General features: G+C 37.1%; 1 protein-coding gene across 1 annotated transcript; it reads right to left on the bottom strand.

Moving 5' to 3' along the window:
- Positions 1–672: 672 nt before the first annotated feature.
- On the bottom strand, positions 673–43,291 carry LOC113516341 (potassium channel subfamily K member 15). The gene is made up of 11 exons (XM_031908429.2): positions 43,032–43,291; positions 22,860–23,079; positions 14,090–14,237; positions 12,620–12,756; positions 10,468–10,569; positions 9,702–9,805; positions 7,165–7,283; positions 5,880–6,083; positions 4,043–4,132; positions 2,481–2,610; positions 673–814 (listed from the first exon to the last, which is right to left on the bottom strand). Exons 2-11 carry the CDS (start codon positions 22,975–22,977, stop codon positions 746–748), a joined length of 1,221 nt encoding a protein of 406 aa, XP_031764289.2. The 5' UTR covers positions 22,978–23,079; positions 43,032–43,291; the 3' UTR covers positions 673–745.
- Positions 43,292–60,948: the final 17,657 nt, after the last annotated feature.

The following is a 60,948-nucleotide window of genomic DNA, read 5'->3' as shown; positions in this document are numbered from 1 at the left end:
ACAAACACTCAAAATACTAAATATTAAAAATTTTTATTATTAAAGGTAGGTAGGTTAACCGTGGTCCCAGCATAGAATAGGCCACCCCTTCTTTTCTCATTTTTTACTATCTCTCCCTTTAGTAGTCATATTATTTTCCCTTTTTCTCTCTTCATATTCCTTCGTTATTATCTCCTGTCGTATGTGTGCTATATTTATAGGCGACGGTTACCATTTTCCATCAGGTGGGCCGTCAGCTTGTTTGCCTTTTTATGTTGCATATAAAAAAAAAATTGTTATTTCGTACCTCTTCAATGACTTCAAAAATTATTACAAAATTTGGTATAGACGTAGGACTTGGAGTAAAGAAAGATATGTTTTTTTTATACAACTTAGAATGGCAAACAAGCTGACGGTCCACCTGGTGGAAAGTGGTAACCGTCGCCTATGGACATGAGCAGTACCATTGGCATAACAGAGTATACTGTTTCGCCCATGATACCCCCATGCGTTGCCATTCCTGAGGACTCAGGTGTTACTCCTCTGTACCCAGTAAATTCACGCCATATCCCACCCTTCAAACCGAAACACAGCCATGCAAACACAGCTGCTTCACGGCTGAAACACGAAATATATTCCGGCGGAGTTGTGTAATTAATTTAATTATTAAATAAAACAACAATTTATATACTATAGATCTTTATTATACATATATAAACGTTCGTATACGTATTTCAACTATATACACTATGTACATACACTTATGTCATCTTTTACAACGACATATCCTCACCGCGGCCCTCTTCAGGCCCGCCACGTAATGTATCACTTGTTCCTGCCAACAAAATATTCCATTATCTTGTCTCGAGTTTTTGTATGAGTACATACATGTAGAATTATTTGATAAATGATTATAGTCAACTGGAATATAAATAGCTTTCAACCTATGGGTGTTTTATAACGAGCGACATTAGGAAATCTCATGGCTTTATCCGTTTCACTGCTATAAGACATTATGAAGGTATTTTTAAATCTATTTCAAAAGTAAGTCCTCAATTCTACTGCATTTTTCGTGTCCAATGATATCTTCGATTGTTACGAATCGATTTTGATGATTCATTGAACAGTGAATTAAGAAAATTTTGCTCAATTGGACGGATCGAGAATTCAGGAACTTGTTTACGCAAAGCAACACCTCTGTGAAAGCGCTCTGTCTATCCCACCGTTAAGACTCACTGGCAAAATGTCTTATTCATTAGCAGTAAGGGACAGAAGTAAGTAGAACAGGCGTGACAGATATGTACGTAAGAAGGTAAAACAATGGTTAACATTGGAGTCACTCCAGTGCCAATTCTAGTTTTAACTTTATTTATTTATTTAATTCTTTATTGTACACACCAGTTATAAGAATATGACAGAGGTAATCAAATGTACAAAGGCGAGCTTAACTCTGATAGAGTTCTCTTCCAGCAACACCCAAAGTGGAAAGGAGCATCAATGTCAGCGGGTGGAGCGGTGTACAATATTGTGACAATTTTTAAACAGACAAAATTTATCTTTAGTTTGCTTTTTGTATTAAGACAGTATATATCTGCGTTAAACTATAATTCTTTATATGCGAAATAAAAGGGGAAATCCCGAAGTAAAATATTAGCATTGGGATTTTCAAACACCCTATTTTGAAATAAGACATAGGAATCACGTAAAGATCAGAGAGAGACTCGGTAAAGTAGTCGTCTGCATGGGTGCCAATGATCCACTCGTGTTTCTGCTGTCAAAAAGCTGTAATCTTTTTCGATGGATTATAAATAAAGTGGAAACCTGGCCTGCGTTATCGGTATACATTGGCTTGGCTCCAGTGAGGGATGATAGGTGACGATAAAAAAACACGTCAGTTAGCCTAGCGTGACGAATTCACCTGGAATTAATCACGATGGTTACTAGGGGGAACCACTTGGCGATAGACCTTACTGTATACCCTATATTGCTAGCAATGGGGCTGGTAGTATGTATTACTAACAATGCCTTTCCCCCTAAGCAGTGTAGTTACGTAGCTGTATTTAGATTTGAAAATAGAAAACCTTAAACTTCAGGGATGGCAATTCAAGAAGGGTATTACAGTACATTCTGTATGGGGGGGGAGAGAAGGAATTGTTAGTAATAGGGAGGTTAGTCCCCATTGCTATCAATATACCTTATCAGGTCGATCTCCACGCGGTTCTCTTGAAAACCATTGTAACTAATTTATAGTGAAATTCGTCACGATTGGCTAACTGACCTGCCTTTTCACCTTTACCAATCGTCTCTTACTGGTGCCCCGCCAGTATATACTATTGCTATTCCATTATCAACCATTAAAAAAGTACATTCTGTATGACCATGAGGTATGCTGTTCATATTTACAGTATCGGTTACCACTTCCCATCAGGTGGCCACAGCTTATTTGTCTCTAAGTCGTATAAAAATCATAAACTGTATCGCCACCAGCGAAGGAAACTCACCTGCATGAGATTGAAGCACATAGCAGCCAGTGCCATCCCAAGCATCAGATACATGGAGCATACGATGAATGATGTCTCTATTCGGGGGGTGTAGACTCTCTCCCCCGGGACGAAATCCCCGAACCCGATACTGTAAGGAAATATCAATATGAATGGTATTTTCAGACATGTTTTTTATACTATTAACGTGTCAAACAATGCCAGTCATCATGTTTGGTGAAGTATACTTTTACCAAAGACAGTCTGTACCAGGGGTTCCCAAACTTATTATGTCTACTGCCCACTTTGAGAATAAATTATTTTTTAGTGCCGCCATTTTTTCACCTACATAAAAACCACTATTACTTCAAGATCAACAAATCACCGCCCAAGCCTCTACACAACGCCCCATTTTTTTCTGGGTCTCTTACTTCACCCCCCCCCCCCCTTAGGCAGCAGCCCCCACAAGGGGGCATTATCGCCTACTTTGGAAAAGGCTGGTCTGTACAAAAGTCCACTTATGTTTCTGCCTTGAAACAGCTGTGCTTTCACAGCTATGTTTTGGGTTTGAAGGATGGGATCGTCATATCATCATCATATCAGCCATCAACTGTCCCCTGCTGAACATAAACCTCCCCCATAAAGGAGGGTTTCGCCAGTAGTTACCACGCTTGGCAGGTGGATTGGTAACTGCTAGGCTTTGGTGATGTTTTAGGAGAAACGCTGCCCTCGACTGTTAAGTTCCCTAAGTCGCCTCTTATGACACCCACGGAAAAGGATGGGGTGGCCTATTCTATGCCGGGGCCTACACGGCGAAGGATGAAAATTGATGTTGAAATCATAGGGTACGGAGACATAATACCTTAGTCCACTGGAATGGCAACGTATAAGGTATATCATGAGCATCAGATAATTTCCCGTAATTCCCATTTCTATAGATTACTACATTCCATCAGTTGAGTCGTCTGTTTGTTTGTCATTCTAAGTACTACATAGAGACCCATATCTTATTCTTACAAGAAATTCTGCTCACGGTTATTATGTACTTGTACTGTACAATCCAAACTGCGGCTATCAGATGGTGAGGCGGCGTGGCGCGGTATATCACTTTTATTGTAAAAAGATTCCTAACCACAGACTACATTTTAATGTAATAATTATCGGTTTAACTTACGGCTGATTAGGTCGAAAAAGCTCGACTAGTTTCGGGATCAATTCGTGATTCTTAGTCATGAGCGACTGTGACGCGAGCACGAGTGTGACTACGTGCCTCGGCCACGCTAGTATTTTTCTTTTTATATAACTTAGAATGGCAAACAAGCTAACGGCCCACTTGATGGAAAGTGGTAACCATCGCCTATAAACATGAGCAATACCATGGACATAACAGAGTATATTATTTCGCCCATGATACCCCCTCCATGCGTTGCCATTCCTGAGGACTCAGATATTATTCCTATGTACTCGGTAAATTCACGCCATATCCCACCCTTCAAACCGAAACACAGCCATGCAAACACAACAATAAAGCAATTATTACATTAAAACACTATATTACTAGATTTGTCTTTGATGAAACACACCTACTGAGCGATATGAAGCAGAAGTAAGCGCCGTCCAGCTGGTCCCACTGCTCCCACATACCGAATATCATTGAGCCAAACATTATGTAACTGTAAAAGATCTAGTTGTTATTATAGACGAGGTACGAGTAACCACCTGTGCTGAGGAAGGGAATGTAATGTAATGTAATATAAATTGGATTGTAATTGTAAAGAATTGATCTTTTCCGGGCTTAGCCTTTTATTTGGGTTTTTTTTATACAACTTAGAATGGCAAACAAGCTGACGGCCCATTTGATGGAAAGTCGTAACCGTCGCCTATAGACATGAGCAGTATCATGGACATAACAGAGTATACTGTTTCGCCCATGATACCCCCCATGCGTTGCTATTCCTGAGGACTCAGATGTTATTCCTCCGTACCCAGTAAATTCACGCCACATCCCACCCCTCAAACCGAAACACAGCCATGCAAACACAACTGCTTCACGGTTGAAACACGAATGGGACAGAGGTATCTAAGCAATCGACTTTTGTACAAAGTCTCCCTCCGGGTCGTTGTGTGTATGAGTCGTGGCTAGCACAGCCAGCCCAGCTATGCCCAGAAGCACAAAAGCTTCCTACGATCTTTAGAGGCCTCACTAAGCGACCTTACAGTTCCGAGGATTTCTAAACGTTGAGCGGCCACAGCTTCACATTCTAGGATTACGGGAGCAGCCGTTTTGACGCCGAAGAAAGAAGGATATCACGGATGAAACAGTATACTCTGTTATGTTTGTTGTCACTTTCTATTAGATGGGCTGTCAGCTTGTTTGCCATGTATATATTTATGCAATTTAGAAATAAATAGATATAGTTATAAATTGAATTATGCAGACAAATATTTTAATTTTGGAGCGTACGAGATAGTAAAGAGGCACAGCTCATTAACAAGAAGTTGTTCTGCCCGATTGTTCCAGAAATTAAGCGTAATTAAATCAAGGAAGGGCCGTGTTGACTGGAACTGAACAACGGAAGGGCTATTTCAAAATTTCCTAAAATTCATCTCAACATTCTTTATTAGATATTCTTAAAATAGACAAAATGTAAAAATAGCCAAAAGAAACCAGTCTAAAGTGTATTACAGTAGCTTTAAATGCAAAAAAAAGGAAGTTTTAAATTTAGGTTCATATTAGTTGTTAACTGTCCACTGCTGAATATACACTGTCCTCAAGGGTTTTTTTTAATGGATGGAAATGGAATGGCACCCCGTCTGCGTTATTGGGACACGCTGGCGGGGTATGCTGGGGGCGGGGGTGCCGTCCCTCGAACTTAAATTCCTTTAGTTGTGTCTTACGACATCCATATGCAAGGAAGTGATGATCCATTCTATGTCGGGAACACACAGTATATATACATATGTATATTTGAATATTAGGTAATATTCATATATATAATTTTCATTGTTTTTTTGTCAGCAAAATCAATCACTAAAATCGGTACGTACAGACTTAACTATAAGAAAAGAACATAAAATACTTTTGGAAGTGGATTAAAATTATCTCTTTGTCTAAACAATTGAGTCAGAATAGAGACTACAACGACAAAATTTCAGGGTACGCAGGTGTATATCCTTAATCCGCAGGAATGGCCAACGCATGAGACATATCATGGCCAACATTGTACATTCTAAGATGAGGTTTATGACTACATGCGATGATTACCACTTTCCATCAGGTGTGTCAAAAAAACTGTTAATTCTTATAGGTTTTTTTATTTATTAATTAGTACATATATGTGTACATGGCAGACTTAATGCTAAAAGCATTGCCTCGCAGTCAACCATAGGGAAGTGTCAGAATACTCGAAGATATCTTACCCGACTAGAATAAATATGCAGACACTCAGCGGCACTGTAATGGTTTGGGCGTCGAAAGTCACGTAACTAAACTCGCTGGTCTCTGGAGTGATGTTCCGCATCCAGGGTTCCGACCAGCCCCTCAATCTTGGGTCCATACGGTCCAGATAACGTGGTGGCCCCCACGGCTGCGGCATGGAAATAGTCCGCATGTATTTTGGTCTTCTGCGGATATAATAATAATATTAATCACAGAAAAGTATTCCAATTTGGACATATTTTCTCATATCTTTTATTCACGTATGGGGTCAGCTAAGCTGTTGCATGTTGATTCCAATGATCTTCAGTTCTTTCCCCTGCCTTATACCATCATTTTAGAGATCCTATGTGTACAATTTTGATATAAATGTAGTGTAGTTTCATATCTTTCACTATCATCACTACCATAGGCTACATATAAAGAATGCCCTATAGTAAATACAAATCGACCATGGGAGTGAGTTTCCGTGTGGTCCCGGTATAGAATAGGCCACCACTTCCTTTCCCGTGGGTTTCGTAAGAGGCGACTAAGGGACGGCGAGGCATGGGCAGCAGCGTCTCTCTTAAAACATCTCTAAAGCCTAACTGCGTCTGCCAATCTGCCTGCCAAGCAACAATTATAGGCAAAACCCTCCTAGGGGGAGGCTGATATGATGATGATGATGATGGGAGTAAGCATTTACTCCTTTATTTATAGAACGTCAAACCTCTCTTAAACCTATTTTAGCTACTAAAGTAACTAGTTTTTTATGGAGGAATGGTCAATTTTCGCTCATTTCCTTAAATAACTTCTAAACAGTTTTAAAATTATAAATCAGAAAATATTTGAGTATTTAACAACGATTTTTTTCTGTTTATATGTTACACGATATAAAGTCTTTGGGTCCAAATTTTAAGTCAATCGCTCCAGTAGTTTCGAAGTAAATTGGCTGTGACAGATAGAGGGTTAGACATGCGATTGATCCTATAACGAGTCTGTGATTTTTTTTTAAATTTGATGATAATGGAATGGTAACCCTGTTCACACTATCGGTATACACTAACGGGGCACCAGTGAGGGATGATAGGTGAGGATAAAAAAGCAGGTCAGTTAGCCCCATCGTGATGAATACACCAGGAATTCAGCACGACGGTTTCCAGGGGGAACCGCGTGGAGGTCAACCTGACAGGGTATATTGCTCCTTCCCCACAGGAGTACGTGTTGTCCTTCTGAGGTACGAAACCCTGAAAAAGACGAAAAACCACTTGTGCTAAAAATGTCACGAACCTGAACATGTAAGGTGGGACTCCGTGGGGCAGCCTGTATTCGGGGGTGGCGTCCGAATCCGAGTAGCCCGACCTCCACCCCGCGGGACGTTCTATACTTTCGGCCTCACTGCTTTCCACCTGAAACAAATATAGAGAGAATAAATATTAGTTATTTGTTTAGGACTAATATATTAGAATTAAGGTAACTTTATTCTGGTTAATATATATATATGTTTATCGAATATATATTTTATTTGCTAAACACAGATGTGTTGGTTGTACCGCCTAAAAATATGTATTTAACACTCAATCAAAATTTATTGCTATAATTAACTCATGATCGTGACTTTATGTACTGTTTCTTCCCGCGGTTTTAGTCGTGTATATTAGGTATTTATTAAGTTAAAACTGTCTTTAACTGTCCACTGCTGAACAAAAGTTTCCCCCTTGGGGGGTTCTGCCAGTAGTTGCTACGCTCGGCTGGCGGATTGGCAACCACAGTTAAGCTTTGAAGACGTTTTAAGTGACACTGCTGTCCACCCCTCGTCCTCCCTTAGTCGCCTCTTATGACACCCACAGGATAGGAAGGGTTGGCCTATTCTATGCCGTGTGGCGTGTATTAGTATGTAAACTTAGTATATAAAGTATTATTTTTAAATCTTATATATATATATATATATATATATATAAACGTTCTTTAAAAGGTCTTTAAATTGAGGCAAACTAGATTAATTCTTTATAACAGTTTAGTACGTAGTCGTTTGGAGTTTGCCTCTCCCCCTTTCCTTCTATCCACCTTCTATTATAATGTTCTTCATCTCAAAGAATAGAAAATATCCAACATTTTCACTAGACTCAATATATATATATATATATATATATATATATATATATATATATATATATATATATATATATATATATATATATCGTATATAAAGTACCCTATATGTTAAGACAAAATCTATCTGTACATCAAATTTCTTTGACATCCATTTAGTTGTTTAATCGTCATTGGGCATACATAATATATAACATAAAAAATACAAAAAAATACATAACACACAAACATGTTTAAAAACCTTCACATTTTCAATATTGATAGGATGTAGGACGATAAGGTAGGTACGTTTTAGTACATATTTAAACATTTTAACGTTCAGACTAAAATAAAATATAAAAGCTATATTTGCGTTTGTAAAATTTACAAATACGTTTCGTAGAAATATCAATATTTAGAAAATGAAAAACGCTTTTCCTTTATTTTATTTATGTAACTTGTAGTTCGAGGAAATTAATTTCAAACGCATAATTTGTAATATGTATACGCTTTTCGATTTGTTTCCAATAGCAATTATAATGTAAAAATAATTTCTTTCAAAAATGACTAATGTGAGATAAATCACTTTATTTTCAATCGACTTCAAACAAAAGTTGATTTTTAATTCGATCGTATTTATTTATGTTTGTTCTTTCGTAACTCCGTCAGTTGTAAACTTGAAGATTTGGATTTTTTTTTATTTTTATTTAAAAATAGCGCTCCGCTCCGGCTTCGCACGGGTGCACATTACATCACGTCACATTAGAAACCTCTAAATTTATCAGTGTTCCTCTACAATATTATGCATGTATTATACAAATAAACCTTCCTCTTGAATAACTTTATCTATTAAAAAAAAAACTTCTTCAAAATCTGTTGCTTTAAAATAATGTTGTAGTTTTAAAGATACATAGGGACATATAGCATACATAGGGACGGACAGACAGCGACGGCGACTTTGTTTTATACTATGTAATGATACACTTACAGATCGGTCCCATATAAATTTAATCAAAGTAAAAAATTTTAGTTTTGTAATCAATATAACCGGTTTTACTACAATTTAAAAAAAAAAAAACCTGTTTTGTTTTATGGAACACAAACAGAAATTATAACGTGAAAAAGAGCAGCTAAGATGTTTGTCTTGTCCCGATGGTGTATGACAATGAGAGAAGTACTTTACAATATACCTGAGTGGGAGGAAGGGATTGTTAGTAATGAGGATTATCTGTCGCATTGCTAGCAATATGCCCTATAAGGTCAACCTCCCAGGGGACCACCCCTGGAAACCATCGTGCTGAAATTCTGGTGTATTTATCACGATGGGCTAATTGACCTGCATTTTCATCCTCACTGGTGCCCCACCAGCTTATGCCGTTAGCGCAGGCGGGGTTACCATTCCATTATCATCCATTAAAAGACCGTCGCCTATAGACATGAATGGACATAACAGAGTATACTGTTTGGCCCATAATGTCATGTTTTGTTTATTATAACACAAAGGTAGGTAAAAAGGGAGGTAAAGAGGTTTCTTCAGGGTCGGCAACGCACGCGTAATACCTCTGGTATTGCAGGTGTTCATAGGCTACGGTAACCACTTACCATCAGGGGGGCCGTATGCTTGTTTGCCACCTCAGTAGTATAAAAAAAAAGGTAAACCACCAAAAAGAAAAATAAAGTCAAGAAAATCTTATAAAATAATATTGTATTATTATCAATTAAAAATATATAAATACCTGAGTACGGAACCTCGCCACCCGTCGCCTGGTGAACCCTGGACATCCTCGGCATAGGCACACCAGCGCGTACAGGCATTTGAACCAACGCGCCAGTAGTTCACCTACGTAAAACAATACTTTATTCATATTATACTCATCATCATCATCAGACCAGCCGTAAACTGTCTGCAGACGTCAGTGCTGGACATAGGCTTCCCCAATTAGGGGAGTGTTGCAGTAGTTGCCACGCTTGGCAGGCGGGTTGGCAAGCGCAGTTAGGCTTTGGTGATGTTTTATGGGGGACGCTGCTGGTCATATCTCGACCATTAAATTTAATCAGCTGCCTTTACGACATATAACATAAATGACTGTTCATGTCTATAAAATACATGGGATTCCATGGGTATAACAGAGGATATTGGGTCGTCTATATATTCTACCTTTCATGTGTTGCCATTCTTGAAGACTAAGATGTTAAGCCTCTGTACCCTGTAATTTGATAGTAATCCTACTAGGAATACACAGAAAACACCTCGCCCTCCATATGGTGGCTCCTGGAAACCACTGTGGTTAATTTTTGTTGAATTCGTCACGATGGGTTAACTGGCCTGCTTTTATCTTCACCTATCACCCCTCACTGGTGCCCTGCCATCATATACTGATGGCGCAGGTAGGGTTATCATTCTATTGTTACTCAAAAAACAGACAGTGGACTGATACTCCTGACTACCCCATGTTGACATACAGCCACAGTTAGTCGTGAGTATATTATCTCATTACTTACCAACGTTACTCAAATACAACAGAAATAACGGCATTCCCAGTAACGTATACAGAATTGTTGTAACTTTCCCCCAGTTTGTCCTCGGTGATAAATGTCCATAACCTGAAATGGGAAATGTGATTTCTGAGCAACTCACAAATTAATCACTGAAGTGGCAAGTGGCAATAATCTATTTGATAGTAAACGGGTATGATAGCTTATGAACGCCTGCAGTATCCTGGAGACTTTACTAGAATATTCTGCATGATATCAAATTCAAATTAAATCATCTTTATTCGAATAGACAAGCACTTTTAAATTGTATTTTTTTTTTAAATCTAATGCAGGGTTCGGAAAGTAGTCATCTGTTGAGATTAGCTCGCAAGAAACTCAATAGTTATCTTTTAAATCTCTTTTAACATTATTTGTATTTATTTAAATGTACAATTATACTATTTCTTAATATCAGAAACTAATTCAATGACATTGTGATCCGAGATCTTATAATCTCGTAATATTGTACTATGAGTAACAAATTTACAAATTTTTTTATTAAAATTGTCAATATATGAAGCACTGTCACCCATTACACGAGTGGGACTGGTCAAGAATAGAAAAGAAGAATTTATTTACTTTGAATACGTGATATAGATCCAGAAGGAGACGCTTATTAATGTATTTTTAGAAAATCCATTAAAGAATCTCTAGAGAAAATTTTGAGTGGGAACTCTTGAGAGCTTCAATTTGTCATTTCTTTATTTTGGTAGATTCCGAGTAGTTCGTTTCACATGGTCCAATGTCCTTCTTTTCAAATACTACCTGAGGAAGTGTTTGGTCATTTCCAATAAATATTAGTATTGTAGGAGTGCAAAATAATTTTTGGGTGTTCTAGCGAATGGTTCTTGAGTTTTAATAAGCTTATTTTGGCAGGATACCACTTATAAAGTAATTTTGTATGAGATTTTGAAAATGTCCGCAAAAAGAAAATGAACTATTTTTTGCTTGTTATATCTCCAGATGAATCCTGTTTTACTAATATTATGAATCGAAAAGTTTAGAAAAATGTTTAAACGTTTAGATATTTGTTACTCAAAAAATGAATTAATTTTTCTTAGTAACAAACATCTAAATGCTAAGATCCTAAGATAAGGAAATCTTAGGATTCCTTTTATCCTTTTTCACGCGGATAAAGACGCAAGATATAGTTAGTTTCGAATATTAATCTTTATAGGAACATCGTAGTATCCATTTTGAACCCTCTGCTGGTTATAGAATTTTACAACCAATTTAAAGCCAATCTTGTATAATGTTTGAAAACGGCAAATGTTCCAAATCTGGGCACGCCATGGGCCATTTTAGTGACGTTAAGAGAGTTTGCGTGAGGGTTATGCATTTTAAGTAGGTGTTTGGGTAAACCGTATCGTTAGTAAGCTCAGGTGATTAATTTAGCTAAATTGCTTGTTCGAACCTTTGTAAGTTTAGTGATCTTTAACAGAATTTAAAGCCAGTTGGCAAGAAACTGGCTTGTATCTATTATCGGGTCAAGTTTCTTGTGAGATAGGCAGACAGAAGTGCTAAATGACGACATCCGTGGCGTAGGGTTTGCACGTTGAACTGTGTAGTCAAATTTCCGGGTTTTATTCTTGATTGGGACAAATGTGGGAAACGAACTTACGAACTTTTCTAGACTGGATCTGGTCTGAGTGTTCTGGATTGGATAGCTTGAAGACAAGGGTATTGGCGTGATTGTGTGGCACTTATTTTTATTATAAAATGCCACAGATATGTCACTTGCTTCATCTACCTTCAAAATTCATATCAGGCATGCACACAGTTCAGACGACATAATTCATGTTGACGTAATTGCTTTCATCGTATCAACCCTTAACAGTCCACTGCTGAACATAAGCCTCCTCCTTGAGGGGTTTTGCTAGTAGTTGCCACGCTTGGCAAGCGGACTGGCAACCATAGTTAGGCTTTGGAGACGTTTTAAGAGGGACGCTGCTGCCAACCCCTCGCCCTGTCTTAGTCACCTCTTACGTAAACCACGGGAAAGGAAGGGTTAGCTTATTCTATGCCGGGGCCACACGGTACGGCATTTAATGTAATTAAATCATCAAAAAATACTTTGGAAGTCCGTTAAGAGTTTTATATAAGTATATAAAGAAAATACCTATAGTAGTGATGACAGTGAGTGAGTACAGGAAAGCGGATGAGAAACTCCACTGCCTGGATGACCTGCCACCGTCCCACCCGCGACGGACCGCCACCACTATTTTTTTCTGATAGTGGTGCAGTTCGATACTAATTCTGAAATAATTCAAAATGCGTTTAAGAAATAAGTATTAAGTGGATGCAAGCGCAATGTTCGGATAGTTCTAACGAGATTGAGTAAAGATCTCAATGTTGCCTGGAGCATGGAATTGAAGCCTCCAGGTGGCACGAGACAGTACTTGTACTATCATTTCCTTGTGCAGTAGCATACGAGTAAAGCATAATTAACTAGTAGACTTTCTCGTGGTCAGCAGTGAGATATCTTATGGGTTGTTATTATATAGTATTGTGGAAGAAACACGGGAAGAGAGAACTAAGCACGCAGTTACTTTGAAAGTGACCAAAAATCATCACAGCACAAGAATGTTTGTGATACCAAAGACATTCTTTGTGTGTTATTTGCTGTCGTGACTTAAAAGTACAGTGAAACTAGTTCCAGTATGTTTTTTAATACGACAATAGTAGCAATTAACTATATAATCATCTTGAAGCTAAGTAAATACCGTTGATCTAATGGACATGTGATAGCAGAAGCACAATTCTTGTATTCCCGACCTTGTAACATAAAGATTTTGAGTTAGAGTACACAGTAATTTCACTGTTATGTCCTTCAAATCGGAGAGCAATTATTGGTTTACAATTAGGGAGGATATCGCTTATTTTGATTTAAGCGGCGAAAACAAAGGATACTAGAGATTGCTGAGTGAACAGATAGAACAGTTTGACAAAGTCATGCATTATTTTAGTCAAGGTATTTTTTTTTCTTTGATGGATGAAAATGGTATGGTAACCCCGCCTGCGCTAACGGGATACGCTGGCGGAGCACCAGTGAAGGGTGATAGATGAGAATGAAAACAGGCCAGTTAGCCCATCATGATGAACTCATCAGGAATTAACCATGATAGTTTCCAGGGGGAACCGTGAGGAGGTCGACCTGGTTGGGTATATTGCTGGCAATGGGATACTTAGTTTCCATTACTAACAATCCCTTTCCCCCCTAGTAAAGGTATTACTGAATACAGAAATACCTTTATTGATGCATGACTTCTGAAGTGCCCCACTTGGATCTTGGAACCATTCTAGAGCTTTGAGCTTGATCTTGGGTATCACCAGATCGCGCTTTTCTCCGCTAAGACCATACCGAATGTACCATATCTCCTTTTTGAAATGCGTTAATGAAGTTTTGAATGGAGAACCTGAACACCTAGACAAGTTACAGATGAATCTATCGTATCATTTTGCTCAACAATCGTATGAGAAAAAATAAGACATCATACGTTGCTATCTCATTCTATCACATAAACTCACTAGCGACAACAATTCTATTAATGGATTCGTTTGTAACTCTTCTAGGGCTTGACGTCCTTACTTGTCTTTTAATGCAGTTTCATTGAAGAGGTTGAGCGCCAAGGTGACATTTTGCCAGAGATACTGGGCCGTGTTGTTTCTTTCTCGCGCCATGAGATTCACTCGCTCCATCTCGCTCGCACCTTCTATAGCTTGAAACATAAACGCTCCTGGAAGAACAAATAATTGTACGTTATCACGACAGCCAAAATAGGAAATTGTAACAAGGAATTTTGAGAGGCAGGCAAAGTAACAAGAAATGTAACATTTAAAACGTAATGTTGTGTGGGTGATACCTATCGGACTCAATTTAGTTCATCACTATAGTAACACGTTTTTTGCAATGGTAAACAAGCCGAAGGGTTGCCTTCTGTGGGCTGTTGGATGAAAAGGGAGAGAGGAAGAGAGAGACTGTACAAAAGTCGTTTGCTTGGCCACTTCTGTCCCATTTGTATTTCTATCGTGAAGCAGTTGTATTCGTATGGCTGTGTTTCCGTTTGGAGGGTGGGATATGGCGTGAATTTACTGGGTACAGAGGAATAACACCTGAGTCCTCAGGAAAGGCAATGCATGGGGGTATCATCGGCGAAACAGTATACTTTGTTACGTCCATGGTATTGCTCATGTTTATAGGCGACGGTTACCATTTTCCATCAGGTGGGTAGAAAAAAACAATTTTTTTCATTATGAATATAATATTATGTTTTGATAAGTTCAACCTTCTAATGGCTTAATCCGAAAATATCATGACTTTGTTAGTATTATCGTCTCAGTCGTTAATTATCCACTATTGAACTCCACCCGCGCTATCGGTATACACCGGCGGGGCACCAGTGAAGAATGATAGGTGAGGATGAAGCAGGTCAGTTGGCCCATCGTGACGAATTCAACAAGAATTGTTCACGATGGTTTCCAGGGGGAATCACGTGGAGGTCGACCTAATAGGGCATATTGCTAGCAATGGGGCTGTCAAACTCCATTGCTAATAATCCCTTTCCCTCCCTATTCGATTGGTTTGAAGTGTAATAAAGGCAGTGAAGTAGGGTAGAGTGGCATAACACCATGATCCTCAGGAATGGCAACGCATGAACTGTACTATGTCCGTCTGTTCTGTGATTTCCGTAGTCCTGCTAATGTTTGCAAATCATATTTAACACTTTCCATCAAGTAGACTATCTGCTTGCCATTCTAAGCGATATAAAAAAATGCCTACTACACTAAAATAGTTCTTCTCCAGCTTTCACAAACTGCTAGGGAGAATTATACATTTAGTACAAAATATTTTCATATAATTACGTATGACAGCATTTTTTTTTAATAGATGAAAATGGAATGGTAACCCCGCCCGCGCTATCGGTATACACCGACGAGGCACTAGTGAAAGATGATAGGTGAGAATGAATGCAGGCCAGTTGGCCCACCGTGATGAATTCGACAGGAATTGATATGATGGTTTTCAGGTGGAACCGCGTGGCGGTCGACCTGACCTGCCCTGACCCGAAATGACCCTCAATTGCTAGCAACGGGGCCATTAGATCTCATTACTAACAATCCCTTTCCCCCTGTATGATAGCAGCTGCTTATTTGAATCTAGGAAAGGAAATAGCACCTACAAGCCACCTATTTTATTATCATCATTTCTAGAGACAGTAATTACTGAGTTTGTCATTGATAAATAGCATTACATACATACATACATATCTGTCACGCCTGTCTCCCATTAGGGTAGGCAGAAACAATAGAATGCCAAATGCTTCGATTCAAACAAACCTCTTTCGCTTCCTACACATTCATCAATCTTTTCATATACGCTCGCCGGTTAACTTTTAATAAATAGCATTACTTTAATCAATTTCATTACTGAGTCATTACCATTCTTTCTTACATAAATTAATCACTAGAAATGATATGAAAATAGTACGCTTAGGTAATTAATCATATTTATTAAGTAAACTCTTAAAATTTGTAATTAACGTTGGCTGTTGGATGCATTTTTCTCTACAAAAAATACCGACTTCAAACCGGCTACTTATTATGATTAAAAAACTAAACTATTGTACAGACTTTAATAAAAATTTTACAGTATCAATTTAAAATTATAATTTTTTTTTTACAACACAGGGGGCAAACGAGCATGCGGCTCACCTGATGGTAAGTGACTACCGTCGCCCATGGTCACCCACAACACCTACGGCATTGCATGTGTGTTATATACTTTCAAATAGGAAACAAATTTTCTTAATCGGTTTATAAATGACGAAGTTCCGAGTCGATTGACAAATGAAATATACGAGTACTAATAAATAATGTGATATTTAACAGAAACATTACACTGAAAATATATTACCAGAGGGAGACTTTGTATAAAAGTCGATTGCTTGGGTACCTCTGTCCCATTCGTGTTTCAACCGTGAAGCAGTTGTGTTTGCATGGCTGTGTTTCGGTTTGAAGGGTGGGATATGGCGGGAATTTACTGGGTACAGAGGAATAACATCTGAGTCCTTAGGAATGGCAACGCATGGGGGGTATCATGGGCGAAACAGTATACTTTGTTATGTCCATGGTACTGCTCATGTCTATAGGCGACGGTTACCACTTTCCATCAGGTAGGCCGTCAGCTTGTTTGCCATTCTAAGTCGTATAAAAAAAAATAAGACTCGAAATCCTGTGTCTAAAAACACTATTTTAGCTACAGACAAAAATGGCAGCTTTAATTGTCACAAAGTTAACATGCCAGGAATATAAGAGTAAATACTTGTTGATTATAAAAACGTTAATTGCCTTTGTTTTTCAGCTGAATGTGCAATCCAAATAGCTCGTAGTATGCTTAAATATGTTTTTAAATGTTTAAATTTATTTTTTTTAAATAAAAAATGCCTTATATTAAGTTTACTTAAATAAAAAAATATATATATATACCATTATTTCCACTTTTCTTTCAATATAAAATACAGAGTCTGTTCTATAACAATGCCTTTGAAAAAAAAAATGCAACGCAATCGAGTATCTCCCCACCCTAAGGATGTCTTAAAAATGCTTTATATTTTTAGAAACCAACAAAAAAAACATAAAAACCCATTCATTAGCCGAGAGACTCGTAAACAAACGTAATTGTGAAGATAAAAATGATTCCCCCCCCCATTTTAAGAGTGGAAAAATTATGACAGCCCTAATTAAATCTGTGTACATTTACTTGCAGGGTGAAATTGAAATCGTTAGGGATTTTTTAAGTGAATATTTTATTTATTTATTTATGAAATTTTAATTATACCTAGCAAGTGTAAATAGCGTATTTAACACCATATGGCGTTATCCACAGTCGACCGTAGACAGGAATAACAGAAAATATAATTGACGGTATAACGTATATATATATATATATATATATATATATATATATATATATATATATATATATATAGATGTTACTGGAAAAGCTACGAGTACATTTGTTTGTTTGGTTTGGTGAAAGATACAAAAATGATCTTGTTTTTATAAAATCCTCACATCTACCAACTCACATTGGCAAATCCTAAGATTTCGTGGTAAAATTTAAGATTTAACAATGTGCGAGGTTTTACTGTAACATAAATTATTATATATTAATAAATAATATTGGATGAAAAACCATTCAGATACAAGGAAAACACCAGCGTTAGACAAAGCAAAGTGAACTTTATGTATTCTAGAGAGAGAGAGAGAGAGAGAGAGAGAGAGAGAGAGAGAGAGCGAGAGAGAGAGAGAGAGAGAGAGAGAGAGAGAGAGAGAGAGAGATAGAGAGAGAGAGAGAGAGAGAGCGAGAGAGAGAGAGAGAGAGAGAGAGAGCGAGAGAGAGAGAGAGAGAGAGAGAGAGAGAGAGAGAGAGAGAGAGAGAGAGAGAGAGAGAGAGAGAGAGAGAGAGAGAGAGAGAGAGAGAGAGAGAGAGAGAGAGAGAGAGAGAGAGAGAGAGAGAGAGAGAGAGAGAGAGAGAGCGAGAGAGAGAGAGAGAGAGAGCGAGAGAGAGAGAGAGAGAGAGAGAGAGAGAGAGAGAGAGAGCGAGAGAGAGAGAGAGAGAGAGAGCGAGAGAGAGAGAGAGAGTATACTTTATTTGGCAAGATCCCTTGAAGATGGTGAAATACTCTCGTTGTCCTTTTTGGAGCAAAACTTTTTTTATCTTACCCAGAACAACTAACAAACTGAAGATCCATGTGATAAAAAGTGATATCATTACTCATTGCAAAGTAGTACCTATTTGTAAACAAGATTTCAATCTAACGTGCCTATAAAACCATTTTGTTATTTATCAACTTATTTGTCATAACTTAAGTAACTGTATCTTTAGAAAATAAAGTGTTGGCTCAGAGGTGGTTATTAAATTATGTTAACGTTAAAGCACATTTTAGGGGTAATATTATAAAAGCCCGCAGTGTACGCGTTACCCCAAATTACGGGGTGGTTTGTAGGCCAATGCCTCGCCCTCTGTTTAAGAATCACAAAGAATGCCCTGTAAAGACGCCGTCTAAAGGTTCCAGCCGAGCGTGGCCTCACGCTTATTCATTTTCTCTAATGACGTGAACACAAGCCTAATTCTATTTTCGTGGAATACGAAACAATATTGATATCCTTTTTGTAACGCGCGATAAAAGCTTTAGTGAGTTCACAATGGGCTACTAAAATTGCTCGATTGATTCTTATATTGCAGGTGAGTTTTTACATTATGTGAAAAAGCATTTTATTATTATTATTTCTGCTGTTAACTGTGCACTGCTGAACATAAGCCTTTTCCATAAGTTCCCCATAAGGGAGTTTTGCCAGTAGTAGCCACGCTTGGCAGGCGGGTTGGCAACAACAGTTAGGCTTTAGAGATGTTTTAAGAGAGACGCTGCTGCCCTTTCCTCGCCCTCCCTTAGTCGCCTCTTACGACACCCACGGCAAAGGAAGGGGTGACCTATTGTATGCCCGGACATGCACGGCGAGAAAAAACATTATAAGCGTAAAAATATTTCTCCTTTTTGCTTATGTTAATCAGTATATCAAGTATACTACATTCTATTTTTTTTTGTACAACTTAGAACGACAAACAGCTTGTTTGCCATTCTAAGTTGTATACAAAAAAAAAATTTTAAATGTCATTAAACGAGCCAATTTAGCCATGAACACTGAGTGACAATCGTTGTGAATATCAAGTTCGGGCTTGGTTTTTACAATATCGTTATACGGACGCGTTATGCGGACGATAGGTGGTTCGCGGCCTAAGTTTGTTCCGCAAGCTGCATTTTTAAATAGATTGCAAAAAAAAAGCTGATAACTTTTAGTAGGCATTTTAATCTTATTTTAGAATTTTTCCGCATTATTAACATTTTATAAAAGTTCGTTGTCAAAGCGATTTTTAAATAATCAATCAAAAACTTTGAAAATCGTTTAATTGGTTTTGAAAATTGACAGACAACTCTGATGTTGCCCTACTTTAGTAAGTTTCAGTGTGAGTGCTCTTGAAGGCTTTCAGTCGAAATGAAAAATTTCTAAAGAAATATGGGTCGAAAAACGATAAAAAAATTTGAGCCAAACTTGTGTGGAATTGACGTGTTATATGCGGTTTTAATTTGCTTAAAAATGTACTTCCAATATGAATTTGCGGTCAATTATATTTAGATATTGAAGTTCGAAATTGAATTTGGACTTCACAGTTCGGCCATCAAAATTAATGTGCGTTTGATTAATATTATTGGTATTGCGTGAGCGTAAAATATTTTACTAAATCAAATGTAAATACTGTATTACTTTGTCTGTAATTTTTTTATGCAACTTAAAATGGCAAACAAGCTGATGGCCCATCTGATAGTTAGTGGTAAACATCGCCTATAGACATGAGCAGTGCCATGGACATAACAGAGTATACTGTTTCGCTCACGACACCCCCCATGCGTTGCCATTCCTGAGGACTCAGATATTATTCCTCTGTACCCTGTAAATTCACTGCCGTATCCCACCCTTCAAACTGACACAGCCATGCAAACACGACTGCTTTACGGTAGAAACACGAATGGAACAGAGGTGCCCAACCAAACGACTTTTATTAATATATCATCTAATGCAAGATAAACATTACCTTTTTTAATTTCATTTTTATTTTTTTTATATAATAAGATTTCGATCTTATGTCTAATGATATTAGTCATTGCTATAGTACAGAGGTATCGTGTTGTCATTGTATATCGTATACCGTGTATACTGTACCGGTATTTTTCTATTTTTTTATTCAACTAAACTTTAAGCATTTTTGAATAGTCATTTTAGTACGTACTTATGGTAAGTTAAAATCCTATCTTTATGAGAACCATAAACTTAGTATAACGTAATGGGAACAGAGCCATGATCAATAATGAGATGTCAATTGTTTGGTCACAATGATATTATCTAATCTGAATTTGACAATAAAATATGTTTTTCAACAGTATTTGTTTGTTTAATTTTGTTTATATTTGTTTAATTTTATTTAATTTTAGTATTGTCTAATTTTGTGTTTCGTTTACTTGTATTTTACTTTGTGCAAATTCTGGTGGCTACCAGATTACAATCTAAGTATATAATTATGTACTATTTTAGCTGTTTGTTTGCCTTAAATAAATAAATAAATTACGTAATGAATTTAAAATCTGTCGTAAGATTTGAAACAAATATACAGCGATAGCACACAAATAAAAAAGACCATTCGTTAATGCAATTTAAACTGTTTATTAGGCTACTCAAAATAATTTACTGAATGGGTTTTTTAAATATTTACAAATGTTCAAATGTAAATAAATGTGCAATTACATTTTATTGCCTCATTCACTACGGTACACGAGAAAATATTTTAAATTGGCAAGTATTTAAGAGCTTTAATACTTTCAGTCATTGAAATTTAAATACAATTTATTAATTCGTTGTTCAAAATAGTTTTTAAACTAAACGACGGAAATACAAGTTCTTTTTTTTCAATAGATGGTAATGGAATGGTGACCCCGCCTGCGCTATCGGTATACGCTGGCGAAGCACCAGTGAGGGGTGATATGTGAGGACGAAAAGGCGGATCCGTTAGCCCACAGTGATGAATACGTCTGGAATTCAGCACGATGGTTTCCAAGGAGGACCATAGGAAGGTCGACCTGATAGGGTATATTGCAATGGGATTGATAGTTCGCATTACTAACAATCCCTTTCCCCCATTACAAGTTACTAGCGATTCGTTCCAGTTTTGCACGAGTTGCTAGACAGATTTTTAAGTGCGAAGAATCGAGAATCGATAGGGAAGAAAGTTTCTTGTTTGGCGATCTTGTACAGTTAAACACAAGGCAGGATGACTCCCCACTAGATGGAGTGACGAATTCAAATTCATTGCAGGGAGTTAGTGGATGCAGGTGGCTCAGGACCGTTCCTTATGGCGGTCTATGGGGGAGGCCTATGTCCAGCAGTGGACAGATAACGGCTGAAATGATAATGATAATGATTGATTTTTAAATAAAGTCACAGCCCATGTTACTCGCTGATAACGTCCTTTTTTTTGGGTGAAAGAATTTTTAAAATCGGGTAAGTATTTATTTAGTTTATTCATTATAAACAAAAAAAAAAAAAAACAAATCTTTACTCTTTATGATATGACTCTTTTTTATGCAAATTTGAATAGCAAACAAGCTGACGGCCCACCTGATGGAACGTGGTAACCGTCGCCTATAGACATGAGCAGTACCATGGACATAACAGAGTATACTATTTCGCTCATAATACTCCCATGCGTTGTCATTCCTGAGGACTCTGGTGTTATTCCTTTGTACTCTGTAAATTCACTGCCATATCCCACCCTTTAAACCGAAACACAGCTATACAAACACAACTGCTTTACGGTAGAAACACGAATGGGACAGAGGTGGCCAAGCAAACGACTTTTGTACAAAGTCTCCCTCTGTTATGATCCCTCTTCCACTTAAATGACGTAATATTATATTTCTTAAATGGAAACTTGTAATGGGTATCTAAAGCAATTATAACTGTGATAGTTATCTTGAGAAACTATTGATTTCATATCAAAGTTACAATTCTCTGCCGAGTTTAGGGAGCAAAGTTTCCCGATTTGCCTCCGGTGTGAATGTTCAGCATTTCAAAGTGTTTAACCCTAAACGTTCACTGCCTGTGTTCTGGTTTGTACACGAAGATCTTGTTTACAATTAGATCTGGTTTCTACAGGATGATATGAATGTAAAAGTAGAGAACGTACCTTTAGGTTTAAAAGTTAGCTCACCAGCGCACAAATAGCATTCATACGTTACTTTTAAAGTGATTTCCAAAAGGAGGATTCAATTTGTATAATTTTCAATTGTATTAAAAAAAAATTTGGTGTTTTATTGTTTCCGTCTACTCTAACGGAAGGCAGGCGTGACAGATATGTATGTATGTACGTACGTTCGTATGTATGTATGTATGTGTGACATGACATCAAATACATATGTATGTTATAAAAAACAGGTTTCAATTTGTCTGCGACATGACATAAATTTGTTGTATTACTATGACATTCAAATACAAATTTTTGTTTATGAATAAATAAAATTAAAAAAAAAATATTCACTTACACATTTCATGGATATATATAATAAGTAGGCTTTTGATGATCCCTGATGATCGAAATAAATGATTTTATTGTTAGCAGTTGTATTTTTTTATGTTTTTGCCTCATAATTCGTGATATGTGATCTCGTGATATGAAGGTTGTTTATAGTAAAATAGTTCCTTGATGGAAAACTTCAATGTGATTGTATGAATCGATGGAACCTCACCAGCAATAGTATACGCGACCACCAGCACAACGATTCCTACGTTGCTGAATAGAAAGGCGAGCAGGTGCCTGATGTAGCCCCGGATTCGGGACGCGAGGGGGCGCCTCCGACGCGGCATTGTCACGGCATCGTCAGGTCACCGTGGCGGACGCCAGGTCCGCCGTCGTGCGCTCATCAAACTTTGTGGGTTTGGAGTCATAGTAGAAAAACTGGCGAGGACCTGGAACAAAGAGGAATGTTACGTGGCAACTAATGGCAAAACCTCTCTTTATAATGAGGTCCATGATGATATAATAATAAATAATAAAATGGAATAGTGCTCAAGAGCTCATATCAAGTTGGAAAACTTGAAACCTCATACAAAGCCACCCAACTATTGCTACTACGTAGTGATGTAGGCTATATCATCCTTTTGCGAGGAGATAATCATCACCGATGTGCAGTTATTGTCATGTAATCCTGGCATAGAATAGGTCACCACTTCCTTTCCCGTGGCTGTTGTAAGCGACTAAGGGAGGCCGAGAGATGGGTAGCAGCGTCCTTTTTAAAATATTTCTAAAGTTTAACTGCGGTTGCCAATCCGCCTGCCAAGCGTTGCGACTACTGCCAAAATCCCCCAAGAGGGAGACATGTTCGGCAGTGGACAATTAAAGTCGAAAATTAAATAATTAAAATTTAAATTAATCATTAATTATGATGACGAATGTGCAGTTATAGAAGTGAAATATTATTCAAGTTGCTTAGTGGGTAATCGAGAAATTTTCAAAAATTAAATCGAACTTAATAATTTTAAATTTATAAGTATTCAATAAGAAAGGCTTTTTGAGAGATTGAATATTTTGGGGAGATACTTTTGGGGGCTTATAATACTTTGTGAAATTATAGGCACTTGATCACAAAAGACATTTGATGTTTTATGAAAATTATCAGAGATTTTTTTTCCACCTAGAAGTTTCGATGGACTTCATTGTCAATGTACCAGAGGGAGAGTTTGTACAAAAGTCGTTTGCTTGGGTACCTCTGTTTCATTCGTGTTTCAACCGTAAATCAGTTGTGTTGGCATGGCTGTGTTTCGGTTTGAAGGGTGGGATATGGCGTGAATTTACAGGGTACAGAGGAATAACACCTGAGTCCTCAGGAATGGCAATGCATGGGAGGGTATCACGGGCGAAATAGTATACCCTGTTACGTTCATGATACTGTCATGTCTATAGACGACGGTTACCACTTTCCATCAGGTGAGCCGTTAGCTTGTTTGCCATTCTAAGTTATAAAAAAAATGTCATCTAAGTGTTTGATGTTTGGGGAGGTGCATCGTATACTTTTTGCTGTATTCTATATAGACGAATGTTATAAAAATAAAACGAGTCACCCTGCAATGAAAGGCGACACAAAATATAAACAGATAAATCCAGTCACCAGAGGGAGACTTTGAACAAAACTGGTCTGCATGAGTAATTCTCTCACAGCTGTGGTTCTACTGTGAAGCAGTTACGCTTGCATGGCTGTGTTTTGGTTTGAAGGGTGGGATATAACAGTAAAATTACAGGGTACAGAGGCGTAACACTATAGTTCTCAGGAATGGCAACGCGTGAGAGGTACCATGAAAGTCACACTGTATTCTGTGACGCCCATAGTCTTGCTCATAACTATAGGCGACAGTTACTGTTTTCTATTAGGTGAACCATCAGCTTATTTGTTATTCTAAGTGTTATAAAAAAAATCCAGAGATAGTTTCAAACGGACATGAAATTATAAGAGATTTTTTCTTATTCTTTATTTTCTTTACTTTGGAAACACATCTCTATGGCATAGCGATTGAAGGGATATAAGGTAAAGAATGTTTATTTTACGCCGATTGAAAGAACCGACGGACGTGAGATGTTGAACAAACGTATGAGTATGTACTTAGAACGTTCCTCGCAGCATTCCAATGATACTTGAATAACTGTCACTGGTAATTCTAGCACAAACATTTGCTGAAAACATATTGCAAATGTTAAACTGACAGACAAATTGCTGTATTCTATTTCATCTCCGATGTATAAAAAAGCAGATTAAAAGTTTGATTGTGTAGATATCTCTGAATGCATCAAAAATTGTTTATTGTATGCTTCAAAATAAAGAGGAAATATCATTCTGATCTCAGCTATAATCCGTCCATTGCTGGATATAGGCGTCCTCCATAAATTGTCATAAGAAACGGTCCTGAGCCACCTGCATCCACTGACTCCCTGCAGTGCATTTAAGGTTATCATTCCCTTTAGCGGAGGGTCGTCCTACATTGCTTTTACCCATCCGGAGTCGTCACTCGAGAACGTTTCTTCCCTATCGGTTGTTGGTTCTTCGATCTATATGCCCAGCTCATTGCCATTTCAGCTTGTTTATTCTTCGTGTTATGTCGGTTACTTTGGTTCTTTTGCGGATATCCTCGTTTCGGATTCTATTAGGCAAGGAAACTCCGAGCATAGCCTACTTCATAGCTCGCTGAGTAATTTGTAGCTTTTGCATACCGGCAATTGTGTAGGAGCATGTTTTGGGTTCATAAATCATCACATATTCCCAGTATAGGTAAAATCTGCTGTTAATAAATTCATTACTAGATGCAAGATAAAGAGGTAACAATGAGTGACCATATCATGAAACAGTGATCTCTTACAGGTAACTTTAAGACAGAAATTCTTATCTGATTAGGGCCAAATGGTATGAGTATAGAGGCAAACGCATGGAGTTATTAGCTCGGCCAATATCAGGCTTAGCAATATTGTTAGCAACTGAGTCAATGAGGTTTTTTAAATATTACATGTTTCTTATTCGCGTAAAGATTAATAAGGGAATCAAACATCATATACTTTTATTATTTCTCTCCAACTTAAGGTTGTCTGGATGAGGTCGCAATTTAGCGATAAGGCCACCTATTGTTGTATCTTTACCTGACTTAATTAATTTTTCGTAATTAAAGTTTTTTTTTGTGTAAATATTGTTAAAGTAATATGTAATTTGTGTTTTTGAGGGGAACAATAAAGAATTTGCATGTTTTTATATACCAGTGCAAATGAAGGGATATACGAAGAAAAATACTGTAAGGCCAGTATAGTTGTTATCATTTTAAAATCATTCTACAATAGGGAGAAATTGATAGTCACAGATTAATAGGTACTTATATTAAGTATGGTATGTATTATGTATTGTTTTTTTACATACAAAATTGCATTTTTATATTTTTTTACTATCATTTTACCACTTCGTATGGGCAGATTTAAGAAGTAGAAAATGCAATGTAATGAATCACTTTTAGATACTCTATTGAGATAAAACACACACCAGATTTTAAATTAGACCTTCAGTCAATATAACTGTAACAATACAACTGAAAACTGCATCCAACTTGGTGTTTTTACGTGACGCCGGAACAATACAGACAGACAGTCAGAGAAAATTTCAAAAAAATATTACTTTGCCTTCTATTGCTGCATTAAGATCTTTTAAATCGATTTTTCCTTAACTATCACTTCGTATAGTTAGAATTTTATTATATTTGTAAGATATATGTTTTACATGGCAGCTTTTCTTCCAATAATAATTTCATTAAATATTTAAAAATTAAGCAGCATTAAAAAAAAAAACAATTTGTTTAAAAAAAAGTAAAAAAATATAAGTTAGAAGATTTTAAGCCGTATTATTTTAAGAGGAACTTCGCAGCCGCCATGTTTGTTTTTGTGTTTAATCATTACCCATCAACGAGAAGTCATCACAGATAATTATTAAGATAAATAGCATCACGACGTTTATTTGGCATTAGTTCACGTGTCGGCACTGTTGGAACGCTGTCGACTCTGTCGCCGATACAAATGCTTCATGTTTAGATTTCAGAGAGCGTGTTGCAATTTATCTGATTTTCATTTATAGTTCGCAAGCATTTTTACAAATAATATTAAGTGCTACATGATTATGTATTAATCACCTGCTTCTCGAGTTTTTTTTTTTCTGATGGGTGAAAATAGAATGGTAACCCCGCCCGCGCTAACGGGATACGCTGGCGGAGCACCAGTAAAGGGTGACAGATGAGAATGAATACAGGCCAGTTAGCCCATCATGACGAATTCACAAGGAATTATTAGGAAGGAAGGAATGATAGTTTCCAGGGAGAACCGCGAGGAGGTCGACCTGGCGGGATATATTGCAATGGAATTCTTAGTCTCCATCACTAACAATCCCTTTTCCCCTTGCACTTCAAGTTAGGATACGTTGTGGTATTGTTTTTTTAATGGGCGATAATGGAATGGTAGCCCCGCCTGCGCTATCGGTATACGCTGGCGGGGCATCAGTGAAGGATGGTAGGATGAAGTTAGGTGAATTGTTATATTGTGACGAATTCAACAAGAATTATACACGATGGCTTCCTGGGCGGAACTGCGAGAGGTCGATATGTTTGCCTGAGATATCTACCTCTACGCGGTTCTACATGTTTGTTTTATGCAACTTTAGAACGCCAAACAAGCAGACGGCTCACCAGATGAAAAGTCTAAAGAGGGAAAAAGGTATTGCTAATAATGGGGATTAGTAGCCGCATTGCTAGTAATATACCCTGCCAGGTCGACCTCCTCGCGGTCTTCCTGGAAAGCATCGTATGCTATTCTAAGAAAATTCATTACGATGGGTGTACTAACCTGTCTTTTCATTCTCACCTATCATCCTCACTGGTGCCCCGCCTGTGTATACCGTTAGCGCAGCCAAGGTTATCATTTCATTATCATCCAATAAAAAAAAAAAAAACCATCGCCTATAGCCATGAACAGTGCCATGAACATAATGGGATTAATGTACCTATTACTAACGATTCCTCTTTCTTCATCCTATAGTAGGATATCTGTTAGGAACCTGCCTAAAATAAAAATATCGCATGTGCGGTGACAGATTGTTCAAACTGCGTTTGACTTTAATTTGAAAATATTAAGATAAAATCCTTGTCTAAATTAGTCTAAGCTAGTAAACACTTCGTAATAAAATTTACTGCATATTCGAAAAATAATACCCGTTTAAAATAATGAAAGGCCAATGAATAAATATTTGTTAATTCAAGAATTTCAGCAAATTGTTTGTTTACTCTATCTACACTGATTACAGTTTACGATGGGGATATTAGCAAAAATTCAAACGGCTTTCTCGATAAGATATCGTTTATTCAGATTTATTTGTAGTTTTGTTTTATGCGTTTCGATCATGATTCAGAGATATCTCAAACAGTATCTCTATTCAAACTTCACAGTTTAGGTGGATGACGTGAATTAATTAAAATTAAATATTTTATAGGCTTCGGAATGTCAAATAAGTTATGCTTTTAACTGGGACAAGTTCAAAATGGCATAAATATAAACAGCATCATTCGAAAAGAAATTAAATGAATATTTATTTGCCAAAAACACTTTTGCATAGATGGTTAATTCTACGAATTACATACTGGGCATGCAAGCCTGCATCGTGTAATTTAGAAATGCGATTTAGCCATGCTGGTATATTAAGTGCTCGGCTAACTTATAAGATTTCACATGTATTTCACATAATACATTATTGATAAGTATTTATTCATTGTACTTGAACTATGAGATTAATTAATTAATTTATTGATTTTATACAAAAATCCATAGCTCTTAAAAACATAACTTACATGTTAAGTCTGTTATGAATATAGCCAATAACGGATTTTATTTATACAAACAAAAATTATAATTCCAAAGCGAGGTAGGCAAGTTAGAGTGGGTGTATGCAAGCAATATAAGCACATGTATGAAAGAAACCATAATAAATAAACCGTAATTAATGCGTCTTCGTGTATGACAAAGGTATCGTAGGAATTCTTGTCACTAGATGGCAACACAGTCATAAAATGTTTAATGTCCCCGTCACTAGTCTAGTATTCTGAACAAAATTACCCCATAAAGTCGATCCTCATATTATTTTAATTTTTTTTATACAACTTAGAATGGCAAACAAGCTGACGACCCACCTGATGGAAAGTGGTAAACCGCGGCGTCGTCTATAGACATAAGCAGTGCCAGTGGACATTACAGAATATACTGTTTCGCCCATGATACCCCCCATATATTGCCATTTTTGAAGACTCAGTTGTTATTCCTCTGTACCCTGTAAATTTACGGGATATCGCACCCTTCAAACCGAAACACAGCCATGCAAACACAGCTGCTTCACGGTTGAAACACATATATTTAAATTAGAAGTGTTTTAAATTTAATATACCTACTGTGATTCGTAACAACATTGTCGTCGAATCATCAATTTAGAATTTAAATTTTAGAGGTAAATTCATGGAATAATTTTTTTTATACAACTTAGAATGGCAAACAAGCTGACGGCCCACCTGATGGAAAGTGGTAACCGTCGCCTATAGACATGAGCAGTACCATGGACATAACAGAGTATACTGTTTCGCCTATGATACCCCCCATGCCTTGCCATTCCTTAGGACTCAGATGTTATTCCTCTGAAAATATGAGATATATATGAGAATATATCAGAAGCGTCTCAACCAATCCCCAAAGATACATATTTTCGTTTAGAAACACGAGCAATATAATTCTCATTTTAACATTCCACTATTTGTGTTATCCATTGAGAGCACGATCCCAGTAACAATAACAATCTAGACAGCGGTGCATATGAGCGATCGTAACAAAATATCGCGCCAGCCACTGGGACAGCGTTCAAGAACAACAAATAAAACATTTATTAAATCTACAAGTGGATCGGTTAGTTAAACTCTTAACAATAATATTTATATAACCCTGCTCGTATCTGGGCTGTGTGATTCTGGAATGTTTGGCATGCATGTGAAAATTAATGGTTATGTTGAAAATTTGATGTCATAATGTATTTGTAAATGAACATGTTGCATTAAATATTATTAAATTTAACGTAAACTTTACAATTAATAAATTAAATACACTATTTTTTAATTTCATAGATATTTATATTAGATATTTCGTGCAAATTTATTTTCTTAAGCTAATATTAGATTAATGATTACTTATAACTGATTGAGGATAAAATAAATTAAGTGGATTTATTTTTGTTTCTCCAGTGTTCTAAATACTTAAAGTTGCTAATTGAAAAGCCTACTTAAGAGATTTGTCTAGCATGAAAATTACTTCGTATAATATATTTTTAAGTGTCATTTAAAAAGGAGAGTTCTTTAACTAGTGCGTGTTGCCAGAGAAATATGATCCTTATTGTGTACAGTGGACAGTTAACGGATGATGCAAAATATAATATTCCCACTTTAAAATCTAATGTGTCTAGCTAATATCCCATTGTTCAGAAATGGCTAATGTATAATTAATAACTTCCTTTTCTAAGACACTTAAAACAGGTGACAAACTGTCTATAGCTATTAAACAAGTTGGTTTTCTTAGATGAATTTATGACACCGAAATATGTAATCAGCGTGGAACGTACTTTTTCTTCAGAATAAAAATCATAGAGCTTCGTTTGTAGTTCTTTTCGTACATTTGAATTCACAACCAAGTTTAGGATATTCTGTGTTAATATAACATGACAAAGGCCGATTTCCGATACTGAGCAATAGAACGATTTGTCGAAAAATCGCGCGTTAATTAATCGTAGTGCATATAAATTTACAACTGAAAACATTGCACTTTCGTCATATTTCGCTTAGAAATTTTTTTAAATACATTTATGCCTTCACAATCCTAACTTTTTATAGCGGCTTATTGAAGAACATTGCATGATTATTGTTACAGTTTATCAGCAGAGAACTTTTTAAATAAACATTCAGAAACATAGAAAATTAAGTATTTATTTTTGAAACTTGTCAAGTAATTGCGACCTTACCATACTTTAGTAAGCTAAGGTTATGAACGAATAAAATATTCCAATTTTGCTGTTACTAACACTCCCTAAAGTCCATTTTCATCTAGTAGGTATAAACCATTTATTTTTGATGGGTGAAAATGGAATGGTTGTCTCGCCAGCGCTATCGGTGTATGCTGGCTGGGCACCAGTGATACCCCACGATAGGTGAGAATGATAACAGGTCAGTTGGTCCATCGTGAGGAATTTAAGAATCACTTAAACTTGGTATGTTACTAGCAATGGGGCTGCTAAATCCCATTACTAACTATCCCTTCCACCTCCCTGCATAACCCTTTTTTTTAAATGGATATTTTTTTTTAATGGATGATAATGGAATGGTAACCCCACTCGCACTATCGGTATACACCGGCGGAGCACCAGTGAAGGATGATAGGTGAGGACGAAGCAGGACAGTTAGCCCATCGTGACGAATTCAACAATAATCCAATTAAGATAATTTCCAGGGGGAAACGGCGAGGAGGTCGACCTGATAGAATTTATTGCTAGCAATGGGATTGGTAATCCCCATTGCTAACAATCCCTTCTCCCCCTAACAAAATGGATCATATTGGAATGGCAACCTCATCCGCTCTAACGGTATACACTGGCGGGGCATCATTGAGGGATGGCAGGTGAGAATGAAAAGGCAGGTCAGTTAGGCCATCGTGATGAATACACCTGGGATTCAGCACGATAGGGGACCACGTGGAGGTCGATCTGACAGGTATATTACTAGCTATGGGGCTGCTAGATCCCATTACTACCTATCCTTTCCCCTTCATAAATCATTAGCACATTATGTATGTATTGCCCCAGTAATGTAAAGGACAATTATGGATCCTACATACGAATATTTATGAATACGAGTACATAAGAATACCATGCATTTATCTTATTGCCAACATCAATACGAGAAATAAAGACAAATTGGAATTGCCAAGAACACGACTCACAAAAACTATGAAACAAGGCATATACCTAAAAATAAAAATGTACCTAATACAATAAATTACCCAATACAGCAACGCAATTGCCGAGAAATGAATTTAAAAATAAAATAAAGACATATTTTGAAGAACATCCTTTTTACAACGTGACCGAATACCTAAATGCCAATATTGGTGGGAAGGGATTGTTAGCAAAGAAGTTTGACAGCTCCATTGCTAGCAATATGCCCTGTTAGGTTGAGCTCCACGTGGCTCCCCCTGGAAACCATCGTGAACAATTCCTGTTGAATTCGTCACGATGGGCTAACTGACCTACTTCATCCTCACCTATCATCCTTCACTGGTGCCCCGCCGGTGTATACCGTTAGCACGGGTGGGGTTACCATTCCATTATCACCTATTAACATAAAAAAAAAATTCCAATATTAAATTATAGCATTGTTATTTATTTACGTTTAACTGTAAGAAGTGTGACAATTCCAATTGTATAACTTGAAGTCGTCATTACTGGTATATGGTCACCATTATATTGACATGTATCAACTAATTTATAATGTTAACTGTAATTAATTTGTAATGTTATTTTTATATTATGTGCTTCATTCTCGGCTAATTTGCCGGTTTCCTCAGACAACCCGTCCCAAAAACCTTTGGAAAAAATAAAGCTGAGATCCCAATCCCTTTTATTGCGTGTGCGTATGCAAATATGCATACACATATATATTACTACATATATATTATTTTTATGCTTCATAGCTCTATACGTGTGTGTGCGTGTCTGTAGTGGTGTGATGCGGTGCATCTTGTAAGTTTAGTGTGATTATTGTATTTCCTAGTACTTTACATATTATGATCGAGGATGGCTGCTTGTTTTTGTAATATACACCTATATTGATGTTCGCGTGTAGTTGTTCGCAATACCTACTCAAGCTATTCGCTATTACACCTGACGCTCCCACTATTATTGTCAATACTGTCGCTTGTGTTTTCCATAATCTAGTAATTTCGGTTTTGTAATTTATGTTATTTATTAAGTTTTTCCATTTCTTTAGCTCCAATATTATAATTTGACGGAACACTGATGTCTACATACATACATACATATCTGTCACGCCTGTCTCCCATTAGGGTAGGCAGAAACAATGGAACGCCAAATGCTTCGATTCAAACAAACCTCTTTCGCTTGACTGATGTCTAATTATTATTATTGTTATTATTTATTTTATTAATTTCAAAATTAGAATGTAAACATTGACTTGCGATTGTGTGACGAAAACTGTTACATTGGTCAATAAAGAAATATGAATAAAAAAAAAATATCAAATATGCCCAGTACGTGAACGCAACACAATCCTGTTATTCTTCGTCGGATTTATGCGATATAAAACTATTCTCTGGCACACACGCAGGTGAGTGAACATAAAGCTATTTTCAAAATGGTCCCAGTGTACAACGGATAATGGCCAGCCGGCCTCGGGCCTCGGGCCTCGGGTTTGACTATTTTAAAACTTAGCCGCCGTAATAAACTTTGTAACACGGTGACTGTGGCTAGTTTTGATTGATTTAGCAAATGATTTATTGATTGATCACATTTAAGCCTAAATAGATGTTTAATGTTTTTTTTTTACGTTATCATCAACACGGGAAAGGAAGGTGTGGCCTATTCTATGCCGGGACCAGATGGTCATCTATCTATCTATCCATTTAAGAGCTGCGCTCTTGTCGGTGGAGCTCTTGAGATGGTCATATGCTTTATATATTAGTAGCCCCATTGTTAGCAATACATCCTGTCAGGTCGACCTCCTCGCGGTTCCCCCTTCAAACTAAAGTAGTGCATTTAAGTGCAATTCGTCACGATGGGCTAACTGACCTGCTTCATCCTCACCTATCATCCCTCACTGGTACCCCGCCAGTGTATACCGATAAAATACCTAGTGTGATGTACTCATTAAAGTTTAGACTGCAAGCCCCCCCACCGCTCGAGCCACTCCTCTGGGTGACGTTCGAGTGGGTGGTCGCGTGAGTCGCATTGTGACATATTATTGTTTTTTTTTTTTGATGGATGAAAGTGGAATGGTAACCCTGCCTACGCTAACATTCATTCAGTATTAATTTTTAGCATAAATACTTGTTCTTACATTAATACACTAATAGTCTCCCACGCACCACTATCGAGACAATATAACTTATTAGGTAATAAATAATTTTATATTAAAGCGGCTTAAAAATACTAAGTAATTTATTTTGCAGCAAATTTCATTGAAATCGCTTTTTATTAATTCGAACCAGCTTTAATTTAAAATATCAGAACTTGTTTTTAGTAGAGAAAAAATAAAATTAACGCATATCTATGGTTGTTATAAATTTAAATTTAGAAATGAGATTAGTTCTTTTTAACTTAATTTAAAAATGGAACGAATACTAACCTCAAAGACCTAATTTATTTGGAGAGGGCGCGGTGGCACTGATGCTTTTTATGAAGGAAATAGTTTTTACTTAGTTTATATAATTTACCACTCATATCCCGCGGTTTCTCGCCATATGCTCCCGGAATAGAATGGCCACCTCTTCCTTTGACGTGGGCGTTGTAAGAGGCGACTAAGAGAACTTAACAGTCGAGGGATAGGCAGCAGCGTTCCTCTTAAAATATCATCCAAATCTTAATTGTAGTTGCCAATCCATTTTCCAAGCGTGGCAACTACTGGCATTACATCTCTTATGAGGAAGGATTATACTCAGGAGTAGGTTGGAAAATGACAAACAATTGGATCTTCTTGTACTAACTTCACAGTTTTTTTTTTTTAATGGGTGAAAATGGAATGGTAAACCCGCCTGCGCTAACGGAATACGCTGGCGGAGCACCAGTGAAGGGTGATAGATGAGAATGAAAACAGGCCAGTTAGCCCATCATGATGAATTTATCAGGAATTAACCATGATAGTTTCCAGGGAGAACCGCGAGGAGGTCAACCTGGTTGGATATATTGCTAGCAATGGGATTCTCAGTCTCCATTACAAACAATTCCTTTCCCCCTTAACTTCACAGTTAGACAAATACTGTATATTCTAAATTCAAATAGAATAATGGAGTCACCAGAGGGAGACTTTGTACAAAAGCAAACTGCATGAGTACCTCTGTCCCACTAACGTTTCTGTTGTGACGCAGCTGTTTGGTTGTGTTTTGGTTCGAAGGAACTAGAAAAATTATAGGGTACGCAGATATAAAAACTTAGTCCTCAGGAGTGGTTACGCGTGAGGTGTATCATGGGCGTCGCAGTGTATTCTGTTATGTCCATGGTACTGTTGTACACGGTTCATGTGTGTAGATAGATAAATAATTTATTTGCATTACTTACAGCACACAAACAGCAAAAGACACAAATGCAAAGTGAAAAAAGATACAAAAAAGATACATGTACACGCGACGGTTACCATTTTCCAACAAGTGGGTTGTTAGCTTTTTAGGCTTTCTATGTTCCTTAATTTTGGTGGTATAATACATATTCTGTTTGAGTAGCAAAAAAAGAAAGATAAGGATTACTTAGCTTAGATTATATAAATAGAGCATCGAGCCACAAAAACGGGTTAACTTTTTGACAGCTAACTGTCAAATTAGCTGACTAGTTTATTTATTAGTATTCTATATATTTACGAATAAAATGTATCTTGACGTATTGTTTATAAATAAAATGAGCGTTTTGGCATTATAAAGATGCAGAAATTATAAGACAAAATAAATATAGAAGTTACAAAGGAATCACTCATAACTATTTATCACGCAAATTATATAAAAAAAGTTGACACATTTTTCTCGAAACATTTCTATGGAGACGCTCTATCTATATAATCTAAGTTATTAAGGTTTAAAAGGATTTTCTAGAAAGTTTTTTTATACAACTTACAATGGCAAACAAGCTGACGGCCCACCTGATGGAAAGTGGTCACCGTCGCCTATAGACATGAGCAGTACCATGGACATAACAGAGTATCTGTTTCGCCCATGACACCCCCCATGCGTTGCCATTCCTGAGGACTCAGGTGTTATTCCTCTGTACCATGTAAATTCACGCCAAACTAATAGATATCACCAAACATACATATAAACAAATCGTTTGTCAACACAAGATTGAACATACGCATCTCACGCGCCATTGGCCAAGGCACTGCGTCAGGAATCGAACCTTGTTCCGCTACATAAATACACGTGTAACTGCCTCCCAGGCGGGGTGGGAATGTGTCACCTGTTGTTGGTGGGGCTATAACGTATTTGGTGATCTTGCTAGCTTCTGGTATCTTAGATTAGGCTGTTTATAAATTAAAGGTGGTTTTTTTTTTATTACAATTTGAATTTAGAACCGAATAGAAATCTTTATTTAAATAGACTTCTTTACATGTTTTATTTCTAAGAACAATGAAGAAATGATAAAATAAAAATTGTAAATCATATGGTTGCCTCCTTTCTTCTTATGCAAATATAATTAGTAAAAAGAGGACGAAAGATACACCATCAGTTGTAATTTTTCTCAATCGTCATAGAAAATGTTTGATATGTCAATTATTTGTCAATAACAAATTTTACATCACTAGATTATATATTCGACAGAGTTTATGTAGAAAGTAGGCAAGCAGGTTGTATCTGAATTTGGTAGGGTTATACGGCCGTGTAACATTTTCTATACACTAGCCTGCTATGAATTGACAATTTTGTCACTCCTTCTATGTAATCTTGTTATTAGGTTTTTAAAATTTTTAAATTTTTAAGATTCTACTACGAGTACTATGTTCGAAGTCATGTTATCTGCTGAGAAAAATTTACAAAAAATTCAACAGTTACTCTTTTTAAATTATCATCATCATCATCATTTTATCAGCCTTTAACTGTCCACTGCTGAACATAAGCCTCCCCCTTGGGAGGGTTTGCCAGTAGTTGCTACGTTTGACAGGCAAATAGGCAACCGCAATTAGGTTTTACAGATGTTTTAAGAGGAATACTACCGCCCATCTTTCGCTCTCTCTTAGTCGCCTCTTACGACACTCATTGGAAAGGTAGCGGTGACCTATTCTATGCCGGGACCACACGGCATAGAAATAATGAATATGTAATTGTTGTATATTTGCTGTCAAATCGTATTCCAACCGTGAAGCAGTTGTGTTTGCATGGCTGTGTTTCGGTTTGAAGGGTGGGATATGGCGTGAATTTACAGGGTACAGAGGAATAACACCTGAGTCCTCAGGTATGGCAACGCATGGGGGGTATCATGAGCGAAACAGTATACTCTGTTATATCCATGGTACTGCTCATGTCTATAGGCGACGGTTACCACTTTCCATCAGGTGGACCGTCGGCTTGTTTGCCATTCTAAGTTGTATAAAATAATGATATCTAAGTGATGTTTGGGGAGGTGCATCGTATACTTTTTGCTATATTCTATATAGACAAATGTTATTAAAATAAAAATTCATTCCAGAGCTTACGCTCCACGAGTCACCCTGCAATGAAAGGCGACACAAAATATAATTAGATAAATCCAGTCACCAGAGGGAGACTTTGAACAAAACTGGTCTGCATGAGTAATTCTCTCACAGCTGTGTTTCTACTGTGAAGCAGTTGCGCTTGCATGGCTTCTAGCTGGCTTGTTTGCCATTCTAAGTTGTATAAAAAAAATATGAAAAACAAATTAATTCATAATATAATAAACATTGCAGTTAAGTATTGCAGAACAGTTTGTTTATATTTCAGAGCGAGCTTTGAATTTTAGATCTTAGATTTTAGATGAGATATATAAATGTCTCTCTCTCTCTCTATCTCTCTACTGACTTTGAAAATAGATGTTTTTTATATGAAATGGTGACAAACGAGCTTGATGTAAGTGATTACCGCAGCCGATGGTCACTAACGATGCCAGTCGCGAGTCGTCAATGATTAGAAAATTCTCTTCTTGAAGGTACCCGTGTTGTATTTATTAGGAAATGCCGCTGCTGGTAAATTGTTTGATTCGTGATTGTGTGATAGAAGTAACTCATGAAACGTACAGTAATGGAGGGGGGGGGGGAGGAGGGATTGTTAGTTGTTAGTAGTTATAAGTGAAAAAGTTTATTTCGGTAAACGAAATCTTGTCTTATGTGCATATATTATGTGTAGGTATTATGCCCTGAATACATAAGTTTACGTATTTGCCCCGAATAAGTCCCAATTTATTGTTACACATCGTTTTAAAACCACATTTTTTTTTATTTAACTTAGAATGGCAAACAAGCTGACGGCCCACCTGATGGAAAGTAATAACCGTCGCCTATAGACATGAGCAGTACCATGGACATAATAGAGTATACTATTTCACCCATGATACCCTCCATGCGTTGCCATTCCTGAGGACTCAGGTGTTATTCCTCCGTACCCAGTAAATTCACGCCATATCCCACCCTTCAAACCGATTTTACCCCTAGTAACAGTAACCCTATTAGACGCATAAGAGTATATAAAAAAAAATCTATTACAAATATTTTTGAATTTAATGTAAGGTTGCTAAAGCAAGGCGGAGAAAAAGAGAAAGGAAAAGACGGCTTATAAATAGCTATCTAAAGGTTATCTTGAAGAGATTGCTTTATAAGCGTTAATTATACAGTACATATCTATATACAGCGTTCTTAATTATACAGTACCATACCTATTGGCACAACAATTAGTCCATTACCCTAAGGTTGTCTTAAAAAGATTGCTCTCAGCAATAAGACCGCTTTACTGTACTTATACAATTGTATCGTTGCGATTGTAATTGTCTTGTTTATTTTTATTTCCTATATTAAACGGTTTTATTTAGCTCGACCTGTACGGTATTTATTTATTTGGGTCAAAATTAGAAATTGGAATTTAAGCACCTTCCCGTTGTCAGATTGATCTGAAATTTGGTACACAGATTTAATTTAGATGACAATACAATATAATAAAATCAATAACATTATAAATCTAAGATGGCCGCCGATACAAAATGGCGGATTACATATTTTTCCTTAACCCCCGCAATATGGGTATCAAATGAAAGGGCTACACTAGTAAAACACGATGATTATGTCAAAATTTAAAATTCAAGATGGACGCCGTTCCAATATGGCGGACTAGGTACATATTTTTCCACAACCACCACAATATGGGTATCAAATAATAGGACTACACTGAGACACCTAGACACTAGACACTCGGACACTAGATACTCAGACGCTAGACCCTCAGATACTAGACACTCAGACACCCAAACCCTAGACACACAGACACTAGACACTCGGATACAAGACACTCAGACACTAGACACTCGGACACTAGACACTCAGACACTAGACACTAGACACTCGACACTCAACACTCGACACTCGACACTCGACACTCGACACTCGACACTCGACACTCGACACTCGACACTCGACACTCAGACACTAAACACCAGACACTAGACACTCAGACACTCGACACTCAGACACTAGACACTAGACACTCGACACTAGACACTCGACACTCGACACTCGACACTCGACACTCGACACTCGACGACACTCGACACTCGACACTCGACACTCGACACTCGACACTCGACACTCAGACACTAAACACTAGACACTAGACACTAGACACTCAGACACTCGACACTCAGACACTAGACACTCGACACTCGACACTCGACACTCAGATACTAAACACTAGACACTAGACACTCCGACACTCGGATACAAGACACTCAGACACTAGACTCTCAGACACTTGACACTCAGACACCCAGACGTTAGATACTCAGACACTAGACACTCGACACTCGACACTTCGACACTAGCCGCTCAGACACCCAGACACTAGACACTCAGACACTAGACACTCGGATACAAGACACTCAGACACTAGACTCTCAGACACTTGACACTCAGACACCCAGACACTAGACACTCGACACTCGACACTCGATACTCGACACTCGACACTTGACACTCGACACTCGACACTCGACACTCGACACTCGACACTCGACACTCGACACTCGACACTCGACACTCGACACTCGACACTCAGACACTCAGACACTCAGACACTAGACACCCAGACACTAGACATACAGACACTAGACACTCGGATACAAGACACTCAGACACTAGACATACAGACACTAGACACTTGGATACAAGACACTCAGACACTAGACTCTCAGACACCCAGACACTAGACACTCGGACACTCGACACTCAACACTCGACACTCAGACTCTAAACACTAGACACTCAGACATAAGACACTCAGACACTAGACACACATCTCACCAGATGGATGGTGATGATGTGGTCTTAGACGAAGCTTGTGGACCCGAGAATAGCCTATTCACAATTGCTTTAAATTAGTTGTGATTATTTTTTATTAATTAAATGATTTTATTTAGCTCGACCTGTACGGTATTTGTTTATTTGGGTCAAAATTAGAAATTGGAATTTAAGCACCTTCCCGTTGTCAGATTGATCTGAAATTTGGTACACACATTTAATTTAGATGACAATATAATATAATAAAATCAATAACATTATAAATCTAAGATGGCCGCCGATACAAAATGGCGGATTACATATTTTTCCTTAACCCCCGCAATATGGGTGTCAAATAATAGGACTACACTGCAGAATACTGTCATTATGTCAAAATTTCAAATTCAAGGTTGTTACAAAGGTTGTTACAAAATGGCGTATTAGGTGGGGGCATGATTAGTCGTATCGAGAACAGTTGCGTCTAAGATTGTGTGACGTTAGAGGGGCAGATAAAAAAAAAATAGGTAATTAGATACCTCGTTAGTAAGCGGTAGTTATACCACCCAAGTTTTTACTTTAGTCTAATATGCCTAAAAGCTATTCTGCCTAGTACTAAAATATTTCTGAACTAGAAGGTCAAAATACCTATTTGTTATAGTGTGGGCTGCTTAGTTTACCTACCAAGCAAACCCTGGTGTTAGTGTTCTCTCATGAACTGCCTTTCGGCCGCTGACATGGTTCATGTTATGACAACCACTACCATCAGAGATATTAATGACCGAGATCACCTACGTAGGTTGATAGGTAAGTAACTATTTATTTATTTTGTAGTTTTCAATGCACATAAAATAAAACCGTTTAACTTAAAAGTTTTTTTACCGATTTTTTTGTATAATGCAAATAAAGTATACTCATTCATTCATATATTTATTTTATACATGCAATAATGTTTTAATCCCAAAAATAAATTTAAATTAATGATCAGTCCCATTCATGATCCGTACCCGACCCAAAGGTCCCCATGACACTTGTGGCATTTCCGCGTGGGATTGCCAGAGATATCCTTTTCGAGTCAGATACGAATTATAATTATTTGTATACATATTTTATTTGTATACAATAAAACAACAAATACCCATAAAATAATGGTACCCACTGACTTGTAATTCGATCCAACGGACTACTAAAAGATATACAAGGCACACACACACGAACCAAACTGATACAGGTGGCCAGCTATCGGGGATAGTTTCTTGCGAAAAATGTAAAAACACCACGCATGGCAGCTCTCGTACAGTTCAATTATTTATATGGTGGTACCTTCACTAAATTCGCGTGAAGGTACATTAAAAATATGTGTTTTTATAAAAACAGCTACGAACATAATTTAAAGCGGGAAACTTATTGGCACTATTATTATTATTATAAATGGCACGGCACGAAGTGCATCCGCCAAAAACAAAAATTTAACTTTAATAATAACAAATGATGAGTATATATTTTTTTATAGAATATAAATATAATGAGATTCATTTTTATTAGTGGCCAGTTATATTGAGGTTTTCTTAAGTTATATTTTGCAGGACTCCAGTGCATATCTTGAGCAGAGTACATGTTCAATATATAACCTATTTTATAATAGATATCTGAGACAAGAGTTTATAAATTTGTGGAAGATAATAACTTGGTGGGTTAACCACACTTGTACCACTAAATCGACGGAATTATTTATCTCAATAATATGATTATTTCTGATAACATTTTAATAAATTAAATTAAAGTAACATGGTACAGAGTGGACATGTAACTAACTAATAGTGAAACGCTGCACACGATTTCTCATGATGTGTGAATTTTTTTTTTTTTATACAACTTAGAATGGCAAACAAGCTGACGGCCCACCTGATGGAAAGTGGTAACCGTCGCCTATAGACATGAGCAGTACCATGGACATAACAGAGTATACTGTTTCGCCCATGATACTCCCCATGCGTTGCCACTCCTGAGGACTCAGGTGTTATTTCTCTGTACCCAGTAAATTCACGCCATATCCCACCCTTCAAACCGAAACACAGTCATGCCAACACAACTGCTTCACGGTTGAAACATGAATGGGACAGAGGTACCCAAGCAATCGACTTTTGTACAAAGTCTCCCTCTGGTAAACTCTCTGGTGACTTCCTTTCCCCATATATTTTTACCGTATTTCTGATGTCATTTTGTACAGCACACAAAATTATAGCAGTAAATTAATTATGACGTAAACCGACTTAATTTATGGAGTAATATATTTTGTTTTTCAGATCAAAATTTAGATGAGAAGAAGGGTACTCATGGCTTCGCCTACGCCATTCCCATTATTTCCTGTGCTCGTGAACGTTGTATTAAAAATGATAGATAGATATAAATTTATTTATAATATATAATATATTTATATACTAGCTGACTCGGTAAACTTTGTTTTACCATATACATTATTTCTAGAACTATACATGAAAACATATCGTACTACAATTATTATATTCGATTGCCATCTTGCAACCCTATTGCGGAATATAAAAATAATAATATATATATATATATATATATATATATACTACTACCTACTTATAAATGTGATCGTGAGTTTATTACGTAGTAGTATGCGAAGAAAACCCTCAAAAAGGACCTTTTTCTATAACTTATAATATATCTATATCACCAGAAGGACACTGTACAAAAATCTATTGCTTGGGTACCTCTGTCCCATTCATGTTTCAACCATGAAACAGTTGTGTTTGCATGTCTGTGTTTCGGTTGGAAGGGTAGGATATGGCGTGAATTTACTGGATACAGAGGAATAACACTTGAGTCCTCAGGAATGGCAACGCATGGGGGGTATCATGGGCGAAACAGTACACTCTGTTATGTCCATGGTACTGCTCAAGTCTATAGGTGACGGTTACCACTTTCCATCAGGTGGGCCGTCAGATCGTTTGCCATTCTAAGTTGTATAAAACAAATATATATAGGCTAAACGTGTCAAATTTTAAAAGAGTTCCTCCCTAAAACATACTTACATTAAAATTTCACATGCGATTCAAGAATTAATATTCTAAAATCCCTCGATACGTACACAATATCGATATAAACATATTGATACACTATTAACACTTTTTAACGTTCACTTCTCACTTGAAATAATCAATCTCAGTATCACGTATCTCAGGTATATATTGTTTTAGTGTCCGAATTGGCGGGATATCGGGAAAATGATGTTAAAACACGTAATGTGCAAATGTTGGTTGCGCTTGCGACTGACTGGCTCTGACTGGAGTTGGTTTATAGGCGATCATAGATTAAAAGTTTAGCAGATAGTACAATTGACTATTGTAACACTTGTATTCGCCCACGTTTATTTGTTTTTTTTTTTTTTTTTTTTATTAATAGAATGGTAATTGGTATACACTAGCGGAGCCCTAGTGAGAAATGAGAGGTGAGGATAAAGCAGGTCAGTTAGCCCATCGTGACGTGTTAGCGCAGACGTGGTTACCATACTATTTTCACCCATTAAAAAAATGTAGGTATTATATTTAAATAGTTTTTTTTTATACCACTGAGATGGCAATCAAGCATACGGCCCACCTGATGGTCAGCGGTTACCGTAGCCTATAGACATGAGCAGTACCATGGCCATAGCAGAGTGTCTCTATGAGAAATTTTATCACAATAGAAAAGGATTTCGAAAAGGATTTTTCGCTCTGTTCATGAGAAATCTTTGTAAATTAGATACCTACAAGAGAAGCACAGTTGTCAAGGTGCCAACTGATGCCATGAGCATTGTATGTCGCAATTGAGTTCGCAGTGACGTAATTAGTGACGTAATTAGCTAATGGATGCAGAATAAGAAAAATGGTAACAGACAAATTTGTTTATACATGACACCCACCTAATAAAACCATCAGTTCTCTAATCGGCATGGGAAATATAAATTGGTTTAATAATGTCGTATATTTAACCTTAGGTTGTAAGCAGACTGATCATCATATCAGTCCTTAACCGTCCATTGCTAAACATAAGCCTTCTTCTTGGGAGGTTTTGCCAGTAGTTGCCATGCTTGGCAGGTGGATTGGCAACCTTATATGAGCGGGAGAAAAGGGATTGTTGGCATTGGAGTTTGACAGCTCCATTCCTGGCAATATCAGGTCGACCTCCACGTGGTTCTCCCTGGAAACCATTGTGAACAATTCTTGTTGAATTCGTTACGATGGGTTAACTGACTTGCTTCATCCTCATCAATCTCACTGGTGCCCCACCGGTGTATACCGATAGCGCGGGTGGGGTTACCATTCCATTATCACCCATTAAAAAAAACATCAGATGACCTTTGGTGATGTTTTAAGAGGGACGTTGCTGCCCATCCATAACCTTTCCTTAGTCGCCTATTACGACACCCACGAGAAAGGTAGGGCCTATTCTATGCCGAGTGTGTATGTTGTGTGTACAAGCAGTCTACTATCCAGAGTTTAATGATACCAGTAAGATTTATGGTAAATATAAGTATATACAGCATGTTGTAAAACTGAGTTTAACCAACGATGAGGTATTTTCAAAATAAGTATTACAATTATAAGTTTGTCGTTGTTACTGAATATATTTCTTTTTTTTTACAACTTAGAATGGCAAACAAGCTTACGGCCCACTTGATGGAAAGTGGTAACCGTCGCCTATAGACATGAGCAGTACCATGGACATAACAGAGTATACTGTTTCGCCCATGATACCCCCCATGAGTTGCCATTCCTGAGGACTCAGGTGTTATTCCTCTGTACCCTGTAAATTCACGCCATATCCCACCCTTCAAACCGAAACACAGCCATGCAAACACAACTGTTTCACGGTTGAAACACGAATGGGACAGAAGTACCCAAGTAATCGACTTTTGTACAAAGTCTCCCTCTGGTATTTGATATCTGGTATCTGAAACATCTGACTATTTGTTTACTCTTTGACTCGTCTATTCTAATATTAGACGTGCGCGCGACGCTGGTCGCGATTCAGTTTTGGTTTTTATTGTACACGCTCCGGTATATTTCTGGACTACTCGACTTTACTGTCGGCAGCACGACAACACTGTACTGAGGTGTGGTGTACCACACTGGCAAATTATACACGAATGGATGGAGAAGGCTTGTATTTGATAGCTAAAATAGAGAGGTAGCAAAAATCGTCTACTTATGGTATTTTTTCTTGAGATGATAATGGAGTGGTATTACTGTATGCACTTTTTTTTAATGCATGATTAATGGAATGGTAGCCCCGCCTGCGCTAACGGGATACGCTGACGGGGCACCAGTGAGGGATTATAGGTGAATAATGAAAAAAGCAGGTCAGTCAGCCCATCTTGACGAATTCAATGATGAATTGGTCACGATGGTTTCCAGGACGAACCGCGTGGAGGTCGACCTGACACGGTATATTGTTAGCAATGGGAACTAACCTCCACATTACTAACAATCCTTTCCCCCCTACTGTATGCACTATGCACAATTGCCCGTACAGTCGGCACGTGTACTGTCAACCTTGCAGCTACGACCGAAGATTCGCACCTGGGAAGAAACGAAAAAAAAAATAAAAAATTTTAAAGTATCGAAATAAAAAAAAGGTAATATAAAAACTGATTTATTAATACTAATTTATATTTTTTAATATATGAATATATAGTACTTACATATAAATAAACGCTAGGTTAAACTCTACAAGGCTATCAATATAATTCACTCCACAAATCACGCCATAAAATTATAATACTCATACATATGAAAACAGAAAAAATTATAATCAAATCAAATAAATAAACTGTTGGGGCTGTCCCGGTTTTGTAGTGTGTCGGGAATGTTCGCCGAGGCGCGTGTTGTTTCTACGCTACTATGCGAAAGCGGTGCACATCTCTGATGCGTAAGGTCCGCGACAGCTCTAACACTATCCTAAGGGTATTTGCGGATCGTCCAGACCGCCAGTATTTGAATCATTGCAGAATGATTCATATACTGGCTAACATACAAAAAAAAAGTAGTTTAAGTTAATGTTATTTATTTATAAATGTAAAAAAAAAATAATTTAAAATTGTATTTAATAATTTATAGTTGGTGCAAATTAATATTGTTAAAATTTTGTGGGACCTGGTTGCCTTTATTAAAGAATTATTATTACACTTGGTATTCCAATAGTGAAGTAAGGCTCTCAATATTTAGGGAAACAGTATTCCCTAGCCCAAAAAAAAAGCAGGTTATCTATCCACTGCTGAACATAAGTGTCTCCTATAGATTGCTATAAGGAACGGTCCCGAGCCATCTGCATTTACTGCTTCCCTGCAATGCATTTAAGGTCGTCACTCCATCTAATGGGGAGCTTGTTCCACATAGAATTTGCCTGTACGGAGTCGCCACTCAAGAACCAATCCGTTATCGGTTCTTACAGCTATGTGACCAGCCCATTGCCACTTCAACTTACTTAAGCTTTGGGCTTTGCCTGTCCGTACGCTAGCGGGATATCAGTGGGTTAATAGATGAGGATGAAGTTAGGTCAGTGGGACTTCGGGAACGAATTCACTAGGAATTAACAACAGCGCTTTTGGTTTAAAAAGCCAGATTATTAACATATTAGGCTGTTAAATCTTGTTACTAATAGTTTCCCAATCCTTTAGTTACTTGGATATACCTGCTGCTGATTTTTACCACCGTACAACCCGCCACAAACTAAAGTTTCATCCAAACCATCTGGACGAGTGACGGTCTCCCACCGTGCGTTTTTCAAGGCACTTTCTTTCACACACAACCATTTTTTAGAATCAACTTCCAGAAACAGTACTTCCAAACCAATACGACATCATAACCTTCAAGAAAAGAGTATATTCCTTTTTAAAAGGCCGGCAGCACACTTGCAATGCCTTTGGTGTTATGGGTGATCATGGCGGCAGTAGTTACTTACTATCAGGTGAGCCGCATACTCGTTTGCTCCTTGTGTTAAAAAAAATATAAATAGATATCTAAGCAGATCGATCTATTTGTGTCTTACAGCCTGCTTACATGTTTTGTCCTGATTTGTTCGATGTGGTAGTGGCAGGCAGGCAGTGAACTGGGTACTATGATTTAAGAGCTACTACTATGGCATACTATGGTATCATCATATCAGTCTTTAACTGTCCACTGCTGGATATAATGTTGCATGGAATACTGTTTCGCCCATGATACCCCCCATGCGTTGCCATTCCTGAGGACTCAGGTGTTATTCCTCTGTACCTTGTAAATTCACTGCTATATTCCACCCTTCAAATCGAAACACAGCCATGCAAATACAACTGCTTCACGGTTGAAACACGAATGGGACAGAGGTACCTAAGCAATCGACTTTTGTACAAAGTCTCCCTCTGGTATTTAAAAATATGTACACATTTTGCTTGGTAAGGGGTGTAGGCGAATCCTATGAATTAACTCCCCGAATTGTATTACGAATCTTAATCACTGTGTTGTAAGTAAATTATTTGTTGGACAGTTTAGGCGATTGTAATCCGATCTTATCCTGTGACAGCGTTTTGATTTATACACAATAATAAAATTTATCGACATTGCATTGTATAACAATTTCAAATAAGCAGTACCTAGTCGTATATCATAATATTAACAATTCTATCACTGTTAACGGCCGTAAAAGGGGATTTATATGTAATAACAGTTGATTATGTTCGCCCTTCATTGTTCGTAGGATATGAATCAAATTTGTTTGCAATTCATACCAGTATGTTGACATTTTTCAATTTATATAAATACTATATTATATATATTGTTTATCTAATATATCATTATCATCTAATCAATCATTTATCAGAGGGAGACTTTGTACAAAAGTCGATTGCTTGGGTACCTCTGTCCCATTCGTGTTTCAACCGTGAAGCAGTTGTGTTTGCATGGCTGTGTTTCGGTTTGAAGGGTGGGATATGGCGTAAATTTACTTGGTACAGAGAAATAACGTTTGAGTCCTCAGGAATGGCAACGCATGGGGGGTATCATGGGCGAAACAGTATACTCTGTTATGTCCATAGTACTGCTCATGTCTATAGTCGACGGTTACCACTTTCCATCAGGTGGGCGGTCAGCTTGTTTGCCATTCTAAGCTTATAAAAAAAGTTCGCCATGTACATATACATATGTACTAATGAATAAATAAATAAATGAACAAGTCTTCTTTGATAAAAATCCCATTACTCGGTACTCGGTTAAATAAACAGCAATCGGCTGCTTATCGGAACGGGTATTTGTCACTGTTATCCATTTGTTTTTGGCGGCAAAATAGACAGCATTTTTCCAGTAAGGACTAGAGATCTGCGTTGTGACTGTGTAAAACAATTTAAGATTGAAAATTATTCACGTTATGGTGAGGTAAGTATTTAATTACTAAATTTAACTTTTATGAGATTGTGTAATATTTTATAACATAACAATTAACTATCTTCTTCTAAATAGCGAGTATAACGAACGCACACTATGTATTTGATCTATATTTCTTTCTTTTTTATTATTTTTTTTTAGTGGTATTTCGCGGCTCACTTTTGGCCACAACAGAATATCAGTGTTTTGCTCTTTTTAGGGCAAAGCAAAAAGCTGAGTTGTGGCCATTTTGCATTAATGTGGCACACGCATGATGAAGAAAAAAAAATTTATTATGAATTCTGATTTTGTTTTTGGTTTTTTTTTTTTTATCTTTTGTACATGTATCTTTTTTATCTTTTTTCACATTGCTTTTGTGTCTTTTGTTTGTGTGCTGCAAGTTGTGCAAATAAATTATCTATCTATCTATCTATCTTCGTGAACGTTTTGATTTTCTAGTTCCCCATGACGTGTCCTGCCGTTCGACGAAATCTTTTATCCTCAAACTCCCTTCACACTCATCTACGCGCTATAGTGGATCTTTTACCGTCCATGCTGCTAAATTATGGAATTCTCTTCCCATATCTATCCGTGAGAGTCAATCCCTTAATATTTTTAAGAGTAGACTTAAAGAGCATCTTCTATCTCTATGAACATATATTTATTTATCTATATGTGTAGGTATATTGTATATATATGTGTATGTATATGTAGGTTTATGCATAGATGTAGGTATATATTTACGTATATGTATGTGTGTATTTGTACGATAAAATATAACGTAATTTATTTAATTTTGGCTGTTTAAAAATTGTACACTGCTGTATCCGCTGACATTGATGCTCCTTTCCACTTTGGGTGTTGCTGGAAGAGAACTCTATCAGAGTTAAGCTCGCCTTTGTACTTTTGTTTACCTCTGTCATATTTTTATAACTAATGTGTACAATAAAGTATTAAATAAATAAATAATATGAAATATGCCTTACATCCAGCTACCGATTCCAATATTTACAACGGATATCAAACGATACCATCCTTGCATTTGATGGCATTTGATGGCTGCTTGCCAACACGCCCTCTCTAACGATAGGAGTCCTCTGACGGGTGTCCATTCATCCAGGATGTGCAGGTTTAACTGTAGATTCAGTCGACCTAGTTCGAACCCGCAGTGTCAGCTTCGTTTACAAGTTGGCATGTGAAAATTTAATACAGCCTACAGGTCAGAATTATTGATTTGAAGCTTGCTAGATAACAAATTTGTTATTTTAAACTTTATAGGAATTATTCTAAGGTTTATTTTATAATTACAGCTTCTATATATATATATATATATATATATATATATATATATATATATAAAAATACTCAACTCCCTGTTAATAATAGTTTTTTTTTTTAATATTCGTATTTGTAACTTTATTTATTTATTTATTTATGTACACTTTATTGCACCATTTATAGAATAGTAAACACATTTAACTGTAATAAGAAATGATACAAAAGGCGGTCTTATCGCTAAGCAATCTCTTCCAGACAACCTTTGGGTAGAGAACATTGAGAAAACAAAGAAAAATAAAGGGTAGGTGGCGCACTATTATATTAGTACTATTATATATAAACAAATATATACAAAGATATATACATATACATGTATATACATATATATACATAAACAAATACATACATAAACATACACAAACTTAAAAGTACACATACAACAGGAGAGAGTGACACTGGAAGATGAAGATAGAACATGGGAAAAAATAGTTACTTAAAGGGAGAGATAATGGGCTTTAACAGAGGTTTTGAAACTAGCGAGAGACTGAGCGCACCGTATAGAGGTAGGCAGAGAGTTCCACAGACGAACTGCCTGTACAGTAAAGGAATTGGAATAAAAGGAAGTGGAGTGAGTTGGAAATTTAACTAAACTTTGTTTTTAATTTACTTTTTTTTTTTTTAAATAAGGAGGAATTAATTCTACTAAAAATTGTTCATTAAAATTCACTATATTTATAATTTTTAATTCGTTCAATAAAGTGTAAAATAAAAAAAAAAAATAAGTTCTCAATTTGTCTGAATGTTTTGTACAAGAGTAAGTTACATTACATTACGCGATGTGTTCGCCAATTTATTAATCGATTTTAATGCATTTTTTGGAACTGATAGAGTTCCCTTTTAAGTTTCGTATTAATTTATCGTGATTTTAGTATTATCTTCTGTTATCATATTTTAATATTATTGTAATTATGCATACTTTTTTTTATATATTTGTTACAGCATTTTATTCGTTTTAAAACAATATTAACACTAATACATGACTAGACAACATGGCGGACCGGCATAAACGTAGTGGGTAGGCCGTGTAAATTATTACAACGAAACGGTCACCATACTACCCTGCAGAATTGTATATTAATCGCTCGGTTGAGACGCCCTCTGTGTGACACTACACTTGACTACTACAAGACTGTCTTATTGTTACGTTTTAAATCTTATTATTATAAATCTACTTTTAAAGGAAAACTAAAACTATTAATTATATAAAGGACTATTTTTTTTTCTTCTGTGTTATTGTTATTTAAATTTTGTACCGCATGTAATGGAGCGGGCGTTAATAGCTGCGACACAGTCTCTTTGTGACTAATGCAGTTATTGTCGAACCTACAAAAAACTGTAAATAAAGCTAAGGATCCCAAATAAACATTTTTATTTTATTTATTTTTTATTTATTACTGCACCAAGCGGAGTATTTATTAATATTGTATCTAACAACAATAATACTGAGATTATTCTTCAAAATTAATTTTGGTTGGCCAGCACTTCCTTTCCCAGTAGATGGGGTGGGATATGGCGTGAATTTACAGGGTACAGAGGAATAACACCTTAGTCCTCAGGAATGGCAACGCATGGGGGGTATCATGAGCGAAACAGTATACTCTGTTATGTCTATGGTACTGCTCATGTGTATAGGCGACGGTTACCACTTTCCATCAGGTGGGCCGTCAGCTTGTTTGCCATTCTAAATTGCATAAAAAAAAAAAATCTTCAAAGAGACTAAGAGATCTTAATAATCGAGAGATGAGTAGCAATATCCCTCTTAAAACATCACCAAAGCCTAACTGCAGTTGTCATGGGGGAAAGGGATTGTTAGTAATGAGGTCTAACTGACTCATTGCTAGCACGTATCAGGTTGATCACGCGGTTCCCCCAGAAACCGTCGTGGTTAATTCTACTGGAATTCGTGACGATGGGGTAACTGATCTGCTTCATCCTTCACTGGTGCCCCGCCGGTGTATACTGATAGCGCGGGTGGGGTTACTATTTCATTATCACCTATAAAAAAAAAGGTACTTTTAGTACGCAGTCCGCATGAACGATGGCGCGAATGTACACATTGCTAGCTCTGTGTGGTAAATAAAGTTCACTATTCAATGTCAGACTATGCGACTATACTAGGTGTATCTCGTGGCTTTACCCGCGTGAATCAATATATAATAAAATATAGAATTTGGGTATAACTTACACGTTTTCATTCGTATTCGTTCAGTAATTTTTGCATGAAAGAGTAATCTATCCATTTATCCATTGTACAAACTTTCGCGTTTATTTTATATTAATATATTTATTTATTTATTTAATTCTTTATTGTACACACCAGTTATAAGAATATGACAGAGGTAATCAAATGTACAAAGGCGAGCTTAACTCTAATAGAGTTCTCCTCCAGCAACACTCAAAGTGGAAAGGAGCATCAATGTCAGTGGGTAGAGCGGTGTACAATATTGTGACAATTTTTAAACAAGGAAACTAGACAAATATAGATAGATTAATCCTCTCCATCCAAAGGTTGTCTGGAAGAGATCGCTCTTTGCGATAAGGTCGCCCATTGTTTTCTTATTGGGATTATTTCTTGTAATTGTTTGTATTTATAATAAGTTTACTATTGTAGTCTTTTGGAGGGAACAATAAAGAGTATCTGTCTATCTATCTATATTTATTTTGTCTTTGCAAAAATCGCACGGATTAATCGTGCCGTGCATATCCAGCATCGTGGTCGACGAAGCGAATAAAACGCGATCTGACGGAATATGTGAATGACAATGAGACTCCTATTAACATTATATTGCGCACATGTTTGTACGTGTCACCAGTTTTTTTTTTCCCGCCAAAATTATCTCCTATTTTTTCGGTTACACCGCGGCTACAATGTTTTAGCTGCGTTTTTGTTTTATTAATTTGGTTCCTTTTAGTCGTGCGCGGTGTTGATAAAAATTTTCAATTCTGCAAACACTTACTCTGTATTCGGGTTTTTTTGTGGCTGCGTTACGCAGTTATGGCACAAATTCTAAAGCGATTTTCTATCTGAAAGGTCGATGGACCGCTTTTTAGGTCGAAGGGTCCGAATTTGTCGTCAAAAGTATTAAAATAAAAGGCAAATTTGTCATCAAAATTATGTCCGTCTTTTCTTCTCTTCTTTTCGGTCTTTTGTCTAAGTCCTTTTGTTTGTCAAAGAGGCCGCAACACTATCTCTATACAGGCCCTTAAGACAAGTGGCTAACGAATTCGTCGATTGAATCGATATCGCCAGCGAGTCCGTGAGTTGAAATGAGTCACCCGGCGTTGCTATCTCATTCTATCTCACGGACTCACTAGCGATGTCGATTCCATCGACGAATTCGTTTGCCACTTGTCTAGAAGGCCTAAAAAAGAAAAAAATATTCGATTGAGTATATCCACTAAAAACAAACGAAAGTTTGTTTTTATTGGATATATTCAAAATGTACTATATATATATATATATATATTTTTTTTTTTTTAATGTGTACTTTATGTTTTTTTAATGGATGATAATGAAATTGTAACCCCGTCTACGTTGTCGGTATACACTGACGGGGCACCAGGGCCCATCATGACGAATTCATCAATAATTAATCGGGATGATTTCCAGTGGGAACCGCATGGAGGTCGACCTGATATTACCCCATTACTAACAACTCCTTTCTCCCTTTGTACTTTATGCTACTATATTTCACCTGATTTATATGTCATTGTTTATTTTTTTGGTACAATAAAGAGTTAAATAAATATATAATAAAAAACAAATATTTATTTACCACTAAGGCGTAGTTAAATTTGTTGAACGACACGAAAATTTTAATAAATTTTCAATATTCTGGTATCAGGTTAGTTAGTGTAGTGAAATATCTGAGAGAATGATAAATTTGCTCGCCTTCAGAATCCCCAATTTACGTGTAACCAATTTCCTCTGGTGGTTTACAATTTGAAACGTTCCACTTTCATTATTATGTAATTAGAGTCACAGTCACTAATTGTTTTGAATTATTAATTGTATTGTTCTATGAATTTATTTCTATTTTGATTTATACATTTTGCACGCTCAATTATCGTGTTGGTGCTCTTTTAGGTATTATTTTTTTTTATAATACTTAGAACAGCATAAAAAGTGACGGCCCACCTTTTTTTTATACAACTTAGAATGACAAACAAGCCGACGGCCCATCTGATGGAAAGTGGTAACTGTCGCCTATATACATGAGCAGTACCATGGACATAACAGAGTATACTGTTTCGCCCATGATACCCCCATGCGTTGCCATTCCTGAGGACTCAGGTGTTATTCCTCAATAAATTCACGCCATATCCCACCCTTCAAACCGAAACACAGCCATGCAAACACAACTGCTTCACGGTTGAAACACGATAGAGTGTGAGTGGTAACCATTGCTTATAGACATGGACAGCATCAAGGACATTGCACATGGTACAATGAAACCCTTTTGCGACTTCATCCTTTTTTTAAATCCTTTAGCTAAAAACTTTTTTTATACCACTGAGGTGGCAAACAAGCATACGGCCCATCTGATGGTAAGCGGTTAACGTAGCCTACGAACGCCTGCAATACCAGAGGTATTACGTTGCCGACCCTGTAGAAACCTCTTTACCCCCCTTTTAAAGAGCATCATGCTGTTTCCATCAGGTGGACCATCAGCTTGTTTGCCACTCTAAGTTGTTTAAAAAAAATACACGAAATTGAGAATAATATAAATAATTTTGTTATGGAACTCTAAAATTGTGGCCGGTAGGTGGTGGTATGAGGTAAAATAAAGTTTGCCGGGTCAGTTGGTTGGACATATTCGTAAAATAAATTTATAGAACTAGCTATTTCATTATTTAGAGCGAGCCCCTGGCTGCCTCAATGCAGTTAATATTTTAATATATACATTTTATTCATATCGTTCAATGGGCAGTATTATTAATTAAAAATGGATGACAAACTAGAACGGTTCGGATTCTATTTTGATCGAATGCATGAATAATATACTCTGTTATGTCCATATGGCAAAATGCTGGGCCACCTTATACGACATGACGATTTTTTAAAGAGAATAAATAGTAGAAGGAAAAATTGAGGGTAAAAGAGGAAGAGGAAGACCGAGGAATAACTATATGGGACAGATAAAAGAAACACTAGGTGTCATGTCGTATAGGGAGGTCAAGGATATGACATGGGATAGAGCTGGCTGGAAGAAGATGCATGAATTAGTTGCACCGACAAGAGGAAACTCTTAAATGAAAAGATAGAGACGTCCATGGTACTGTTCATGTCTACAGGCGACGGTTACCACACCATCAGGCGGGCCGTCAGCTCGTTTGCCATTCTAAGTTGTATAAAAAAAAGAGACCATGGACATAACAGTACACACACATACTGTTACGTCCATGATACCCCCCACGCGTTGCCATTCCTGAGGACTCAGATGTTATTCCTCTGTACCCTGTAAATTCACGCCATATCCCACCCTTTAAACTGAAACACAGCCATGTAAACACAACTGTTTCACGTTAGAAACACGAATGATACGGAGGTACCCAAGCAATCGACTTTTGTACAAACTCTCCCTCTGGTGAGGGAGACTTTGTACAAAATACCTTATATTACGAAGGTAGCAAACAAGCATACGACCCGTCTGATGGTAAACGGTCACTATGTGTTGTCGATCCTGAAGGAATCTTAATATATTATTTATGAAGAACCCTATATTATAGTCTCTAATTGTTTTTAGAATTTGCATGTTTTCAAATCAAGGAATTTTCCGGTTTACACCCGACGAAGGCGAAGAAGTTATGGGGCAACAAACAAAAAGTGCATAACCGAATTGAGAAATTGCTTATTTTCAAATCGATTTTTTTTTATACCACTGAGGTGGCATAAAAAACAAACGAGAATACGACCCATCTGATCGTAAGCGATCACTGTACCCTATGAATGCGAACAATACCAGGGGCATTACGCGTTGCCGACCCTGAAGAAACCTCTTTACCCCTTTTTCGAAGTACCCCATGCTGTAGTCTCTTGGAAAAATTTCAGCCGATAAAAGCATGTAAAAACAAATTAACACGCGGAGACAAAACCTATCGCACCCGATGTCCATGCTTGTAGTATCAATTACTGCTAAGATTCACTGGCTTCGTGCCAACTTCACACTCGGGGCTGATGTACTTAAGCTGACCTAATTCTACGTTAACTTGTTCTATTTTTAATCCACTTTAATAAGCGGAAAATGTAAACTATATTACTGTTTTTACATGTAAAGTAAAATAATAGGAGAGAGAAGATTGTTAGTCTAACAGACCTATTCATTATCATTATCATCCAATCAACCTTTAACTGTAATTCGGTATAGTCTAGGTATCGTCTAGGTATAGCCTAGGTATGGTCTAGGTATGGTCTAGGTATGGTCTAGATATGGTCTAGGTATGGTCAAGGTATGGTCTAGGTATGGTCTAGATATGGTCTAGGTATGGTCGAGGTATGGTCGAGGTATGGTCTAGGTATGGTCTAGGTATGGTCTAGGTATGGTCTAGGTATGGTCTAGGTATCTTCTAGGTATAGTCTAGGTATGGTTTAGGTATGTTCTAGGTATGGTCTAGATATAGTCTAGGTATAGTGTAGGTATAGTCTAGACATTAATGTGCGGATATTTTTTTTTAAATTATACAAGAAATAATAATTTCTTATATAGGTAACTGACGCTAATATTAAATTTGGTCATAATTGAAATACAATTCCATAGGGATTTATACAAAATTTTAATATCTTAGTAAGTATATCTAGTTTGTACACAGTAGAGTGAGGTGGGAGTGTCGGTCTTTGGAGTGACGTCACGGCTGGGACTTCTCATATGACACTAAGGAGCTTACGGTGACAAGGGCAAAAACTTGAAGGGCATGCTACCCGGATTATTATAGATCTCTTGGAATAACTATTGTTGGTGCGCTAAAAGCAATCCTGTGTGGTCATATTTTAGGTTTTACAACGTGTCTGGTTTCCTTTGCCTTTAAGTATTGTATTCTATGCATCATTTTTAAGCCACTCTCAACCGAAGAAGCTTCTCAATTCGTATATATTTTTAACCAATTTCAGAAAGAAGAAAGTTTTTAATTCAATTGTATTCGTTTTTATATTAAACACTGTCTTTTATTGTAGCAAAAAAACTTTGTTTAGATTTAAAAATTAAGTTTCTGAATCGATTATGATAAACATTTTATGAGACCATTTAGAAAAATGAAAAATGAAAAAATATGAAAAAATATTTATTTCGTAACAAAATTGATACAATACTCAGATCGTTGTTGTGACCTTCTAGTAAAGTATATCCTTTCAGATAAAAAAAGAATTATCCAAATCGGTATATAAACACAGAGTTATGAGGTAACAAATATGAAAAAAATATAACTCATGTCCTGGATAAAAGTTAACTCATGACCCTCTCCGTCCACTTCGACCTTTAGTTAAGCCAGTAAGTCATCAAGATGTAAACAAACAAATTTATCATTTACACATACATAGATAGATAGATAATCTTTATTACCACTAATGATATTTAAAAAAAAAAATCAACAGTAAAAAGAAGAAAAAAAAATTCATTTTGCTGGTTGCTGGAGCCGCCTCAGCTGTTGCTATATATGCATACCTCCAGCGACATGTACCTATATAGTGCTGATTTTCAGGCGGACCCTTAACTCATTTAACTTTAGCATGCGTGTAGGTCGCCAATACCCATTTCCCGGATGGGAGACTCAATACGCTTAATAATAAATGCATTTTTTTATTATATATATTCTATGAAGGGACCTATAGGGCGAATATTTATAATATTAATAAAGATTGAACTAAAACCAGAGGGAAACTTTGTACAAAAGTCGATTGCTTAGGTACCTCTGTCCCATTCGTATTTCAACCGTGAAGCAGCTGTGTTTGCATGGCTGTGTTTCGGTTTGAAGGGTGGAATATGGCGTGAATTTACTGGGTACAGAGGAATAACACCTGAGTCCTCAGGAATGGCAACGCATGGGGGTATCATGGGCGGAACAGTATACTCTGTTATGTCCATGGTACTGCTCATGTCTATAGGCGACGGTTACCACTTTCCATCAGGTGGGCCGTTAGCTTGTTTGCCATTCTAAGTTGTATAAAAAAATCCATAATTCAGTAAGTTATACCAAAAGTTCATAATGAAGGTAGCCTAGAAATAGAAACTCAAAGAGAAGACATCAGAAGGCGCTACATACACGAGTAGTAATAATGTAAGAATGGTATGACCATCACATTACGTGACAGAAACATGACCTGGTACAAATATCACAATGGCGGTTCTAGGCTTTATGTCTAAGTGCTCTCGGGTACGGATTACTGGCTGACACTTTATTAAGGCACGCGACACGGCTTATGTTAGGTGCGCCGCTGTGTGGCGAGGAGCGGAGGCGGGAGCGGTTTGTACTTTTTTTTTAATGGATGATAATGGAATGGAAATCCCGCTCGCGCTTATGGTATACGCTGGCGAGGCACCAGTGAGGGATAATAGATGAGAATTAAAAGGCCTATCGTGGTGAATACACACGGAATTCAGCATGATGGATCCAGGGGGATCATGGAAAGTTCGACCTGATAGGGTATATTGCTAGCAATGGGACTGGTAGTTCCCATTACTAACAATCCCTTTCTCCCCAAACGATTTGTATTAGCTGCATTTTATTGCAATAGTCAACGAATTGAGGACATATCTAAAGGAAAGTGATAAGCAAACGTCAGTGGGGTAAAAGGGATTTTTAGTAAGGGGGTCTACCTGACCCATTGCTAGCAATACACCCTGTCAGGTCGACCTCCACGCGGTTCCCCTTCGAAATAATCTTGGTTAATTCTTGTTGAATTCATTACTTTCATCCTCCCCTATCGTTTCTCAGGACAGCCAGCCATTCCATTATAACTACAACTAATTCTAGAGTGGTGACCCCGTACAGGCAAACGCAGTGTGAGACGACCTCCCACTAGATTGAGTGACGACTTGAAATCCATTGCAGGGAGTCAGTAGATACTAGTGGTTTACGACTGTTCTTTATGGCAGTCTATAGGAGAGGCCTATGTCCATCAGTGGATGGATAATGGCTGAAATGATGACGATGATGATAGATATAAACAGCATCATGGACGTCATGTTCCAGACATCATAGAGTACATTGGATCGTAATGTATTCTATCCCTTATAAGTAGCTGTGCTATTCTAGTGCACTAAAGTCTTACAAGTATATCCCCTTATCTTGTACGTTTATTGCCAAATCCCACCCTTCAAACGGGCTTAATTTTCAAGTAGCCACTTATCAATGTAACATCACCCTATTAACCCTAAGAACGCGCGTACACTGACGGACAGAGATTGAGCAGGGTTCCGTAGGATCTCACCCATCACGTCACGACAAAAAAGATTAAACCCGTTTTTGTTAAGCTTGGATTAAAATTAGACCGAAGTTAGCTTTGGAAGGCTTTAAACTTCACTGTCAAAGGGTTATGCAAATAGAACGTAGTTTCTTTGTAAAGCAAGTTGCTCTGTTCCTCCCTTCAATAATGCATTAGATTCGTGGAGAAACTTGACTGGGCAACTGTATTCTTGGCGCGCTAATAAAAAATGGAAGATATTATAATATGGCTCTCCTTCTACTTGGTACAGTTCTGTGACTGATATGTTTTATTTTTAAATTCAAAAGTATTAAAATCCATAGAGCACAGTATTAACTCTGCTCTATGGTTTACGCTGGCGGGATGCAAATAAAGGGCGATAGGTGAGGACGAAGTCAGGGTAGTTGGCTCATTTTGGGAAATCTACTATAAATTAATCACAATAGTTTTCAGGAGTTACCTCGGAAAGTATCGAGTATGATGATAATATATTGTCTGAATAAAAAAACTAATTTATTTATTTATTTTTTTTTTTATAGAAAAGAAATCTGAGACAAGGACACGAGAGAATACAACAAACTTCTATCTACTCTAAAATTATCACAAAAAGATTCCTTTTGCAGGAAAATCAAATTAATTGTTACTTACATCAAGCAAAATATACTTACTTAGCCCTGATTTTTTTATGATATTTTTTTATAACACAAGGGTCAAACGAGCACATGCTCGTTTGCCCCTTGTGTGCCTCATCTGATGGCAAGTGACTATCACTGTCCATGATCATCTGCAACGCTAACAGCATTGCAGGTGTGCTGCCGGCCTTTTAAAAAGGAATATGCTCTTTTCTTAAAGGTTATGTTGTCGTATCGATTCGGAAATACTGCTGCTGGAAGTTGATTCTAAACCGTGGTTGTATTATTTAGAATGGCAAACAAGCTATAGTCGTTTATAGACATAAACAGAGCACTGAACGTTACAGAATATACTGTGACGCCCTTGGTCCCCACATACGTTGCCACTCCTTAGGACTGAAGTATTGTGACTCTGTACCCTGTATTTATTTATTGTCATATTCTACCCTTTAAACTGAAACACAGCTATGCAAGCACAACTAGTTCACAGCAGAATGGTGGGACAAAGGTATCCAAGCGGACGAATTTTGTACAGTCACCTTCTGGTAGATGTATACACTGTAATACTTGTTGTGGTAACTGTGGGTACCACAGTAATAATAAAATTATAATTGGATACTATAAAATGGGATTAGCGATGCCACCAGAATTATTATTAGTTGAAAATGGAATGATGGCAATTAAATATGGTTGAGTGACATCTGTAACAAAGTGCTTTGCTCTTTTGAGGGCAAAGCAATAAACTGAGTTGTGACCATTTTGTGGTTTTTTTTTATACAACTTAAAATGGTAAACAAGCTGACGGCCCACCTGATGGAAAATGGTAACCGTCGCCTATAGACATGAGCAGTATCATGGACATAACAGAGTATACTGTTTCGCTCATGATACCCCCATGCGTTGCCATTCCTGAGGACTCAGGTGTTATTCCTCTGTACCCAGTAAATTCACGCCATATCCCACCCTTCAAACCGAAACACAGCCATGCAAACACAACTGCTTCACGGTAGAAACACTACTATGGCACACGCATGAAAATAAGAAAATTGTTGTTTTATACTCGTATATTTTGCTTTTTGGTTTTTTTGTTGCTTGTTTTTTTTTGTTTTGCATTCTTTTATCTCTCTTACTGTGTATTATGTGTATGTTTGTATTGTAATTTGTGTGCTGTAAGTAATGTAAA

Source organism: Galleria mellonella, unplaced genomic scaffold, assembly GCF_026898425.1.
Source record: "Galleria mellonella isolate WM207_F2 unplaced genomic scaffold, CSIRO_AGI_GalMel_v1 utg312, whole genome shotgun sequence".
Taxonomy (NCBI): domain Eukaryota; kingdom Metazoa; phylum Arthropoda; class Insecta; order Lepidoptera; family Pyralidae; genus Galleria; species Galleria mellonella.
The sequence above is the reverse complement of the archived record's forward strand: the minus strand, read 5'-3'. Positions and strand labels throughout refer to the sequence as shown.

Bases quoted from the DNA above. Each gene is read 5' to 3' on its own strand.
- LOC113516341 (XM_031908429.2), bottom strand. From the start codon at position 22,977: ATGCCGCGTCGGAGGCGCCCCCTCGCGTCCCGAATCCGGGGCTACATC. The intron at 6,084-7,164 runs GTTCGTGACATT...TTATATCCGCAG, and splicing joins GTCCCACCTTACATGTTCAG to AAGACCAAAATACATGCGGA. The intron at 2,611-4,042 runs GTGTGTTTCATC...ATTTCCTTACAG, and splicing joins TGCTTCATATCGCTCAGTAG to TATCGGGTTCGGGGATTTCG.